Source organism: Phaenicophaeus curvirostris, chromosome 3, assembly GCF_032191515.1.
Source record: "Phaenicophaeus curvirostris isolate KB17595 chromosome 3, BPBGC_Pcur_1.0, whole genome shotgun sequence".
Lineage (NCBI taxonomy): Eukaryota > Metazoa > Chordata > Aves > Cuculiformes > Cuculidae > Phaenicophaeus > Phaenicophaeus curvirostris.
In genome coordinates, this window is record NC_091394.1 from 20,761,424 (window position 1) to 20,833,512 (window position 72,089).

A 72,089-nucleotide genomic window follows, 5' to 3' on the forward strand; every position below is an offset into this window, starting at 1 on the left:
GACCAAGTAACTAAACTAAATCTACAAAGATTAAGGCTACTAGATACTGTGAAAATATCACTGAGTAGTAATGTCAATACCAGGTCTTTTAAACAGTGAGCACTGCAACTCATGTACACCTGAAAATGTCTAGCATGTGTTTTCTGCCCCTCTTAGGTTCTGCCATAAATGTTGCTTTCAAGCTAGCTAATGGCATGTATAATACCCTTTGGCAAAACATGATTCACTCTTCTCCAGACAGAGCTGAGAAACCTCTTGTTCACTCTTATATCCACTACAGAGAAGAATTTATACCACGGTTTGGTTTTCATTATTTTTATTTTCTTGACTCATAGGTCGCCAAGAATAGCATGATCACAGAGAATCTAGGGTAATATCTGCCAGTTTTGTTGCATGAATATGGCACTCAAAGGCTCTTGAGGGATGGGCTACTAATTGTCACTTCCCATTCAGGTGTATGAATCATTAGGTTTTGATGTGAATTTTGGTCAGCTGTAGAAGTAATCTGGCACAGAAATCTGCCAAGGCTCTGTCCTTTAAAAAAAGAAATTGAAACCAGTTAAAATGGCAAATCCTTAATTCACTGACAATATCAAATCTTTCTTCCATAAAGAGGTGAGTACCTGGGAAGAAAACTCAAGATGCGCTTTTTATTGTGTGTAATACTTGCTTACCTGCTGAAAAATTAATTTGCATTGATGGAGTTCTATACAGATTAGATATGAGTTCAAGTTTTACCTACAGATAAATAATGATTCCTCCTCAGGAGTCATTTACAGTCTCCTGGATGTTCTGTCTTGTAAGATTTACAGTTTAAGGAACTGTTTACAAGACATTGATATAAGTATCAAAAATAAAGTTACTTATTCACTCAATTCAGTTCTGTCACCTTTTTTTTTCTACTGCCTAAATTATACCCTCTCATATATATGAGGACAGGCTGAGAGGTTTGAACTTGTTTAGTCTAAATAAGAGAAAGCTCTGGGGGGATCTTCTAGCAGCCTTCTAGTACTTAAAGGGGGGCTACAGGAAAGATGGGAGGGACTCTATCAAGGAGTATAGCGATAGGACAAGGGGTAACAGTTTTGAGCTTATCTAATTAGGAGAACATACTACCCTAGCTACTCCTCATAGGGGTAGATTCTAGTCCAGCAAAATGCTTTGAGATTAGGAACAGCCCATTTTCAAAGGACATTATATAGATAAAGAAAAATTAAATGTATTTCACAAATGGAGCCTAAAAGAAGTGTTATCTTTCCTACTTGGAAAGGACTGCAACAGAGAATGTAGATGTTATTAACTTTTGCTTAATTGCAGAAAGGAATAGAAGGGAATTTCCTTCTCATCAAACACCTTTGAAGAATACTTATTTAGTCGCAGTGTTATACAGTCGTTAGTTCAACTTTGGGCATTATGAACTAGCTGAGTTGACTATAGACAGCCTGTTCTGGGCTGTGCCAGAGTACTTGAATAATTCTGAGCAAAAGAAGGCTTTAAAAAATATGCAGTGCTTAAATTGAGAATGCCTAGGCATTTCACCAGGGCAACAAGATATTTATGGATTTTATTTCCCCGTCTCCTTCATACTTTTCAATATTTCTTCTTTTTACTGAATAAAATTGATTATGCTGCCAGAGAGAAGAAATCACCAGTCCCAGTGGAGAGGTGTAGAATTAGGGATGCGAGTCTTTAACTACTTTTTAACATCCACACGTGTTCATGATTAGAATAATAAACAGATATAGATGTCCTTTCCTGTATTTAAAAACATTGTAGATGACTGAGAGAGGGGAAAAAGCAAAAGTCCTATGGTATCTGAATTGACAGAGATACTCAGAAGAAAAATGCCCTTTTTATAGCCCTTCCCTCTGGCACCACGGTTCTGCAGTTCTGTCTGACACCACAGAAGAACCTGAATATTAGGACTGTCTTTTCAGCTTTGTTATTAACTAGTTTCTTTGTATAACTAGGCATAGTATTTAAATTGTTTAGTGGGTAGAAGTTTTGGAAAAAAAACCATATATATACACATATATATATATATGGAGAGAGAGAATGAGAATAATTCTAATACTTGAGAAGGGAAGTACTCTGCTGGGAAATGTTGTCTAGAGAGCCAGAAAAGAAACAGAAATATCCTGTCATTCATAAACCTAGAATTCCTAGAGTAGGCCTCTACATGCTTAGAAGTCAGAGAAAGGTAGTGAAAAGAGTTTGTGGAACACATAAAAAGGCTGGACAGGATGGGAAAAGTTTAGAGACTAGATGAAGGTACAGGTTAATTAAAAAAAACTGGTAAATAATAGTGAAAGAAAACTTAAAATGAATAATGTCTAGGAAGGAGAATGTAGATCAGAGGCAAAGAAAGCTACTTTGCTATTCTTTTTCTTTTCTATAAGCCCTCTTGCTCTGTTCTGAAGAAAGAAGATGTACTCAGTATTCAGATTTTTTAAGAAAGGAATAAAAAGATTTCAGTGGATTTAGCAGATGGACCACTGGGTAAATAAGGGTTTGGCTGGATGGTTGCACTCGAAGAATTGTAGTCAACATCTCAGTGTCCAAGTAGAGACTGGTGACAAGTGGCATTCATCAGAGGTCTGCATTGGGACTGTTGTTGTTTAACATCTTTGTCACAGACATGGAGAGTGGGACTGAGGACACCTTCAGCAAGTTTGCTGATGTAGCAGTCAACATGCTGGAGGGAAGCGATGCCATCCAGAGGGAGCTTAACAGGCTTGAGAGGTAGGCCTGTGTGAACCTCATGAAGTTCATCAAGGCCAAGTGCAAGACCCTGCACCTGAATCTGGGTAACAGCAAACACAAATAGCAGAGAATGGATTGAGAATAACCCTGAAAAGAAGGACTTTGAGGTGCTGGTGGATGAGAAGCTCAACATGAGCTGTCAATGTGCACTTGCAGCCCAGAAAGCCAACCATATCATGGGCTGCATCAAAAGACATGTAACCAGCAGGGTAAGGAAGGTGATTCCCCACCTCTACTCTACTCTCATGAGACCTCACCTAGAGTACTGTGTTCAGTTCTGGAGTCCTCAGCACAGGAAGAACATAAATCTGTTAGAGCAAGTCCAGAGGAGGGCTACAAAGATGATCAGTGTGCTGGAGCACCTCCCATATGAGGACAGGCTGAGAAAGCTGGGCTTGCCTAGTCTATAGAAGAGAAGGTTCTGCAGATGCCTTATAGCAGCCTTCCAATGCTTAAAGTGGGCCTAATAGGAAAGCTGGGGAGGGACACTTTATTAAGGAGTATAGTGATAGGATGAGGGATAATAATTTTAAGCTGCAAAAGGGAAGATATGGATTATATAATGGGAAGACATTTCTTGCTTTGAGGGTGGTGAGGCACTGGTGGAGGTTGCCAAGATGTGCTGGAAGGCTTATTTCTGGAGGTGTGTGAGGCCAGGTTGGATGAGGCTTGGAGCAACCTGTTATAGGGGAAGGTGTCCCTTTCCACAGCAGGGTAGTTGGATCTATATGATCTTTAAGATCCGTTCTAACCATTTTATGGTTCTATGATTCTATGATATGAAGGAAGATGTTACAGAACTAAATTTGGGAGACAATAGAAAAGGAATGCCTGTCTTCATTAAAAGCAGAAAACTAAACATAGTAGTTGTATTCACAGTTTAATTTAATCCGTGTTTTACCTGGAAACTTATGACAAATAACATTTGGCTTGGAACATGTCTTATGCAATGTTTATGAATTATCATACTTTGTACATCTTCCCCTAATTAATATCTTTTCCATGTGTGCAGGATATTAACATGGGCAAATATCTAGCAGTCTATCAAGGGACCTGGTAAACTGCTTTTAAGAGTGTTGTGTTTCTACAAAATTTACAGGATCTTATGTGTCATATCCCGGATATTAAAATGTAATAATATACTTTGAGGACACAATTCTCAAGTCTCAGATAAGCTTTGTATGGACAGAAGCATAGCTATATGACTAGGAAACAATTTATGCTGATTGTTATTTTGACTGAGACAGGGTGTCATTCACACTCATTAGCTGCAATTAGCCTATCACAATATAAAAGTCTTTTCATACAGAGCAACATGTTCTTAATTTTTAAGCAGGAGGTTAAATCATTGCTGAATCAAATTCTTATTCTAGCTAAAACTTCTTTGAATTTTCAGAAATTCACTGTATCTAAAATGTATTGACCAACTGAGTACCACAACCAAGTCTGAGAAAGGGATAGGAAAGTACCTGTGTGTGATCTAGGTGTACTGAATGAAGAAACAATCTTCAATAAAGACAGTGACAAGAATAGACTAGTAAATCAACCTTTATGGCTCTGTTTGAATGATATGGAGGAGTTGGTACCCATACTGGGAAGACTGTATTTCTCTGTTCCTACAAAAAAAAACCAAACAAAACAAAACTACCAAAATAAAAAACCCAAAACCAGAACAAAGAATAGTAAAGTGCAAGTAGAAATGGCATCTCAAAGCATGTGCTTCGAAAAATAGTTTTCAGTGATGTTCAAGGAGTGAGCAAGTTTCAGAAGGAGAATCATTGAATACAGCAATAAGTCTTGGCCGGAAAGAAATGACTGGACCCTGTAGGCAGAGCAGTGACACTCTGTAGCAAAAAGAGCATCCCTGTGGAGCTGCAATGTAAAATTATGGAGAACCGGAAAGTTCTCTTTTTTGAAGATAACTAAATCCAGATGAAATTTGATATTGAGAACATCTAAATAAATGTTATCCTCAATGGTAGTAGGTATATACTTGTGCTACAATCTCAGCGCTCTTCACATTCTTTCCAGTGCTCTTAAATATTTAACTCCAAAGCAGAAATAACACAGATGTAGAGGACGTTTTGCATTCCAGTGTAAAATTAGTCACTATGGAAACTACACGTGCAATGTTAGAAAGTCATAGTCGCAATTACATTAATACCAATCCAGAGGGGACATTATATCTTCAATCCCTTGCTGTTAAATATAGTTGCAACACTATTAGAATCTGTGTGGCTGTAAGAAGAGCTGGGTGTGTCGATTCATATGAATTGAACTATAGCATCAATTAAGGTTCAGAAGCAGATCTTTTTTTATGAGTATTTTTGGCATTTTTTCTCTTACAATTCATGTATAATCTAAAATTCAGAAATTTCTGTTCAGAAAATTCAGAAGTCACTGCAATGTGTTAAATATGCCTGAACTGGAGAAGAATGGTAAATGTAATGTGAAGGCTTGATATAAAAAATCCTATCTGACTCAAGAGTCAATTTTAGGTAATGGTATTGATTTAAATTGGCCATGCTCTCGATGTTAAATTTAGGACACTTCAGGTCTTGTATGAGTTTATTTTGTTTAAAATTTTGTTCATTTATAACAGATGATTTCATTAAATTAATTCCTCCGAAGTCATACTTAGCATTTGGTTCTGTATTACCATAATTTTTAAACCACTTCTTAATATATGATTAGTTTCAAATTTTTCTGTCTTAGAGAGCTGGATTTTAATTTTTTTCTCTTGATAGAGGAAATAGAAGACTTTCTTTCTCCCTTACATTCGGGTGCAGTTTAGTTCTTAATATGGTAATAAAGAGCAGGGGAAAAAGAAGTGAGTGAAATAAGATTGATTATTAAAACATTCTGACCTTAAAGAGGCTTAGATTTTGAAAATCTCATCTGGGAAAAACAGTTGGCTCTGCTTAAAACTCTAGGATTCTATGTTTGGGAAAACACCATACTTTTTAACACGGAAGAAAATGGGAAACATATGAAGCCGGTTGTATCTAGACTATCATAAAAAAGCCTCCAAACTGCCCATTATTTCCTCTGTCTCCTCCTCCGAATCTGTTCTGGTTCTAGCTAACATGATTTTTAATGACTAAGAACACCGTTTCTTTGAACACTTTTAGGGAACTTTTGGAAATACTGAAGAGTATTTATGTGAATGGTTATTATGTTAAAAAGTTTAATATCCTTTTTTTAAAGTATTTTAAGCTTTTGATTGTATCTCCAAAGAAAACAGAACTTACTATCCATCAGGTAACAAAGCTTAGTAAAATTTTCAGGATTACTGCAACAGAACAGAATTCCCTGAAATGTTACTTCAAAGTAAAAAGGTAGAAAAAGCTCAGTAAGGCTTCATAGTAGGAGCCGTAGATGCTTTCTGCTGGGTGGTCTGGAAGACCTGTGCTGATAATAGATAGTTCAGGCTCTGGTGGTTGAAGTATACATTTCAAAACTAGGGAATCCAAATGTCTCAGCCCATAAACTTAGAAATACCAGACCAAGATTTTCATCAGACTGCGAACAAGCAGCTGTGTTCAGAAACAGTCTTCTTCATTAGTGTACGTTTCACTTTAGGAAAAGCAAACAGAATAATTTAGTTTATTAAAGTCAAAGGTATTTATCAAATATTTTTCAGTAGTACAGCCCCCTCATCATAGCCATTCTGCAATTATCCTTGCATTTATGCCAAAAAATGCGTGCTTCTGACAAATCATTTTCCTTATCATACGATTGACTTGTGGTCCCATGATCACACACACAAAAAAAAAATCTGGAAAATGAGAGAAACTACACTTTTTGTGCTTCGTGTATGTTAAATAATGTAACTACAGGGGCTCTAAGCAGATTTGGTTTTGATACTGGGAAGCACACCCAAAGTGCCCAATGGCACATAGTGTCATTACAACAAACACAGGATAAACTCGATGACTTCAGTGCCTCACTAATAAATGTTTAAACAATTACTTATCATGCCACAGGAGAAATACAGGAAACAGAGCATTCAACTAATCATTCTTCGCAGCTTGTTCCTACATTCAGTAGTTTGGAGAAAAGATTTCTTGTAGTTTGTACCACTCCATTCAAATGATGACTGTCCCCTGCTCACCAGATTCCCAAGATTAAATCTTCACAATCCGCAGGGAGTTGCATGTGCAGTGCTATTTGCAGTCTTCCAATATGTCTCCTAAATAAAAACGCAAAGGCTTGTGACACAGCAGCATTTAATAAATGTTGTTATTGAGCGGTGCAATTGTCCCCCATGTTCTCAGCATAACAGTCTCACATCATAGTCCTTAATTCATCAATGTCCTTTCGTAACTGACAAACGTCCAAGAGCTTCTTTGAAAGGCTTTCTGTGCTGTGGTAATTTTCATTCTCTTCAGCTGAACAGCTCAGTGATCAGATTCCCAGCAGTAAGGAAAGATTAAGCTCCTCACCCTGAGCTCTCTGAGTCAGAATACTGCACAGTGTTTTCAAGCAAATAAGCAATGGGACATTTCCTTGAACAACTGGTCTGCTATAGGCATCTTCTCAGATACTGGCTGCCTGGACTGTTCCACCTGCCGCATCTGCTCCTTCAGAGTGGCGTTCTCTTCCATCAGTCTTTGGTTTTCAGAGAAAACTTTATTTAACTGCTCTATTTTCCTTTCTTTTTCTTCAAGTTCATTTGTCATCTTCTCAACTATCTGCTTTTCTTGCAAAAGCTTCTCTCGCATAGACTGCATGTCTAAAATCAGTGCAGCTATCTGATTGTGTTGATTGTCTATGACCTTACTGGCTTTCTCATTCTTCTCTTTAAGACATTCATTCTCACTCTGAAGCTGTTTTATGCCCAACAGGGGAAGGCGAATACCATCTTCCAGGCATTTTTCCACTCTCTGTTGTAAACTCTGTACCGTTGTGACCAGCTCTTTTTCTTTTTCCTTCTGACACACGAGTTGCAATTCTCTCTCTGCACTGTGATTGGACCTCTTGGAGCTTCTTTGCTAACTCAGTCATAGTTTCTTGAAGTTGCTTGTTCTTCTCTTCTAAAATTTGTAGCTGTTTAGTCTGCCCTTGTATATCATACAGCATTGGTAGATCAGCCAGATATTTCAATAAGGTTTCAATTTGTCTTTGTTTTTCTTTGCTTTGCTTAGACATCTTCAAGCATTTCTTTTTCAGGCTATTAATATATCTGTCTCTAGCTTTAAGTTTCTCCTCCATCTTCTTTTTCTCTTCACTAGATGTGTTTGAAATCTCTTTTCTAAGTTCATTGATGTGTAATTCCTTATTTTCAGTTTCTGCAAACTGTTCCAGAGTTGCATATCTCTGTCCAAAAGCTTCACAGCTGGCTGCCATAGGTTTGCTTTCTTTTTTACCATTGCCATGCCGCTCCAAAATAGATCGCGAACATGCTCCATCTCTGCCTTCTTCTGGAGTAATGTCATTCTCCAGCTTATCATCGGAAGGCACTGATTCCTTCTGTGTAATTTAAAAGAGATACGTGAGCACTGGCACTGGCTCCTTCTCAACCCATTGCCATGCACAAAGCTCCCTCTTTGAAAACATGCATAGAATGGTAGAAGTGAGGGATGGAAGAGAAGGGAGAAACACCGAGAGCATCTTTGGCATTTCTGTTGAGTAGGGCTTTTGAACAGGGCTTAAGTACACCAGCCCGAGATGCACAGAGGCTAGGCAGAAGCAGCTTTTTGTCTAGATTGTGGGTCCTACTGGCAATCATTTGATACTGATGGGATCTGAAAGAGAACTGAGTGGTGGAAAACCATTTCTTCTTGCAGCAGAAGCCACTAGGTTTTCAGAGGACTCTTAAGCAGCAGGAGGCTTAACTGCATCAGTCCTCTACTAGAAATCAAGCTCAAAGGGCAGCTGCTAGGTGACCCAGGTCATTAGATTGCCCTAACATTGTCTCAGTCCTAATTCAAAAGTTTTCTGCAGGACTGGTATGTCAAGGTCCCCATGACAGAGGGGATGGCATTTCTAAACAGCAATGGGAAGGCTGTGTAGTGTCTTTCTGCGACTGCATGCCTTGCTCTTACCAGGGGTTCAATCAGGCAAGAGGAAAGGAGCCATCTCTGCTTGGATGAAGGCCTGCTGAACTCCACACAAGGTTTCTCACAGGGACCAGTCTAGCAGAGCGGAGCAGGGAAGGGCACGGCAGAGTAGGGCAGAGTGGAGCATCCACCGGCTCCTGTCCCAGTTTGGGCAGTCCTCCTCCCTCTTCCAGCCAGGGGGCTGGAGACTTAGCAACAGGCATTGCCTGATCCTTACTGCTTCTTTGCGGACTGTCTCTTGATGTGAAGCCTCTTCCACCTCCAGTGCTTACGCGGCTTGGCAGGTGACCACTGATGGCTACACTGTGCAGCCCATCCTGGTCCTTCTCCTGAGGCTCGTTGGGCTCATCGGGCTCATCAGCCTCATCAACACAGGCTTAAGAAGCGCTGCAGCATGACAGTCACTCCCATGCCCACCTCAGGTGCTTGGTGAGGTGTTGCATGGTACAATGGGGATGGGGATGGAGAAAGCATAGGGAGGGGGAGATTGTGAGGTGAAGGTGAGAAGAACCAAGAACTGAGTCTCCTCATTGCCAGCCAGAGAAGTGCTGCCAGGCAGAGAAGTGCTGCCAGTCTAGGCACAGCCATGACAGCACTGAGGGCTGCTAATGTACTTTAAAGTTACTTTTAAAATGCACTAGTGCTTTGACTTTTTCTCAGCCCCTGGATCACATTGACTGTATTGTCATACTCTTTGTTTTCTAAGTAAGTTTCTAACTAATCAGATATTTTCAAAAGATATATTTAATTGTTCTGTGCTTGAGTTGTTTGTGATTAAACCCATCTCAGCTTCATCATCTGGTGGAGTTTGTCTCCTTAAATCTTAAAATAACTTTTCAGACCGATGTGCTGCTGGCCCTAACTGACCTTCATAAAGACAGGAAAATAATGCTGAATGTAAGATAATAGGCACTAATAGATCTTTTCAAGTATTTCGTTGAAAACAGGAAGAGTGGAACCAAATGAACAGAAACAGCACTCTTCCACACCTTACTGACTTGGTCTTGTTAGCTTCCTGCTTGATATGATGAAATGCACAATTATTTATATTAAAGTCTCCACTGAATGTAGGTTTTGATCCTTTGCGTGGTAGGTAAACTTTCATTCAGTACTTGCTTGTGAAGGTGAAAATTTTAATTCAGTGTCTATCTCTTACATTTAGTGCTGCAGTCTCTCCTTTCGTTTTTTGAGGTTTTTCCATTTTGGTTTTTTTTTTTTAATAATTCCATCTCTGCATTCCTTGTCTACACTTACATTCTTCAACTGTTGAGAAGGTATAAGTAAACAAGTGTATCTGAACTTGTAATTGTTCAAGATGCTGTTTCTTAAATGTTTATAGGTATCTATGGCATGGCCACAAGGTAATTGGCATAGGAGATCCATATGGGGTGAAGTCTTTGGGGACTGACTTTTTAGGTATACATGACCGTTTATCTCTTCTAGGCAGGTTCCTTCACCATGAACTGCTGACAATCTCTTTTATGTTTTCCGAGGCTATCTATTTGTGTAATGTCTCAGTTTATATGTCCCCATCTAAATGTTCTATCTGTGTATTTTTCATTCTCCAAGAGCCTTCCTGAGATATAGAGCAGAAATAAAAGTCTTATCTACTTAATTTAAATAAACACCAAGTTTGTATACAGTAGAGACAAAGGGGAGAATTTGGATTTGTAAAGTGTGAGAGGACTAAACCAAACCTTGTCAGTTCTTACACGATGTTTTTTTTAAAACTTGTGCACTGAATGGACTGAACCACCAACTTCTGGTATCATTATTAGAAATGTTTGTGAAAGACAGCTTTTCTATGGAAATTTCCATAACACTTAGAAAAGAACTCTGTGGTTTGTCATTTGCATTAAAAAGTTTTCATCACTTTGAAATATCAGTAAAATCATCCAGAAGAAACCACAATTTGACAATGGTCAAAATAATGCTGTAGTGTTTGCCCAAATACTCTAGGTCCTTCAAATTCTAATTTTATTGCATTTGACATCAGATAAAAACTTTACATAAAATTTCACCTAGTAATGCAACGAAAGGAATGCCAAGTACTCTGAATAAAATATACTTCTCAAGATAAAGCAGTTCATTTTCAGCTTAAGTTGAGTTGTTTTTTGCTTGCATTTAGCTCTGGAACCCATTGTTTGAATGGTGCATTGCAGCTCTTTGCCTCTGAATATTTGTATCTTTTTTGGCAGCTATGCCTAATTTAACACTGTGCGCTCTGATTTTCCTTTTAAATAAAACAGCAGAGAGAGGTTAACTGAGGTTCACCTCTCTCAGTTCTCTTGGTCTAAGCTCAGATTCATAAATATATAGTATCTTCATGAATTCAAATCAGAACTGACATATGGTATTAGGGCACATAACAAATATTTTCTGAATTCAAATCTGAGGATATTTCCCATTCGCTCCACATTATTACTACCAGATTCACAGGAATAATGAGGTTGTTTAGCTCCTTCCCAGGATTAATGACTGTGATGGGGCAATAATAAAACAACCTTTCAGCCTTTGAAGACTGAAGGAAATAAAACACCGAGAATGCAAACTACATCTGTAAAGTGCCACAGCTCATGTGGCCAAGGTAAGCCATTTTTTTTTTGTTCTGCTCCCCAAAAAGAGGCAGTAATTATTTGTAATCTAGACTTGACAAGCAGCAGTCAGCATACATGTACCTCCTGGCTGTAGCTATCAAATAGTACTTGCACTCTTTTGCTAATAAGAGTAATTTATGGAAAGTCTGAGTAAATAAATAAAGGTAGTAGACAGAGCACTGTACTGATCAGCATTGATAAGCCAAAAGTTTTAGGGGACCTTCAAATCACTTGACCCGAGACCCTTAATGAGCATCAATAAGAGGAGAATTACCAAATATGGAAATCTTACATATCTGATAACACTGCCTTTACATTTGCTTCCATTGCATGTTCTTCCTTAAAGACAGCTTGGCCAGCTTTAAGAGACTGGAATGTGAGCTCATGGGACCATCTCCTAAAGCCTTATGATGATACAGGAGCTGGATGAATCATGAGGCATTGTATCCTGCTGGCAGTCTGGAGACTTGTGGATGTTAAACACTGAGCCTATCTTCATAGAATCATAGAGTAATTAGGTTGGAAAAGACCTTTGAGATCATCAAGTCCAACCATATGTGTGTCCTACTAAATCATGTCCCCAAACATCTCATCTACCCATGTTTTAAACACCTCCAAGGATGGTGACTCAACCACCTCCTGGGTAGCCTGTTCCAGTGCTTGATAACCCTTTCTGTGAAGAAATTTTTCCTAACGTCCTACCTAATCTTCCCCTGGCACAGCTTAATGCCATTCCCTCCTGTCCTATCACCTATCACTTGGGAGAAGAGACCAACACACACCTTTCTGAAACCTCTTTTCAGGTAGTTGTAGAGAGCAATAACATCTCCCCTCAGCCTCCTCTTCTCCAGACTAAACAAATCCAGTTCCCTCAGCTGTTCCTTGTAAGACTTGTTCTCCAGCCCCTTCACTAGCTTCGTTGCTCTTCTCTGAACACGCTTCAGGACCTCAATGACTATCTTATAGTGAGGAGCCCAAAACTGAACATGGTATTTGAGCTGCAGCCTCATCTGTGCTGAGTACAGGGAGAGAATCACTTCCCTGGACCTGCTGGTCACACTGTTTCTGATACAAGCCAAGATGCCATTGGCCTTCTTGGCCACCTGGGCACACTGCTGGCTCATATTCAGTCGGCTGTCAACCAACACGCCCAGGTCCCTCTCCTCCAGGCAGCTTTCTAGACAGACTTCTTCTAGTCTGTAGCACTGCACAGGGTTGTTGTGCCCCAAGTGCAGGACCCGGCATTTGGCCTTGTTGAACCTCATCACATTGGACTCGGCCGAGCGATCCAGCATGTCCAGATCCCTTTGCAGAGCTTCTCTACCCTCCAGCAGATTGACACTTCCTCCTATTTTAGTGTCATATGCAAACCTGCTAAGGTTCAAACACGTCATCCAGGTCACTAATAAAGGTATTGAACAGGGCTGGACCCAGCACTAAGCCCTGGGGGACACCACTTGTAACTGGCCTCCAGCTGGAGTTAACTCTATTTAGCACAACTCTTAGGGCCTGGCCATCCAACCAGTGTTTCACCCAGCAGAAGGTGCACCTGTCCAGGCCAGTAGAAGACAGTTTCTCAAGCAGAATACGGTGAGAAACTGTGTCAAAGGCTTTACTGAAGTCCAGGTACACTGTATCCACAGCCTTCCCCTCGTTAATCAAACGGGTCTCCTTGTCATAGGAGGCGATCGGGTTTTCTTGGCAGGACTTGCCTTTCATAAACCCATGCTGAGTGGGTCTGATCATATGGTTGTCCTGTGTGTGCTGTGAGATGACACCCAAGATGGCCTGCTCTTCTTATAAGTCAGAAAAGCAATCAGAGCAGATCTGGATCTTACCTACTGAAATAGAGTTCTTAAGAGCTCTTCCAGCTTATACTCACTTCATTTTTCTGTTTCCTGTGCCCTATTAATACTAGATAAGAACAGAGCATGATATATACTCTAGATTCCTTTACTGTAACTTTTATTTCCATTATAATTTGATTTTTCCAACTATGCTTTCTAATGTTATTGCATTGATTGTAATACCCGAGTTTTGAAACATAGAAATCAACTTGCTCTATGCTGCTTGATTTGTTAGTGAACTACAGTTGTTACACGCTTGAATTATTTAATAGAAAAAAACCTGTTTAGTACATTTAGTCTCGCCACAACCACCTGCCAATGCCTCTCCTGCAGTGCAAATCAGATATACTAAGTGGGCAAGCAAGAGATTTCTCACTGCATGCATAAATCTGCAGCAGTGCATTCCTAATAAAATGGCTGGCCAGTGTTATGTGGCATGAATGGCAGATAAATTTGTAGTGGTTTATAAGCCTTTTGTGTGCTGTTTTCTGAAAACTGGCTGCAAAACATCAACACTCTGCTTTGAAATTCTTTGATATGGACGCTGCACATCTGCACAGGTTTCTGTTCTGCACAGGAAGCACAGGGGCAGATAAATTGTCTCCGGAATGCCAGTGCTGGGTCATCAGCTGCTCATCTGAGTGAGGAAATAAAAAAGCAGGATGCTTTAAAGTGAAATGTAATAGCTTTTGACAATCCACAGTTGTGGAACACCAAAAATCTGTCATTCATATGATTCCTATAAATTGACCCCAAAAAAGCTAGTTAAATGCTCAAATGAGCCTTAAGTGTTGTACTGATTGTCTTGGGACAGATTTGTGCTTTTGCCACACATTCTTGAAGTACAAGACAAATAGATGGAAGCAGTGTCTACTGTACTTGAAAAGATATTATCACTTTGTATTAAAGATCCTTCTATTACGAGATGTTGCCTCATTGCTTTACAGCATTACAGATTGCCCACCATTTTTTAAAGGATCATTTGAACTGGTTTTTGTCCTCTTTACACTCAGAAATAGCAATAATTTTCTGTTGTTTCCCTGAGATAGTGAATACTAAATTATATGGTGGTATATTTTGATTCTGTTCTATGCTGAAGAATTCTATTTAAAAGTACACCACTGGAAACAAGTTCGGGGTCTCAAGCTCACTAGCAAAACCCAGGAAGGTGAGAGTCTGCTTACAGTGCATTTTTGGGCATAACCATTAATGACTATGTTACTGCTACTGTAAGAAGAGTATTCACCTGCATCAACTGCCGTTCAATTTGCATTTACTTAATATGTTTGAGCAACATATAAAGGGTTAGAAACACATTTTAGTAATACAATGAACTGAAATTCAACAGTTTTTGTGATAGTAAAACCAAGAGGGTGAACATTAGAAATTATTAATTGGAAAATGGACCATTGCAGAACTCACATGTTCCCTCTTGCTATGCAGTGTCAATTAATGCTGCCTGCTTTATACTTGCCTCTTCTTCATGTTATTTACATATGGTATGTTGAAACTGCACAACTTGGGGTGTTATAAAAAAATTCTATTTCATTTTATTTTGCTTTATTTTTTACTTTTCTAATTGAAAAGCATTCTCCTCTATACTGTAATACAATTTGCAGCAGAAGAATTCCCTGGTGCAAGGAGCTGCTAATACCTTGGCTGTACTTTAACAGCTATAGGTGCGCTTAGAGAAGAAAATTTATCTTCCAAATCATTCTACATATTTCTTTTCCCACCTATTTAATAGTTCACTGCTTCACATCTAACCAATGTCTCTGCAGAAAGCTTTTGAAACCATTTTAAACTGTGAAGTGTCTTCAGTAATAGTGAAACCTTGGAACGTCCTGGACTGTAGCTTTTTCAGATTGGAAATTGAAAGTGCTATTGTGCTCTTAAAGCATTTCATTATATTTGAATTGTTATAGCTTTTGAACAAAAGTCAGTGCTACCTATAAAGACATGTATCTATCTTGTGAGAGATGGCAGGTCTTACTGTCATTGTCTGATTCTGTCACTTTTAACTTGCTTGTGTCAGCTGCAGATCAAAAGCTTAAAACACACAACAAAAGAAGTAAAATAAAATAATATAACGAGGTGCATTTCAAATATTCCTGAGGAAGCATAACAAAACCTTTCAGAATACTCACATTGTTTTTCTTTTTTTTTCTCCCATGACTGAGTGCTCATGCAAAAGTCAAAGGATTTGCAAACTAAAAGCTAAAATCCCTGTATTCAGTTGTAAGACTTTGCCATGTTAAATAATCTTACGAGTTACTGAGTTCACACTGTCATTGAAGTGTTTCTGGTTCTTATCTAAACAATTTTCTTGCACTAAATACTTCTTTTAGAGAATTATGTTTGTTCTGCTGCTTGGGATAAAAAGACTCATTTTCCTTTGGGACTGTGTATGTCTGGCTCCGCTGAATGACTGTGATTTTAAACCCCTAATGTGTTTATTTTCAGTAAATAACTTCAGAGTCTTCGCATATACTGATTCCTTAATTAAAAATATTTTATCTTTCACTTAAGTCTTATACTGTTCTATACTGGCAAAGCAAAATAAGCAACAATTAAATTAATTATTTTGTATGTTTTATATCTTTATGTCAAAACTAAGATCCACAAGTGTATCTTGAAAATGCTTGTGAAAATTGCATGTCTGTCTAATGGGGATAGCATAGCATTGAACCTGAAATGATCAAACAGCTTTGAGAACAGCCTCGGGCAGTGTGTATCACAGTCACTTAATTCTGGAAGATTGTGTGCATAGAGGATAAAAGGTGCTATGTACAACTGGGTTTTGATATCTGTGAACAGAAACATGGCAGGGTATGCTCTATACTAGAAAAAGAAATAGTACACCCATGCCAATTCCAACTAAAAATGAAAGCAGATAAGACATGAATGCAGTAATAGTTCCTTTTTTGTCATCTCCCAGCTTCTAGCAAGATGTGAATCAGATACCTCATCAATTGGATGTTACCTCTTTGTATTTAATAGGCCAAGGTAGGCTGAAGATTTTTACCATTAATTTTCTTGTTTCCTAAGTCCATGTAAATCTTTTTACATCATCTACCTCTGTGGTACTGTCTAGTTACATGTTGGATGAAGAAGTATTGTATTTTAAAGTTCGGAGCACTGGCAACAAGTTGAGGATATTAAGCTCACTAGTGAAAAACAGGAAAGTGAGAGACTTTTTTACAGTGCACTTTTTGGCATAGCCACTGACTGTGTTACTGTAAAATAAGTAAGAAGAGAATTCACCTGCATCAATTGCTCTTCAATTTGCCTTTACTTCAAGTGGTTGAACAACTTATAAAGGGTTAGAAATGCATTTTAGTAATACACTGAACTGTAATTGAGCAGGTTTTGACAGTAAAAACAGTAGGGTGAACATGGCTTTAATTTGAAAACTTTTTCTCTGATTGATGGGCTTTTTTCAATATTCAAAACTTATTTCAATGAAGGAAGACAACTAATTTTAAATTTATTTTCTCCCCAACTTTTTAACAGTTTCAAAATGGCCTTATTGTTGGTGTTGATATCCAGTCCAAATGCATTGGAAGTAAAAGCTCCATTTACAGAAGGCAACACACAGGCTGTTTCAGTACAGTACACCATTTAGGAAAAGAACTCAAAATCAAAGCTAAACATACAGATTTCCATTGTGTCTTCCCTGAGCATGCTAGAGGTGTGAGGCTGGTAAGCACAGCAAAACAGATCTCTTAGTCATGCTATTGCCAGCATATGAAACAAAAGTATCACAAAATTCTCCTACTCATCTGTTAGCTAACTGGCACAGAAGCAGCAATGTTGTACCTGGACAGAGAGTTCAGTACTTTAAAAAAATCTCAGTAGATTATAAAATCCCTTAGAAGATTCCATGGAATACTTTCTTACTTCTTTATTTCTGAAGTGTAAGATGCAAGTATGCAGACTGTCTTATTTCTACGCCTGGCTTCTGCACAATGTTGATATTTTTTGTCATTCCACATTCTCACAATTAACTTATATATATGTGATACACATATATATTTTATACATAGATGTCTAAAGTTCAACACCATTAACTCTGCAATATTTGTCTAGGCTACTAAGATTCAGAAATCCTAGTCTACAAAATGTGTTAGGGAATGTTTACAATTCATGTTCAAATCAGCTCTTCCTTAAAAGTCATCACAGTGAAGTAACAAACTAAAGCTTGCCCTTCAATTGATCTTAACATCACCCATATTTATTTATTTATTTTTAATTAACTCAAAATTGAGAATTGCAAGCACTAAAAGATATAAAGAGAGATAGGAAGGATTTGCATTCATATTTTTTCATTATTTCTAGGACAGACGTGTACTGACTCCTGTAAAGCAAATTATTTGTAAGTATGATAAAGTGAATGTTACAGTGTTAAAGACTGTACTACAGCCTTGAAAATTTTCTGTAAGTAAATTGACTGTCTGCAATTAGCAACATACCTTTCAGAAATCAAATGCAGTTTGTTTTTATTTTAAATTACCTGTATCTAGTTCATTTAGAAAAAAGAATTCAGACTGCCAAGGAACTGTTTTAAGCTCATCCAATGCAATAAAACCAGAAGTTTTGAAATCTCAAGCTTTTCAGAGTAATCTGGGTTTAGTATACAGCGGTGAAGATTACAAGGAGCCATTTCAGCATAAAAAACAGATATAACAATTTCCATGTTCCATCTTGCTTTGATCTTAAATAGTTTGTAAACTCAGTACTTAATTTCTCCCTTTATCATCTACCAGGCTGGACAAAATTATCTTTTTTGGTATTGAGCTTGTTTTTTCTCCCCTGACAGCTTGTGACAGCTCTTGCAGAAATAAAGGCTGCTTCAAACTTCATAAACATAAACCACCTCAAATGAACGTGACAGACCATTAAAGTCATAGAGCATGGTGCATTAAAGGAAATGTTCTTCACTGTTAGGTGAAGAGTATGCTATGCCAATATTTTCCTATGCATAAATATCTTCAATTCAAAATGTTCTCAACAAGGGTGAAAAATGTACTAGAGAAGTAGTTAGTGTTGAATTGACTGTTGAATGATCATATAGATGATATCAAGGCACCTATACAACCTAGTGAATAAGAAATTCTGTCTTCAATAAAGTAAAAACTCTATAGTACAGGAGAGAGCATTGAAACATCCATCTCAGAGACTAAGATCTTTCAGCTGATAGAGCATGAAATTCTCTCAGTGTGAAGTAAAATAAAGATAGTCCTTGGTTTTCTTAGCTAAAGTCTTTAACTTTTGATTAATATTTGACTCTTAAACTGAGCTACCCTAAATAATAAAAACTTCAACTTAAAATTGCATTTACTTCATATGAATGTATTCCAGCTTGCAGCATACCTGAAGGCTGCATTTGAGATTTTAATGTTTAAACACTTTCCATATAATTAATGTGCATGCACACTCACATGTAAATTTATAAATCCATTCCCTTTATTATGGCCTCGATTTTTTATTTAAGAAAATATTAAGGTTTGTAGCATAGTTAAGAGTGATAATTTTAATTCTTATTGATATCAGCCCATAAAGAGTTTGAATGGATTAAATATTACACTTGTATTGTAGTGTTACAAAATACCTAGTGGGAAAATTAACTATTGGAAGAATTAAGCATTCCACGTAAAATGAAAAATATTCAGTTTGCTAACATTTCCTGCAGAGCTATACTTTCAGCACGTTTTAGGACTGAAAAATGAACTGCAGCTATGCTTCCATTCTCTTATTTGCAACAAGGAAAAAACTAAATAATGAAAAAAGAAGAAAATAATATTTGAAAGGAAAGAAGGAGGGAGATAAGTTAAAACCATTTCTGGATGCTTTTTATTGATTTGCTTTTCATTGATACAATAGATCTGGACAAGTTAAAAGAATTTATATCATTTCTTGCTGCACTTGTTAGTACAGAATTCTTACAATGGTTATTTTGATTTTGAAACAAAAAGTATATATTTCTTATGATGATGAAAGTTTACTGAGACAAGGGAAATAATGTTTGTGTACAGAAGACAAAAAGTCTATTTGACAATGAGAGTGAAAACTTCTATTACCTGTTTTTGTAATTGATTTGCTTCATATTCCTTTTTTTCAAGGGATGAGTGAGGGCAGCCTTTCTTAAACTAAGGATTCTCAGTGAATTCACAATATCAGTGTTTATTGTTCTAGTCAAATTAATCAACCTGGAGAATTTCCCATGAATAGGACAATTTAAAATTTATTGTATTTTGAGTGATATCCGTTAGGCATATCTGTATGGCTCTCTGTCTGTATTCTCACTTAAGAACAGATTATTCTATCCTTAGTGACAGTGAATACAACCCAGTTTGTTGCTTTTGCTTGAGTATATCCCTAATCTGATAAGTTTTTATAGGAATAGAGGTAGAATCAGTTTGATAATTTGCAAACTGCTTCAGTCACAGAAATTCCTTCCAGGAATTCCTTCAGTGCTGGTCACATCTGTGGCAGTACTTAAACAATAGCAGAGCAGACTAAATAGAAAAAATACTTAGTCTAATGCACAAATTGTTTTGTTTAGAATTTGGTAGTCTTTAACGAGCAACATCAGAACACAGTTGTCTAAATCTAACAAGAAATTTTCACGAAAGAAGGCAATTATCCAAAAAGACTCTGTCTACAAACCGTTTAATGTAGAGTGCCTCACAAGTCTGAGATAGCCACTTACACGTATTAGAAAAGATGAAGACCAGCAATACGCTGAATCCTTCTTCTCCCTTTGTAAGAAGATAAGTACACACTCAGAACAGAAGGGTTTTCACTAAGTCACCATGAGAACCAAAGAAATAATACAAAACCATAAGAGAGAATGAAATTTTTAACCCAAGAGGATATTCCTCACAGTCCTTTTATATCTAGTAAAGTAGAGGTCTTCTGGAGATAGGATTTCTGAGGAAACAGACTATTGCTTGAAATGACCTTGCTATCTATTCTTGTTCCATCACCTTTATTAAATGGAACAAGAAGTTTTTATCATATTTATCAAAATAATCTTCTAGGTATAGCCTTTTGGCTACAATAAATTGAGCAGCATGGCCTAATTCCAGAAAGATTTTTCTTGGAGAGAAGCATCACCAACACTGCAGTCCTCTAGACTGCCTCCAACTATAGCTGAGACAAGGGCTGCACCTCAGTGCTTTCTCTTTGCATCTCAGAAGGTACAGAAAAGATCTGAAAGGTTTTTCTATGTTTTCCTATTTAAGAAGCGTATATAGTATCTAAGCATGATCAGCCTACGCACTTTTAGCAGGGGAAACATGCTTTATTTCTTGCAAATGCACACAAGAAAAATGTTATTAAAAATTAATTGTTTTTTAGGATTTGCTGCCCCTCTGCTCAATGCAGTCTTTTCAGATTGTCATAAGAGGATCTATTTCTTCCCCATCATCCCATTTAATTTGTCTCTCTACTTCTTTTCTTAATATGCCATCCTATTTCTTCCAGTTTCTGTAGTCTCATTAGCACTACAAATTTCTGAGATTTATTGCCCTCTTCATCTCTGCTGGGAGTTTGAAGTTTTGAGTGATTAACTATTGCTGCTAGCTGCATCCAGTTCACAAAAATCAAAATGCTTTCTGCTTCCTTCAGTTACTATGATAGTATGAAGTCCTTAATGCAAGTTCAGAAAGAATATAAAATAAAAAATGTTTCCCTTTTTTCACTTAGAACTACTATGTCTGTCTTGTGGTAATCCTTTCTCGTACAGATTCGACAATATGTTTACATTCCCCAAGGTGTCTTACTCAAGCCTCTTTTAAAAATAAAGAACTCTTTTGTCTCTCTCTTCTTTGAAATGCACATTTTTTACTCAATTTTCATTGAGTAATGAACTCTTAGAAGTTGCTGAAACCAGTGGACTTCACAACCCATCTGGATCCCATCAACTCTAGCCTGACAGCTGGAAGAAAAGGCTGCTGCTTTTCTGTGCTATCACTCCCAGGCAGCAGTGAAGCTGTGTGTGAAAAGCCCTCACCCAACAGCAGCTGCCCAGTCACTGATCCCCAAGCCCACATCTCTCCCACCTACCTGACTCTGGAAACCATAAGCCCTTGAGGTTTGTGGTCCCAGTTCTCTTACAGGTGTCTAGGTCTCTCTCAACCTAAAGGCCTGCTAGTCAGGACTTAATTTAGCAAGTGTTTGCACAGAGCTACACAGAATAAAGACTGCACCCCCATATGATAGCTAGAATGGGAATTAATACGAGTAGAGGGTAGACTGCCATGGTCAAATGTAAGATCAGTCAGACAGACCTACAGACAAGCCACCTGCTTACACCCAGCAACTTTTATTCCTTTTCCTCTATACTTGCCCACACTTTTCCCTTTTGATTGTCATGGGCAAAACAGTACCAGCCAAGGTTTTTTACTTAATATAATCTAATTCCAATTAACCTGAACTTTTAGCTACTGATCTAAACATTGGGAAGAATAACAAAAACCACACACAAGATCCCCAGATATTAAAAAATAGGAGAATCCCTTTCCTTTCCCAAGGCTCAAATTCAGTATAAGTGTTCCCCATCACCTTCCTAATTCTTACCTCCCCTTATCTTCACCAAACATCCAAGTCAGCCCCTCTTTGTCCCTTCAGAAAGGTGATGGGCAGTGAAGGGGATCAGAGCATAATGGTTTCTTTCTTGCTTCTTACTCATTTTCCCCAGCTTAAGAATGGGTTTCTCTACTCCATTGTCTTCTCCATTCTCCACATCCCAAATAAGTACCCCACTTGATGTCCTCTCACACACCAATGTGATCTAAGGATAGATATGGTGATTAGGATGGCTTTTTATTCCTAAAATGCTGTGGGGTCATTCTGAAATTAGATAAAAATTATGATATGTGTACTTAAATTTCTTTTTATGTCACTTACATAAATGATAAATATCTTGTTTAGTTATTCCAGAAATATCTCCTTAAATGCACAGTGTCTGGCAGATAATACAGGGAATGTTCCAAAACTTCTTAAATGAGTATAGTATCTATAGAAAGATTGTGGGATGGAACTACTGAGGAGCAGCTAAGTTGGACTCTTAAGTGACAGCACCAGCGTGTAAGAGCAAAATGAATTACATTATAGAGCAGAACAGCAGTAAAGGAGCAGAAAGCGGACAAAGCAGAATTTCATATGGAAAGGACTGCAGACAAAAATTGTAAAAGTTTATATATGCCAAATTATCTCTACAATCCAGGGAAACTCTACTAAACAGGGGAAGCAGTAAGTCTCATGGTACTTTCTGTTGCAGATGAATTCAGCTAGAAATTCCTACCTTGTTCTTTATACTAAATAATGTGGTTTTGGTAGGATAATTGTATTATCTTGTCATTTCTTTATGGGTCAGAACAGCTAGAGGGCAGCTACATTCAGAGAAAAATACTTATGCAGAAAAGAACAAAGGTGGACTTTCTTTCCTGTCCTATTTTTTTCTTTCTATACTAAGCGTGTTTTGTAAAGAAAGATCATCTTTAAATTTGTTTCTACAGTTTACTATTTGGACACATTCCTCTGGGGACAAGTACTGAAATAAACTTTTAATGTTTATCTTTGCTATAATTATCACCAAACTACCTGACAGGAGAGGTACTCTGACTTTCTTGGGGTTGACTTCTCTGGATGCTGTTTTTCTTGAAAGATTTCTTTTTCTTTTGAAATGATGGTTTTTTTGGTTCTTCTGGGGTCTAGCAAAACTGCATACTGATTTTGGATTTGTGAACATATTTTTTCAGTATGGTTGTTTGTTTATTTATTTGTAGTATGTTGCACTTAAATTATGACTGTTCACTACGTACAGACATTGTATTTTGAAAACAAAAAATGTGGCTTTTACATTTTCTTTTCTGGTATTTCTGTAAAATCTTTATCTCCCTTCCCTAGACTCATTAGTCTCCACTTTTAAAATCCATTCTAATGCTGCTGCTTTTATGATGTCTAAATTATTTTGATGCTTTATGAACATGCAGTGTTTCAGGATTCTGATCAGAATGCTACTTTGAATCATTGGTGCCAGTTGGAAAATGATGAAAAAGGAATCACTTCATTAACTTGTATTACGGACCAAAGCTAAAAGTTTGATTTAAATGTAACATAGTTCACTACATTATTCAAGCATCAGGGGCTTTTGTGTTAGCATTACTGATGGTATTTAGTGCAGAAATAGACAGCATTTTTCTTACTGGGACATGATTAAGGTAGATAGGGTAGTTCTCTGCCTAGTTTTCTCACAAACTTTATTTCCATTGCTTTCCCCCAAATTCCCAATCAGATCTGCAACTCAAAACTTTCATTTATCTTTGCCTTTCTGGTGTTTACATGTGTAGCTACAAAATGGTGCAAAGACTTTTCACAGGGATTTCTAAACACATTAAGCATCTCCACATCCACTGCCTGGAGATATGATCACCTTTGAAAAAGAACTGCAGTTATATATAGGAAAACGAGCGTATATACTAGACCAACTATTACATTGTATAAAATATTTTAATTTTCACTTTCAGTCATGTGCCATCAGGGTTCTCAGACAATCACAACTATGAGTAAGAGTGCACATAAAAATATCACCCTATGCACACACCAACTAATGTGTACATAATTAAAATATCATTCCAGCCATATGCAGAGGAAGGTATGCAGGAGATTGAACATAGGATTAGCCTGGTTTTCTCTCAAATTAATCACATAGTTTGTCTGCTCTATATAAGAATTGATGCAAAATGTACGAGCAGAAGATTTTCTTGGATTAATCTTTAGATAAGATTACTGTGTGTCTCTTTAAGAAAGAGGCATGCAAGCCCTAAGATCTGTTTAGGAGCAAACCAAGGGAAAATCTGATTTCTCACTTGGACAATCCAGTCCTGATGTAATTCTGTCTGTTATCAACAGCTTTTTTTAATGCTTTTGAGAGTAGGCAGAGAACAGCCTACTTTATTTAGCTGCTTTTGTGAGTCACTGAAAGAAAGTTCAACCCACCCCCACCCTCCGCCCAAAAAAAAAAATAACTGTACTGGGGAAGAGGTTCTCGTGATACATTAGGGAATTGTTGAGCAGATATAAGAATAGGGCAAAAGTCAGTAAAAGCATTTTGAGGATAATCAATCACAGGAATATCAGAGGTGCCTGAAACTTCTGTGAATTCTGTTATCAAGGTCAGAATAAATTTCACATTTTATAAAACAAATATCTTAATAATAAGGCACCATTAAAATCTCCATTTTGAGGTGGTAGTTATTATGAAAAAATGAGTTAATTTCTTCAAATCTGCCATGTTAAGCTTGGTAAGGCACTGCTTAATTGTGAATTCTAAGGAGATCTTATAGAGATTCCCTAGTGGTAAAAGCAGGTTTGCTATTATGTTGGAAATGTGAAACAAATGTATATACTTATAAATTATGTGAAATGGTATTTCATTGTACTGCACAACAGTTATGTCAACTAATAGCTGCAAACCTCTAAAACCATAAGTAGCAGAAAATATATGGAGTAACATTCATTTGGGGGGACAAGAGAGGTGTAATTCAGTTGTTGAATCAACAAGCTGTATAAAGCGATATGTACAATCATCCTTAATTTTTTCACAGTGATTAGAAAGTGGGAAAGTGGAAACTATCAAAACTCAGCCTTGTAAAAAACAGTAATTATTAGAAACTTCTCATCCTGCTTTCTTTTTTTTGCTTGCTTGCTAAATAATATTATAGCCATATTTCAGTACTGATGGGACAACAATGGTTATGGAAATGGAAGATATCCAGAAGGTTGATTTCACATGCATTATTATTTAAATAATTACTATCATCTAGGTCTGTTGAATTTGCCATGGTTCTTAAGGACAAGGCAAAAGAAAAGCGTGAATGCGCAGGAATAAAATAGCTAGGTTTTTGAACCACAGATGACAGCTGGATTAGATATGATTCATATTTGATGTGAAATTTCATCTCAATCTTTTATTCTAAGTATGAATATTATCAAAAATCTTCAGTTCTCATACTTGATTGTATTTGATACTTGATCATATCAAGTCCAAGACAGCAGAAACCAGAATATCAGCATACCATAACATATTTCTCCACCTTTCTCTTGCTTTTGCCCTATAAAAATATTGCTTTTTGCTTCTTGCTTTAGCATGGTAAACTAAAATTAATGTATAAGACTATTGGAAAGTAAACTATGCTTCATATTTATAACAATCACTTTTCTTCTTGGACTGATAATTTAAACTTTTCTAAATATCTGTTGGAATTCCTTTTCTTTTAATTAGCTTAATTTAATAGATTAGAACTCAGTTGCATAATCAACTTTACTCCACCCTTTATACCACAGCTGTTAAGAAAAAGATGGAAAAAGATGTAATTCACTACAACATTCAAAATTTATTTTCCAAATACAGCCCAGGAATGTCAGCACTACTGGGATTGAGCTGAAAGGTCATTCAAGATGGCTTACCATGCTGACCTTTATTTATGACTGGAGTAAACAAATCAGTGAGAGTATATGCTATTCAGATTTTTATTCCTTCTTTATTCTCATTCTGTAATTGTGACCCATCCATAAGAAATTTCCTTGAGAGTGTGATTGTCTTGTAATAAACACTAATTAGCTCTTGAACTGCTACTAGCATATGCTGCAGCAGAATTTCCCCCAAAATGGCTTGAATGGAATGGTGCCATCTGTCTGGGTTGAGTTCAGCTAACAATGTCACATTATGTTGTTTTAACCTTTTCAATAATTAATGAGAAATTTACATGGTCTGCTAAGAAAATGGAATCTCCCAAATTACTACTGGACCTTCAGTTTCTGTGCAATCAACAGTTCTAGTGAATTGTAAGCAGCATTTAGTTTTAATACTAGTAAAAACAAACTTTATGGACCATTTTCTCTCTCATCCTTGAAACTGGAATTCTGATGTGAAGCACACTTGGGCTACAGAAGTTCTGTTGATTTCTGTATTCTGGAACATTGCCTAAAGTTGTGAATTCTGTTTGATCTCATCTCCTTTATTTTAAATAACTTATAATTTATATTGGTGGCAACTAACTCTTTGAGAAATATATGAAAACTGAAACTTGTAAGTCAAAAATATGTCAAACATTTGCCTATTGGCAAACAAAACACATAGAACAGACTTAGTTCTTACTAATAGACCTTACTAATATCTATCAAAGATTTTTTATATCATACATTATATAAATTCCATCTTTAATGTTTGTATGAAAAGAAAAGGGGTAGACCTAAACCTGAGTGAGTTCCAACTGAATTACACTACTTCAGAATGAAAATAACAAGTTTGTATTTCTGTGAACAACTTTAGAGCAACACCATTACACCACAGTGTTTTATGCTCTACATTATGCACACTGAACTGATTTAAAATATAAAAATATGCAATTCAGCTTATTAAAGCAATCACTGAAGAAAAGAAAGACTTTCTATACTAGCAGTGTAGGAGTAGAGAATTCTTCCATGGGAATTAAAGAAATGAGAATAATAAATTGGAGAGGACAATTCATTGATGACACTTTTCCTTCAAATTAAAAGCAACTTCAGTAATACATGTTTGCATTCCTGCTACAGCTAGTACATGATTTTAAATAGTTTACTAAAATGAAAAATTTTTAAAATAATATCAACTGATAAGAAGCTCACTGTCTAAGAATAAGCCTTTCCAGCTGCTTGAAAGCATACTGTTTCCCAAGGAGCATTTCTATGGTGCTCATAATCCCAGATAGCCCTTCTTGAGACAGAACTAGCTGTCTTGATCTGTCACTTTCTTTCCTATCAGAGCATGATGTGCGTTCAGTATAGAGAGATATTGAAAATGCACTAATCCTAAGACCCATAAAGTTATACAGCCATTAGTCCTAAAATTCAAGAAAATTCTTTGCGGAACAAGGTCAATGAAAATAATGCAGAGAACAGAGAGGAGTATGTCATCCTTACTTGCTTCAGATCTCATTCCTATGCGCATCTAATGAGGCAGAAAGGCAGAGAAACCTGAGCACTGTATTGACCAGGTATGCAGCTGAATACTGAGGCATCTTCACTCTTGAAAGGATATCTTCTTCACGCACATCAGAGGTCTAGTCCCCAAGTGTTGTGTAGTGAGAATATTCAAGCTACAGAGAATTGATGAATACATGAATCTTTCACAGATTTTTCGTCAACCAATAAAATGAGAACAGAGAGGTCTGTTTTAATTCTTATATAGCCTCTGTTCAGCACCCTAATAATTTAGCTGTTATAGTTTAGATGTGTTACATTATCTCTTACCCTTCTACACTGAAGTAAGCAGTAATTCTAACCATCAATGTACAAAGAGTTTAGGACTACTCCTTTACGATTTCTTTCAAATAGATATTTTTTTGCTGAGTTAGTGTACTCACATTCTAGAAAGTATAAGTAACAATAATGAATTTAGTAGTGTCCCTGTTTTCCAGCACTGGTAAGAGTACAATTGCACAACTGAAATGTTATTTTTTTGTGTCAAAAATGTAAAAAATGTACAAGTCCCAAGGCTGTAACCATTCATTTTCAGACTTTCCTGACATTCCATTAAATATAATGTATAATTGGCAGCATTATACTAGCAGTATAATTCTTCCAAGCATAGATAGTTGTAAGACTAAATGAGGATTGTAATAATTTTTTAATTAACAACAGGTTACTTTGATTTCTTATCAATAGAATAAAATACTTGAAATGACAGGAAATTCTTCATATTTAAAGGTAGTAAAATAAACAAGTCCAAAGTTTATGAAGGTAGGAAACTGTTGTGTAACCTGATTTATTTAAAGTAAAATCTGCTAAAATACTGATTTGTATCAAATATATCAAATGGCTGACTACAATTTACATTTGCAGTTTAAAAGAACACACAAGCCTTCTCTCAAAGAAATGGTACATAAAGAAAAGATGAAGAGTAAAGCAATAGAGGAAACTACAAACAGTAAAATTGTTATCCTTTTGGGATTAATGAAAAACATGTAAATTGCTAAATTTAATTACAGGATAGATGTGTTCAATATTATTCTGTTAAATATGTAAGAAAGAAAAGCAACAGAAAAGGAATGGAAATTTTCAAAGTAAAGGATGAATATTCCCCCCATGCCAAAAACTGAACATTAAGATTAAATAGGCCTTTGCTATTCCATTGTATAATCTGCAGATGTTACATTAATCCATGTAATTGTTTGGAATCTTCTCCTATACCAGTTTTTGACAGCATTAGTGAAAATTGAGATGAAGCTTTTACAAAACTCATTTAAAACTGTGACAAGATCTTTAAAAGGATACAACTAAACCATTTACAGAAAATAACCTTTAATCTTCGCTATTGGAAAACACTCTAATATTAACCACTGCCTTGAATGCTGGATCATATTATGAAATATAGAACAAGAGCTGTCATACCTGAATGCATCAGTGAATCCCCAACTTAACAAAGAGCCTGAAAATTAATAGGTTATCTCCATCTTCATTTGAGAACTTTTAATATTGCCTCAACTCACATTTTGAGATATGAGATTGCTGCCTTTTTTCAATTATTGAATGAATTCTTATAGCTGAAACTGTGCCAAACCCAACTGTCTCAAAAATAACTTGACTGAACTTCATTCCTTTGAGTGTATTACATTGCTATTTGTATAGTTCTACCTATAGTGTAGTAACCACATTGATCAATATAGTCCTATTTTGGCAAGTGATGACAAGACAATGAATAAGTTTGAACTCTTGCCTAGAAAATTAAACCTTAATTTATTTTGACCAGACATAATACAGATAATTCAATAATGCTTGACATGGGACTTTGTGTGTTAGACATCATCACAATTAAAAAAATCAACAAAAAAGAAAGCGCAGGAGGAGCTTGGGAAGAAATGTATCCACACTCCAGGTAGTCTGGTATGACAAATTACTTATCACAATTATGAATCTGAAGAATGCTGAACTACCAAGCAGTGCAGCACATCTGGCAAATGGAAGGTACTTCAGTAGAGTTTTCTTTTCTAAAGAGTGATCAGCAAGAAGTTCCAGTTAATGTTTTCTTTTCAGATTCTGAAAATAGCTGCTAAAACAAGAAAAGAAGTTTTAAATTCGGTATAGATGCATGTTCCAAAATGTTTGTTTCAATACAGAGTTAACACAAAGGAAATGCCTAAGCTAATTCATATTGAAATCAATTTACAGAGGGTTTTAGTACTGAGACGATCAAGTGAATAACGGTGATCAAGAAGTTGTCTATGTAAGTGGATAGACATTGAATTCACATGAAGAAAAATCTAGTTGTGAACTTTTGAGAGTTACTAAAGTACTAATCTTTCAAGTTTTTTTTTTTTTTGAGAAAAGCCCTTCTGAAAATTAGGACTCTGAGCTGTTAAACTTTGCGAAAATGGCTGTTCACTTTGAATGCTGGTGTTTACATGAAGCCAAACTAATTCTTTATTTTCAACTGAATATTTCCAGAAATAAATACATTAGTCTAAACTATACAATAAAAATCTTTTTTGAAGTGTTCATACTTCTTTAGCCTATAGCTTGATAGATGGAAGATTGATAAAATAACTTATTTATATGTAAATTTAAAACACTTAGGGTCCAAGAGACGCTTCAAACTGCTAAAAATAAAGCCCTATAAAAATACGTGAAGATATTCTTGCTGATTCTATGCTGACCTAGAACTGACAAGTTCTTATAGAATTAGGATGAAGTTGAAAATTCTGAAGTTGAAAAGTGAGAGATTGTGTGAGCTCTTCAGTTTTGCTTGTTTAAACTAGGGAGCTGCTGCATGTCTCACCAGTTATCAGAAATCACTGCAATTTTTTGAACCTGATACAGAACTATGTAAGAAGAGTTCACGTTTCTTTTACAGGAATATGACTGATATATTAAATCTCATTTAGCAATTAAGCTAAGTGCCACCTTTGAGGTACGTCGTAATTCTCTTGAAATTCTTCAAGAAAATAGCTTTTCTAAAATTCTTCCCCACCTCCACTCTCTATTTTTCTTTTTTTTTTGGTTTGTTTTTTAACTGGAAAGGAAAAACTTTGTAGACCACTGTTAAGTTGATTTAGCTATGCAATATTAAAAAAAACCCTAATACCATAATTATCAATTAATATATGCACATCTTTCCTGTAAAATGAACATTCCTGTAGAAGTTACTTTGACTTTTTGACTTACATATCAAGAAACTGCAGTTCTGTTTCACATGAAAGTTCTCAAATAGACTCTCACAGTTAAAAACAAACACAACCTGGTTCAGTGAAAGCAATAAAACTAAGCATCCAAGAATCAAATCTAATTGATTTTTTGTCACTAATGAAGCTTAACATAAAACAATTTCCTCCTTACTCCTGTGGGCACAATTCCTACATGAGAATAGGCTTTTTCTGGGTTTGCAATGTTACATACTCATAATGAAAGTAATGGAACAAACTCCATTCTAATTTTCCTACATGCATTTCTCTTAAATTCCAAACAAAGTTCAAGAGAGGGGAAAATAAAATAAATATCAGAATTTATTTACATTAGATTCTCAGCATAATATGTTAACCAAGGAGACTCAGATATTCTCGTTCATCAGGTGTTAAAACAGAGTTTATATGAAAATGAACCACAGAAAAGGAAGACTAATACTGAAGGGTGAGGTTGTTTTTATTGCCTTCAAAAGTTTTTCTTATTTTTCTTTTTAATCAGTATTTATTATGAGATGAGTGAAAGATATGTTTTTAATTTGGTTTATGAACATGATGTTTATTTTCTTTCAACTAGGTAATACTTAAATAGATACTACAGGGAATTAACAAAAAAAAAAAAGTTGCTTGGAGAACATGAGATATAGTAACTCATTCTAGAGTGACCAAATCAGTTTATACAACAAAATGTAATTGGTAGAAATAAGAAGTAGTGTCAGTACAAGCAAGAAGACTTGTGATTTTTATTTCATAACAAGCAATGTATGTTCATATTCTGAAACTGTGCAGCTGAAGAAAAGATGTTCATAATTCCATGTGCCTTTCAAATGCGGAGTAGGCCGCCAGGTAATTGTCAGGCAATTTTTTTTCCTATGAACACTGAAACTGTTTCTGAAAAAAATAAAGACTTTGACATACAGTCTGTACTGAAAGTAGGAATCTGATGAAAGAAAGATATTTGGAGTTGTTTGTTCTTTTTCATTTTTAGATGAAATAAAACCATTGTTTGCCTGGGGATATGTTAATGGAGAAAATACAAATTATGTATTTAGAAGAGTCTACCATACCTCCACCAGCAAAAAAGAAGGATTTGAAACTTCATTCAAAATAGAACGGGTGATCAGAAATTAAAATTGTTGTCAACGTAGTCATGCTCCTTTTCCTGCTTTTTATTGTTATAGTAAAAGCATTTGTAAATTGGCAATTTATTCTTTGACTCTAAGATAGCCTTGTTTTACCTGTGGTGATTGCTGCTATATCCCATATCAGGTCCTCTTTTAAAAAAATTATTTCCTCACCATTCTTCGTACACTGCATCTAAAATGCATTAGACAGTAAATGTATGAAAATTAGTACTTCTTTATAGTGCACTGAACTGCACTACTACTGATAAACTTCTGCTTCTCACAGCTTAAAGAGACGTAATTTTTTCACATATGAGGCTAGAATAGAATTGTCACCCTAGGGGAAAAACATCTGTAGGTATGCACATACATTACATGATAGATATGGATAGTCTAGTAGCTATTTATTGTCTATTTTTATAGTTAATTAAATGGCACATACTAATGAATATGGTATAAAACATTTATTTTCTCAGCAAAATAATTGTAAAGTATATAAGTCGAGGTGAGGATTTTTCCACCTTCAACATCTGGCTTATGCTTTTATAGCACAATTTTAAAAATGTCTTAACCTTGCACATTGCCAGAACTGCACTTGAATCTTTTTTCATGACCAGTCCTTTATCACACTAATTTCCGATTGTTGCATTTTGGACCATTTTTAATGATCTTTACCTCTGTTAGATTTAAGACATGTAGTTTCTCATCATACATTTTTTCCATGTGACTTCATTTATGGGACAACTTATATGTCCCTTACCCATCTCATTTGCATTCTTTTACTCTATCCCATTTTTTCTGGTTCTTTAACTTCACTACTTCTGCTACCTCCCCTTCAGAGAATAAAATAAATCCCAAAGGAGCTGTTGAGTCTACCTGCTACTTTGGTAGACAGTATTATGTTTAGGAAACTCAAGATTTGTTTCCATGGATGCTTGTAGGAGACTGTTATTTGGAGCATGTGAAGGTTTCCAAATTAACACAACACTGCTAAAAACATATGTTAATGTCTGGCTGAAATTCATGTAGGCTAGAAAAAACTTTAGAGCATACATTTAGATCCCAATTTTTCTTTAAATTTCCTTTAAATCTTAAAATGTGTAACACCAGTTTGGAAAGAAAAGATAAATTTCTTAATGAATTAATTTTCTTTCTGAATTTAAGAAATCATTAATTTATCTTTTTTGATTAAGTGCAACAGCACTTTCATTTTTCATTAATTCTTTTGTTTTCTACAGTACAGGAAGTGGAAAGGGCTTCAGGGTTTCTTATTTTATCTCATTTATTATAGTTTTATATATTTATCAAAAGAGAAGCACAAATTATTCTGAAAAGCATGAATCATGTGGTAAATAAGCATAGGCTAATCTTCTCCTCTATAAAACCATCTAATTCTGACCTTTAATATTGTCTGAATTTACCTGCAAATATTGAAGGTTGAGGGCCTTCTGGGGAAAAACAAAAAAAACACCCAAAAGACTCTTTTCTTCAATGTCATGTCATATCACTTATTTCATTCTTTTGGGTTTTTTTCCCCTGCATTTGATCAAGCCCATTCTCTCTTTTTTACTGTAGTCCTGGAACATTTCCTTCTACTCCTTCCTTCCTGACCCACTCTCAGACAAGGTACTCAAATTACACTGCATTGCAAATACATCAGTGTTACAAATTTTGGCAACCAAAATGTAACTTCCCATTCCTTTACTTATTTTATAGATCCCCACAGGTTTGCATTTTTTAAAAAAATCAAATTCTGATACATCTTTGGGTTTTACAAACTTGTGGCCTGAAGGAAAGAAGAACAGACATACTTGAAATTATGTAGTTCATCTCTTGTCTCATAATCAAATATTGCTAAATGTTAATGATCTAACATCTGTGCCTAGGAAGTGTTTGTGTAACTTTATTGGAATAGAAACTCAAGCTTGCAAGTAAAAGTTAAGTATATTATTCCCTAAACAATTAATTTGTACTTTAGGAATCCTTGGAGGAGAATACGTGACAAATATTATTTGAGTCCTTGTAGTATACCACAGAAAAACTGGTCTGTCTCAACATCACACATAACCTGAAGATCTCATCACTCAGCGAGCCTCACGTGGACTACAGAGCCAAACAGGATGGTTTTGCAGGGTCCGCTCTGCTAATGGATACAAATAGAAAGCAACTGCCTGGAGCTGGACACTAGACAGACAAAACAACTGCCGGGAGCTGAACATGCCCAAACAGGTGCACATTTTTGGTAGGAAAATAAGAGGCAGAGTTAGTGACATTAGCAAAGCATGACCCCGAGCATATAAACGGAAGAAGCAAGAGTGCTGACAGGAGAATGTTCTCCCACCAGACAGAACATCGTACTGACAGGACAGCACCACAGCTATCTTTATCTATCTTTATCTTTATCTTTATCTTTATCTTTATCTTTATCTTTATCTTTATCTTTATCTTTATCTTTATCTTTATCTTTGTCTTTGTCTTTGTCTTTGTCTTTGTCTTTGTCTTTGTCTTTGTCTTTGTCTTTGTCCTCCTTCCTTCCTTCCTTCCTTCCTTCCTTCCTTCCTTCCTTCCTTCCTTCCTTCCTTCCTTCCTTCCTTCCTTCCTTCCTTCCTTCCTTCCTTCCTTCCTTCCTTCCTTCCTTCCTTCTCTTTCCTCTATCAGTGCATGCCTCATATCAAATAAGTAGTGTTATGTGACCTCATTTGAGTCTTGATTCTGTGTCCAAGTATCCGAGCTAAATATACCTGTATCTTTAGGGCACATATCAGTACTATGACTCTTGGGAGACTATTTCAACTTCCCAATACGAGCATGGAAATAAAACACCCATTTCTTCTGTTAGATATTCTCTTTTCTCCTTTGTATGCAGTGGGACAGATTACATGGTTTCCTGACTCCATGCCACTTCTATCTCTAAGGAGATTTCCAGGTGTCTGTTTTTTGAGAAATGAGGCACAATTCTGAACCTCTTTCTTTTTCAGATGACTGATGTCATACTCAGCAGTCTAAGAAATCCTCGCTGTACGTTCTACAAAACTCATTTGCTAAATGTCCCTTGCCACAGGCTCTACGTTATATATTTCTGATATCACTTGCTAAGGACCTATGCCACAAAGCACTCTCTCTTAGACTGTGCTTGAATTTTAACATCCAACTGAATCAAACTTATCCTGCTTTAACAGTAGCCATTATGTGGTCTTTCTGTTTTGCTATAGGATGGGAGGCCTGAAGACAATGGCTATTTCACTGAATTTTCGCCTGTTTATACCTGTCTGATTCTCTGCCTTTCTACAGAATCCATCAGAATAAAATCCACCCCTGTGGTATCCATCCATATAACATCACTTGCCAGTTCAGTATCTACTTAGTCTTTTCATATTCACATCAAATTCCCCTTGAAGTGTATTACATCCTTCATTTTCACTCGGTTTTGGTGCAGTTGAATCATAGAATCATAGAATAACCAGGTTGGAAGAGACCCACTGGATCATTGAGTCCAACCATTCCTATCAAACACCAAACCATGCCCCTCAGCACCTCGTCCACCCGTGCCTTAAACACCTCCAGGGAAGCGGACTCAATCACCTCCCTGGGCAGCCTATTCCAGTGCCCAATGACCCTTTCTGTGAAAAATTTTTTCCTAATGTCCAGCCTAAACCTGCCCTGGTGAACCTTGAGGCCATTCCCTCTTGTCCCGTTCCCTGTCACTTGGGAGAAGAGGCCAGCACCCTTCTCTCTACAACCTCCTTCCAGGTAGTTGTAGAGAGCAATGATGGGAGGTGTCCTTGCCCATGGCAGGGGATGGGGTGGAACTAGATGATATTTAAGGTCCCTTCCAATCCAAACCATTCTATGATTTTATGATTGATTAACACAGCATGAGTAATTTCTGTATTTATGTCTTCCAAGATGAATCTAGTTTATTAGACTTTGGTTTGTCTCTTGCTGTTTACTTTTTATTAGCTTACTTAACAGTGTACAGTAGCTTCTGAAAGACTGTCAAAGCTCAATACTAGTCACATTTAATAAAATCTCATAATCCATCACATAGTAGCCTAATGGAATACCCTTGGACAGAATTGTTTTCTGCAGGAAGTACTGTGTGGTAAGTTACTAGCACTCCAGGGTACCATTAAGGTACTTCTACTAACTTGCTACTGTAGTAAGCCTGGCTCAAGGAAGACAGAGAAACTAGAAATAACTGCACTTCTGTGGAAGTAAAGTGAATAACTTACCCAAACTGACCTTGAAATGATACCTTTTCCCAGTATTCAATTTTAATCAAATGTGAAATTACTGTGTAGTGAGAGTGGTGTGTGCCATGTTTGGCCCAAAATGTGAAAATCTATGCCTGTTTTTTAAACTTTTCCTTGTTAGAACAGCAGAGCCTGAACTGTCTCAGTGTTAGAGCTCTGTCTTTCCAATTACATTCTTCTTTGCTGCTTTCCCCAGCCTATCTACTGGTTATTAGACTATGTGTTTTTAGGATAATGATCTTCACTCTATTTTAGACTTTCATATCTTCAAAAGTCTGGAGAAACTTGTGTGCAAATGATACTAAGTATGTTTATACAGCTTCCTCTTTAACCAGTAAAGTTACAGTGACTTATCTGTTAGAAAGACAAATATTTTCAGACTATCATCAGGCTTGTTGATAGGATAACTTCTGGTTTAATAAGGTACAAGAAAAGGTAAATCAAAATCATAAGCACAATAACAACAATGGTAAGGGCTGATCTTAATTTCATGCCACTGTAAAAGTGTTTGTAAAGATCCAACACAATCCAATATTCCAACATGCATTAGCCGTGTAAGAACTAAGAGATTACAGGAAAACAGAAATATGAGGTTGATAATGTATGAAAGATGTCCCTGAGGAAGTGAAGTAATATGCTTCTCTAAAGGTAGCTTTGATACCTGTGCATACTACAGTGAATGCTACACTTAAGAATAAAGAAGATATTTCTTCACACAATGAGTAGTTCAGAAGTGGAACTTCTTGCTGCAAGATGCTAAATATGCCAAAGCTGGCACACAAATGATTCTGAAATAAAAAGACTGGAGGGCTATTCTGGAAAAGCATCATTAACTCTTTGCCTTGTTGAAGCAATTGTCCCAAGGCATCTCCTGTAAGCAAGAGTTCCCCCACTGAAGGGAAAGTATAGGACAGGTACTAACTTCATCTGTATGCCTGCATGCTAAAGGGGACAAGAAAAATCCTCACTCAGAAGCACAGAATCACTCGGTTGTAAAAGACCCACTGGATCATGGAGTCCAACCATTCCTATCAACCATTAAACCACTCACTCAACCAAAAGTATGCTTTCTCTTGCCTCTTGGGCAGTGGTCTTCCACAGTAGGTAGAAAATCAACTTTTTATTTTGTATATTTATATTTATAATATCTATATTCATTATATCTAAAAAATTTTAGAAGTCATACCCATAGATAAGGATTTTACTGTTCAATACGAAATTTGCACATGTGGTTTAGGGCAGATGTTCTGGAAGATGGCTGTTTAGGGCACATAGTAGCAATTTTATGGTCTATTTAACTACTGGGCTTCTTTCTTTTTAAGTCTCTCATTACTCATACAGGTCATTTTGCATTTAGAAATCAAAGGTTACTCAAAGGAAATTATCAGACTAAGATGTTTTCAAAAATGGTTGGGCAGGTTTTCTTTTTGTCATATATATGAAATGAATAAAATTATAAAATGTGAGATAAACAACTACAGCTGTGAGTGAAAACACTATTGCAATACTGGGCTACTTTCCAAGGACACACAATATAGCTACATGTAGAGTCTTTCATCTTCTCCCTAGTCTATTGGCACATTTTCCTGCTGAATGGGAACTGATAAAGAGAACCTAAAGCTATTGTTTTCTTTTTTAAGAGAAATAGCTACCTTTCCTGGGCCTTAATAATTTACCTAGCTTAATCTCAGATTTTCCACACATATACACATGCACATACCCAAAACATCCTTTACAGGCAAAGGAATTATCAAAACTAGGGAGACACATTTGAAAGACTTAGAAAATTGAAATCATCTACCACTTGAAAAACAGTTCTCCACAATTTTTTGAGACAGGAACAAATTTTGTGATACAAAACCATCTTTTGCTATGTGCTGTCTTAAAGCACAGACAAAGTAAAAAGAAGTTCTATTCCTGATGACTCAGTCAGGGTTTATGATGCAGCTCTGATTTTCCCAAGAAAATTTTACTGTTTTTATCCTATTACAGTTGAGGATATTTAAAAGAAAAAGTCCACAACAGCTGATTTCTCTGTCTAAAGAAGGGTGAATTTAAACCGAAATATTTCTTTATGTTGGAAAAAAATCCTGCTGAATATCTAGTAGGAATTCCTCTGACTCTGGTCAGTGCCTGAATTACTCTCTCATTGTATGCTTAGTTAAAAATAAAATGATTTAGCCCTGTTTGTTGATAGATGTTTTCAAGTTTTAATAAAAATCCAGTTCCCAATAGAGTCAGCAGGAAGAATCGTGAGAGTGTAACTTGCATTGAATTCCATTTTTAGATGCTAGAGATCTTCCCTGCATCTTCCTCAGGAGTCACAGATGATAAATATTTATGACTCACTGAAGAGAGTGCAAAGAAGGGCAAGCTAAAATATCAGTATACTGAAAAAGTTGTCTAACTTAGAAAAGAAGCCTTGAAGCCAGAAGCAGCAAACTTGAAAATTGTTTGTCAATATTGTTCAGTCTATATCTCTAAAATATCAGGAAGAACAATAGCAATACCATTCCCAGCTTGTATCTTGGAAGACAACAGTTCAGCCATGGAAGGTTCCCTTTAAAAGTTACAGTCTGAAGTCTGCTTTGTGTAGAACAGGCAGATGGCCACAAGCTTTGGTTGTTTAGTTTCCACGGTTCCCAAGTTCAACAAGATACAAAAGAGAATTTATTGCAAGAAATTATGACAATATAATCTTGCCCTCATTATAAACAAAACGTAATGTGAGGAAATCTCATTGGATTGCTGAGAGAGACTGGAAGTCTCACAGCTTCTTGGTGTTGGAGCTGCCTCATGGAGACAGGTTAAATACTTTAACCTTAACATGCTGATTTTGCAAAACTTCCCTTGGAGGCACACTGTACTACGCACCCTCTAGCCCACTTGAAATTTCAATATTTTCTTAGACCTGGTAGCCAGGGAAATAGTCTTACTATCCAGCCCCAAAGGGCAGATGAAAAACTGTCTTTTCCAAGAGGGACCTGGCAGCTCCAGGCAATTGTCCAGAATACAAAGTAATTACTCGTCATAATCACGTAACAACCACCCCAACACATGCTTATCACATGGCTTGCTCTTGGTAAATGCAAAATGATGTATCCTTACAATCACATATTTCAAGAAGGGTGGTTTGGAATCTGGAGAAATAGGACTGGACAAACAATTATGGGAAGATGAAAGGGCTGAAAAAGATTAACTTTTTTTTTCAATACTAATCTAGGAAAACTAACTCAAGAGAAACAAGGACAGCAGATTGGTGCAACGTTAAGATGAATTTTGAAAGTGATGCACATGACAGACTCTATCAGCAGTAAGCTTTGAACTCCTCAACACACCCCTGTGCACATGCACAGACAGTAACTGAGAACTACTCTATACATCTCTTCAGTGAGGCGGCATTGCTGAACCTAGGGAAACTGCAATACTTGATATAACTGGTCTCAGTACTTGGCACCTATGTATAGTTGCTCCACCTCACATAATTTGCTTCTACATGGTGTTGGATGGTCAAGTAACAATGTTCTACCCATTTCCACTGGGGGCTTTTATAGGCACATGTCAGTTCAAGCTACCAATAAAATTAGTCTATGATGGTATCAGAGTACACTTTTCCAAAATTTAAGGCCACTTCTCTTGCCACTAGGCTTACCACACTCAGTTTTTGCTTTTGTTGCCTTGTTGGACCTGGCATAATAGAATCATAGAATCATTAATTGATGAGGATGTCAGAGACAGCTTCTTCAACATGAAAACCTAGTAGATAATTATGGCAGACTTTTTCTTTGATTCTTTGAAAAGGCAGATATAAAACTGATCTTGTTTTTGTAAATGGCTTTGTCAAAACCATGATGAAATTGTCTCTGCTCATTTTGTTTGCTTCTAAAGAATAATGCAGAAATGTCAAAAAAATCTTTAGAAGAAAGTACATCTCAATGGTACAGAAGCTGTAAAACACACTTTAAAAGAGAATTATTTCCCTAAATAGACAGATGGAAAATACACCCAATGAATGCATGATAACATCCAATAGCTAGAAGTTGGTATTTAGACAAGTACAGCCTTAAAATAAAGCCTTTTAACCTATTTTGAGTAATCCTAATCTCTGTTTCTGCCAATGGCTGTTTTCAATGTTTCATGTACTGTTGTGTGTTCAGAAACTCCTGTTCTTGTCTTTTCAAGAACCAGAGCCACTTACTGTTTTGCCAGCGCAAAGGTTGGCTTGATGCTGAATCTTACCTTAGAGGTTTGGTGTTCATTTTTATGCAGTAAAGCAGTAGGACTCCTTTTTAATGCTCAGTTACTCCAAAGTAACTCCTTTTTAATGCTCATCAGAAAATGATGCAGTGAAGTCAGCTATCTAGCAACTTCAAGAATTCAGACTATAGCTCTGTACTTTATCTACCATATTGCTTCCACATTCTCTTTACTGTGCCTCTTCCTGCTGCATGTAATTGCCTACAATGTCTACCAAGAAAATATTAATGGTTAACTATAAACATATGCTAAGTGTGGAATTCAGGTCCTGTTAACCCTTATGGAATACACTCAGTTCATACTGTATGTACTTTAAAAGATGTTTTGGGATTTTTCAGAGTCTGTACCTCACCATCAGAGTTGTGGAGTTGAAGATGTTCTCATTAGTCCTTTGAAATATGAACATCTTGCTCATTAGTTGTCTATCTTGCTACTTAGCAGTCATATACTCAAGGTCTTATTTCTTCATTTGCACAACAGTAATAATCAGATATCATATTTTTAGGCCTGTTTAGCATTGCCTTTGCCTACAGCTAGGAAGATAGTTGAGTATTAGAACAACCTTTCATCACTGGTGTGCATCTGTTAGAAGATTTATGTCCACTATGTGGTGTTTCACTCTCCCTTTGTAAGACTATCTTAGAATCTATAAATGAGTCTTTATTTACCTAGATGAAAGAATTTGAATTGCTCCAATAAAACCAAAATAATTTCAGTGTGACAGACAGACACCTACTCCAAAAAATATCACAAAACTCAATGTTTTGCTGAACCTTCTGGAAAGTAGGACCTGGGAGCTCAAATTACTTTTCACAAAGGAAGAATTTGAACCTAGGTCTTCTGCATGCTAGCTTGTTTTTCTAATTACTTTACTAGCAGCATGTGGAAAAGGGGCCATAATTTAAGCTGATGGACTGACCTGGATCACCCATTTTAATCAAGGCTGGTGCTGCCTATAGTAAATTCTGAAGAAGTAATCATGTTTTTACTAGATTTTGCTAACTGGTCTCTTTAGACTGTTCTCTGCTTACTGTATTACTTAACCGTATGCTTGAGCAAATCCTGGTCTTTCATGACCTACATTGATAGCTGAGGCAATGAGAACATTTCCTAGAGTAAGCATTTAAGATTCAGGCATTCAAACATCTCTGTCTCTCTTATGTAGCTCTTAGACTTGGTTTCCTGTCAATAAAACATCACAACTTGATTTCCTGGAAACTATAATAACTAAAGTTTGGAGGCCCAACAGAGCCTAACTAGATTAAACTTAAGGACTTTAGGTGACAGGTAAACAGACTAAATACTTCAGTGTCTGAAGCAAACAATAGGTCAAATACAATGTGTCATACAGAGAGAATGGAAGTTCTGGAAGGTTTTGTTCTCTGTATTGGAACTTAACAACAAGGTATTCAGTGACACTAAAAATGAACCAGCATAACTACTACTTTACAAAACATTGATTTTTCTATAAAGCACTGAGCTAAAGAATTTTGATTTAAAAATGAATAGATGGTAAAATAGTTCTGTGATGTTTTCAGGGGTGGATACCACACACCATTTTGTACTATAGCAAGTCTCTATTAGAGCTGTCAGGGTCCTGAATGCATGTCAAGCACTATGTTTAAAAACACAGATGAACTGTTCCTTTTATTTTATCTTAAACACTGGTTTTGAGAAACGTTTGTAAGATTAAGTGACTGGAACTAGTTCAAAAGGACCAAAGCAAGGTCATGGATTTATGCACATGCTAAAACTTTCAAGTTCAAACACTTGTCACTGCAGTTTTGGGAGGGGCTTGTGGGTCTCAGGACTCATGAGAAACTGTGCATGTCCATCAGGAAACCAGTCTGTGACAGTTTATGTAACACAGAGCTTCTCCTAAGGAATGCCCAGTAGCTGTAAGTGGGCATGATCAGAGAGCATCAACTGCATAAAGGGAGAAGTCTCCCTAGTTTGAACAGACATTCCCACATTCTCAAGGAATTTCAGCATCATATTTCATCCTGGCATCCCTTGCAAAAGTAAAACTGCATTTTTTCCACTAATTCTCTCTCTCTTTTTGCTTTCCGTCTCTCCTCTCTTCCCCAGTCCTTCTCTCTCTCTGCATTTCCATTTTCAGACAGGCATGTTATTGCTTTATGTGGTTTATAAATGCATACATCTTTTCCTTCACCACAAATTGATAGCTATTTTACTCTAACAGACAACTGAATATTTGCAAACTGCCTTTGAATTAATAAACTAGTTCAAATTAACTATTAGTGTCATTTTCATTTCAATTCACTTCCCACAACTACATTGTAATGAACAACATCTCACTTCCAATTACCAGGGCTGGGAGAACACACACACACAAATGACCTGATAGTGCACTATTAGGCCTTAATGGACTTGGCCAACCTCAGATGGGGTCTTCACCTGCTGGAGACCTCACCACTGAGGTCTTGTACCCATGAGCTGAGGAGTCCTATTTCAACTCAGCATTGCAACTTCAGCCACTGTCTGAGACCTGTTATCAGAAGGTTAGTTTCCAGTCCCACTGCAGCCAATAATTACCACTTCCTGTGAACTCATTAATACAGACCATGATCTGTGGATTCCTTTTGCAATGTTTGGAAGCCCGTATTACTGATTGATAGCAATAGCAAAATAATGTCACCTAAAGCTAGCTCTCTGGAAAGACCAGAAAGGCCTCTGTTCCACAGTTCTTGAGCTTTCAAAGAGAAGATAGAGTTCCTTGGAAGAGAATATGGAAGACATATTTAAGCTAATGTGGCTTGATCAACTTCTTGATTTTTATATATCTTTTAGAGACATACTCATCAGAGTAGTATTGCACTATTTACAAATTATTTTTGATAATGATTTTTATCCTCATTATTTTGTTGTGGAAAATCTGATAGATTTACAACTGCACAGTAGATTTTGGGAGACCTGGAAGGTTAAGGTGGACAGATGGAACCAGAGAGAGAAGAAAATGAAAAATGTAAGACAGAGCTTATTCAAATGGAGAAAGAGAGGGGAAGGCACAACAGGCTTTAAATTCTGATGAATCAGGAGATCCAGTTTAGATAGACCTGCATGAAACCAAAACCAGCTCCTAGGAAAACCCTACCAAGAGTGGCAGCATTTGCAGTTGGTGAATCTCCTATTATAGTTTGATGTTACTCTAGCCTTGCTTATTATAGTGCCGCAGAAAAATAAAGAAAGCTGCCTGTAGCTCATTATCATTCCATCTCATGCCTGGAGACATTTACATTCTTTAATCCAATTTGGTTTGTGTTATTCTTTTTCTTAATTGTTATTATTTTTTGTGAATAGGAAAGTACTTAAAATACAGGAAAAAGAGATGTTATCATTCTGCTTCAGAATATTTCTCATTTGTAGCATCTTCTGAAGCTGTAATTCCTAGGTTTATTAACAGACAGTTGAAATCCATTTATAGATTTCCATTACAGACTCCTTTATAAAATATGCTATACAAGGCACAATTCACAGTATCTAGGTTCCAAACATACAATAATATGTTATCAAAAATTTGAAGTGCAATTTTACCCCAGATTTTCAGATAGAATAGTTGAGAGTAATAGATTTTATTATGTCCTCTTTGATATACTTAGTGCACATTATTTGTTTCCTACAGTTTCTACAATTTGCCCAGAAATATCATTACATTAAATAAACAATCAAAAACTAAGAAAGAGAGCCCTCATATTTTCCAAGTGATTCTAAATAATATGGTAATACAAAGTATTTCCTAAAGTACATTAAAAATAAACATTTAATAAATCTTCTAGGTATAAAATAATAAAATGAGCTTATTCATTTTAACAGCATCAAGTTTTGATATCACCGTGCATTAAAAACCAGTGATGTTTTTCATTCTAATTTATAGAATTTATTCTTTGACCACTGGAGATCTTAAAATTACTTTGTCTAACTGTACTTTTAAAATACAGTTGAAAGAAGTGATGGTGTAATAGTTTCCTTTCTTGAAGCTCTAACATAACAAAGTGATATGAAATTACAACTGAGATTAAATTGAAGTTATTGTCCTCATGGCAGTTCTGCAAAATCTCGATTATATGCCACGTTATTAAAGTGTTTCAAAGGCAAAAACTTGAGCTGTATCTATTTCCCATTATTTATCTGCTCCTAAGAAATAATACAAAAATTCCATTTCAGTTTATTAGTTTTAGTATTGCAAAATTAAAAATACCTGTGCAGACGGTTACATAGTTACAGAATCACCTATCCCCTCCATTTCCAAAAGCAGAGATTCTGAATAGTGATTCTAAATAGTTATTCAAAAATTATAACAATGCTGACATAATTATAAACCTTAAACTAATTTGTTAAGCAAAAAAAATTCAAAATATAAAACATTAATTATTTAGAGTTTGTTATTTACAGCATTCCACAATCAGAAATATGCCTACTGTTTTCTTGCACTCAGGGTTGGGTGGAAGATTAAAGGAGAAGATCACATCTTCCTTTTTCAGCTATCAAGCATATGAAAATCAGAACAGTTTTTCCATTGTAGACTGAGGTGGACAGGAAGGTAGAAGCAGTCCTTTGGGAGCCTGCAGAAGAGGTCAGACTTCAGCCTAAAGCATGTTGGCACATCTGGTGCAGAGAGTATGTTCAAAGCTAAGCATTTGAGTTAATAGAAAGGAGCAAATTTTGCTATATACACCCCAAAGACTACTGGAAGGTGATTCAACCCAAGAGGCTGGGCCATTATATTATCAATGTAGGAGAGAAAGTACTTTTTTCCCCATGCAAAAGTATCCTCACATTTAATTTATCTCACACAACAGTGTTGAGTTTTCCCTGCTGATACATTTATCCAGTTCTAATTTGTGCATGTGTTCCAGCAAAATAAGTTTCATTAAAGGCTCAGAGATTCTTATGGTGATTGATATATTAACTTTTGAAAAGTAGCAGGCAGCAGTTCTACCTCAAAGTTTTTACTCACTTGGGATATCATTGATCAAATACAGTACAAATCTAGGTCCAAAGTGTACACAACTCACCATATCAGCTAAAAATTTGTTAACCCTTAGGGTATCAGTCTACTGGACAGCATATTACAGGCATAGAGACAACATGATTATGTTTCTCAGATGTGGAACTGGGCAAAAGAAAGATGGCAATGTTTTCCCAAGCAGAGCAAATTGGCCTGTTGCTCAAAGACAGTATCTAGGGATGTAAATTGTCAGCTAATGGTAATGTGTACAAGAAAGTCAGATGCCTAGTTTTATAACTGCAGCACGGCCAATAAGCAGGAGGAGTTGAAAGCTATTGTAGGGCAAGGAGACTACGATGTAGTTGTCATCACGGAAACGTGGTGGGACAACTTGAATAACTGGAGTGCAGCTATGGTGGGGTATAAACATTTCAGGTGGGACAGGAAGGGTAGGAAAGGTGGTGGGGTAGACCTCTGTGTTAGAGAGTCCTTTGATACCCTCGAGCTAGATTATGGTGATGACAGGATCGAGTGCCTGTGGGTTAAAATCAGAGGAGCCCACAAGAAGGTAGATATTGTGATGGGAGTCTGTTACAGACCACCCAGCCAAGAAGAAGCAGCTGATAAGCTCTTCTATAAACAACTGGGAGTAGTCTCAAGATTGCTAGCTCTTGCCCTTGTGGGGAACTTCAATCTTCCAGATCTCTGCTGGAAGTACAATGCAGCCAAAATGGGAGACCATCCTTAAGGGCAAGGGAGTCCATGAGGATTCTGCGCTCCTCAAAAAGGAAATCTTAGCAGCTCAGGAGCAAGCTGTCCCCATGCTCCGGAAAAGGAGTCAGCGGGGAAAAAAAACAGCTTGGTTGAGTAGGGAGATCTTGAGTGACATCAAAAAGAAGAGCAAGGTCTATGAGCTTTGAAAAAAGGGGCAGGCAGCTTGGGTGGAATACAGGGAGGAACTGAGATTCTGCAGACTAAAACTCAGGAGGGGTAAGGCCCAACTAGAACTCAGATTGGCCAAGTCTGTGAAAGATAACAAAAAATATTTCTATAAGTACATTAATAATAAAAGGAGGACCAGGGAGAATATTCAGTCCCTATTGGATGCAAATGGAACAACTATGACAAAGGATGAGGGCAAGGCTGAGGTACTTAATGCCTTCTTTGCCTCAGCCTTTCATAGTAAGGAAAGTTGTTCCCTCTGTGTACACATCCAGGAGTTCGAGGAGCAGAACAAAGCTCCCATGATCCATGATGAGGTGTTCAGAGACTTGCTTGCCCAGCTAGACATCCAAAAGTCTATAGGGCCAGATGGGATTCATCCAAGGGTATTGAAGGAGCTGGCGGATGTGCTTGCCAAACTCCTTTCCATCATCTTCCAGCAGTCCTGGAAGACTGGAGAAGTTCCACTGGACTGGAGGCTGGCTGATGTTGTGACCATCTACAAGAAAAGTCAGAGGGAGGATCCAGGGAAAGTCATGGAGCAGGTGATCTTGAGTGCTATCATGAAGCACATGCAAGAGAACCGGGTGATCAGGTCCAGTCAACACGGGTTCATGAAAAGCAGGTCATGCCAAACTAACCTGATCGCCTTCTATGACAAAGTGACTCGGCTGCTGGATGAGGGAAAGGCTGTGGATGTATCTTTCTGGACTTCAGCAAAGCCTTTGACAGAGTTTCTCACAGCATTCTGCTTTGGAAACTGTCAGTCTCTGGCGTGGACAGGCGAACGCTCTCCTGGGTGGAAAACTGGCTGGATGGCCGGGCCCAGTGAGTGGTGGGAAATGGAGTTAACTCCAGCTGGAGGCCAGTGACAAGTGGTGTCCCCAGGGCTCAGTGCTGGGTCCAGCCCTGTTCAACATCTTTATCAATGACCTGGATGAAGACATTGAGTGCACCCTTAGCAAGTTTGCAGACGACACTAAGCTGGGTGGAAGTGTTGATCTGCTGGAGGGTAGGGAGGCTCTGCAAAAGAATATGAACAGGCTGGACTGCTAGGTTGATATCATTGGCATGAGGTTTAACAGGGCCAAATGTTGGGTCCTGCACTTGGAGCACAACAACCCTGTGCAGTGCTACAGACTAGAGGAAGACTGGCCAGAAAGCTGCCTGGAGGAGAAGGACCTGGGGGTGTTGGTTGACAGCCAACTGAACATGAGCCAGCAGTGTGCCCAGGTGGCCAAGAAGGCCAATGACATCTTGGCTTGCATCAGAAACGGCGTGGCCAGCAGGTTTGGGAAGGTTATTCTCCCTCTTTACTCGGCACTGGTGAGACCGCTCCTTGAATCTTGTGTTCGGTTCTGAGCCCCTCACCCAGAAGGATGTTGAGGCTCTGGAGCGAGTCCAGAGAAGAGTGACGAAGCTGGTGAAGGGGCTGGAGAACAAGTCTTACGAGGAACGGCTGAGAAGGCTGCCCAGGGAGGTGGTTGAGTCACCTTCCCTGGAGCTGTTTAAAAGATTGGTGGGTGAGGTGCTGAGGGGCATGGTTTAGTGATTGACAGGAATAGTTGGACTCAATGATCCTGTGGGTCTTTTCCAACCTAGTGATTCTGTGGTTCTGTTATAATATGTTGATGCAGGCTTTTAGAATATCTGCCTTTTCAGGCGCCAACAGTATGCGCACACATCAAAAGTGGATCTTTGACAACACAATGGAACAAGAGATAAAATTTCTAGCAAAGCTATAGTAAGACTCATTGTAGCTCCTACTTTCAATGAGAAAGCATATCAAAGATCCTTAAAAAAAATTTTGGTTTACTAGTATGAGCAGTAGTTTTGCCACTTTACTACTAATGATTTCTTTCAGTCACTACAGTCATATTATAGCATTCCGAATGATTTACAGACAAATCCCACATGAAATACAGTTCCACTGGTGGAAATACAGTTCCACTGTATTTCAAAGGCACGTGGAAGCCAAGTAATCTTGAAAACATAGTCCCTCATACACTTATGAAGTTTTTATTTATTTCCATCCTTCCCATACAAGCTAGGGGCAGAACCTGGAAATTAAACTTACTGAGGACAATAAAGCCAAATAACTTCATACTGAATTCACTACTTCTGTAGCTTGGATTTCGCGTTTTCTGTATTTAAATAAAAATTCCCTAATTTTGCCTATGGCAAGTGTCTTTCTACCGGTTCCCACAACAGGTATGTATTTGTAATCATTGTGTTCTTGGTTCAAACACATTAATACTTTTGTCTTCCCTGCCTGGCTGAATATTTTCTAGTAATTAAAGATCGCTCAGCACATATAAAGACTATTTTATTTCAAATACTGCAAGAAATTTCATCTTCCTCTGATGTGTTTTTCCTTAATTCTTTCACTATAGTATCTTTTCATTCATGGTTTTCAATCAAAAAAAAAAAAGAGTGATTTTTTTTCCTACATATTGGGTGATACAGAAGAAAACTCGTTTTTTTTTAAAAAAAGGGCACTAAAGACACACTTCTAATTGAAGTGGTCAACCAACCACTAGAAAATATCATAATGTAAAAATCTTGCTTTTACTCTCTTTTTTTTTCAAAGTCACTGGCTTTTTAGGGCTCTTGTTATTTTCACTGCAACAGTAAAATATCTTTTTTTTTTTACATGTAAACAGTTATTCATCCACAAACGTGCTAGCAACATTGTAGTCATTACTTTTTCACTTAAGGTGTTAATGAATGTTACAAAAGCTTCCCTTTTTCTCCTATGGAATCATTTTGCATATGGTCAGAATCACAAGAACAAAAGCAGAGGGGAAGATTCACGCGTATTTTGGTCCTCATTGCCAATGTTCAAAACTTACTAAATTCCTTTCTTGTAAGGTCTAATATGCTTTATTTTTTTAAGCTCTTCTGTCCTATATCTATGCAGAAACTATTAAAAATATGTATACATTTCTTACCTTATTGAGAAATACCATCTATTTCCTCAAAGAACTGGCTCTTCCCTTGCCATTGCTGTGGGTTTTTTTCTCTTCTTATGGCAAGAAATTTTGATTCAGGGACAGACCTGATATGGTAAGGTTTTTTTCTTGATTTTTAATTCAAATGAATACTTATGTCTGAACGCTGCATCGTGGATAGTTTTTACATACATGGTAGACACCTTAGAAACCTGAAATGCTGTGGTTTGTGATCATAAGAGATGCTCCATCAAAACTGGGAGGTCAGTTACATAAAAAATTCATTAGGATGAAGGATAATATCCTCTTAGGTACAGGCTTTGCAGCTGAGATTCATCGCTCAGGGTAGGCAGAAGCAGGGAAAGAATATGCATTATATTGATAAGTGTCTGGATTTCCCAAGATGCCTTTAAAGTAAATTTCAACAGAGCTGAAAATAATTACCACAGTAAGACTTTTTGTTTTATTATTTCTTCTCCTTGCTGAAGTTTTTTGTATAGAACATTATAGTATGCAAATGTGATGATCTGAGATCTTGAAACAAATACATTGATGGGTTTATGTTGGAGTGTCTTACAGAGGCCTCATGCTGTATCAAAGATGAATAAGTTACTACCACATTCTGGTTTTGTTCCTTCTTATTTAGTTCACTTTTGTCCTTGGAATTTCATTTCTCTTGTCGTTGCTGTCTATAATATCTGACATAAATTCAGCTATCAGCCCAGTTATGTACACTTGTGCTCTGACCTTTCTGACCTATGTGAAACACTGAACAAAATCATTTCTTTCCTTCCCCATAATGCCTGTTTCTTAGCATTGCAATCTCATTTATTCTCCTGAAGTGCACACATTTGTTAATATGACTTAATTCTGCACGGATGGCTTGTATTGTTTTTCTTTCATAAGGCATGTTTCCCTCTTTTCATACAGGAAAATAAGTATTGTAATTCATTGTTAGATGTATGGTTCATTGTTAAAAGGGCAAAAACATTAATGCAACTGAAGTCAAGTAGTCCAAATGAAGCAAATGAGAGGTTGTCTCTTTTAAGAGCTAAAGCTAATAGAAGACTAAGAAAGTTTTGATTAGAAATACATTAATAGTCAGGTAACTGTTGAACTGCAGAAAGCATAAGATGATAGATCAGCATTTCACATTATCTAAAAAAAAACGTGAGTTTTGGAAGAATTATTTATACAACAAAACTTTGACTGGCAGGAGATAATTGTATCCGCATTTATGTATTTCTGTTATTGATCTCATGAACAGAGAAGTGTTTATAATTAGATATTGCTTTCCCTGGCAATGTTTGTATCTAATTCACTCAAAAGAAATAAGCTCTTCTTGATATCTATAGCAAACACATACCTTTTTTTCAGTTGAATGTTGTAATGCTTCTAAATTTGTATTAACATATAGCCTCGGCTTTTGAAAGGTCTTTTGCAAACTGTAATGTTATATGACATATTTTTATGTGAGAAACATATAAATAACAGTGCTTAAAAAGAACATGACCATGATTAGTTGCAGAGACCAAACTGGAGACAGCTACTGCAAAATATCACAGAGAGCATGAAGACTTAGAGGATGCTATACTAAGAATGACATAAAAATCTGAGTAAGAATGCAATGACAACTGAACAATGCTGTATTTCACCTTATCAAAGGTGTCTGTCAAATAAATATGACAGTGAAAGAACAGCCAAAATTTAATTTCATGTTTCATTCATATTAGTAGGCTTTTTACAGTGAAAAAGAAATTTATGTTTCAAAATTTTTCAATATCACCTGGAAACACAGACAAAATCATAGAAATTTGGTTGGATATTAGATATAGTGAAAAATGGACTGGTAACTCTTACTTTGTACTGAATGTATGAATGACAACAGCTTAAAAATTGTAAGAAGATATAAAAAGATTACAAAAATTCTTTCATGAACAGAACACCCACGTTTGTGTACCTGTGCATACATGACCAAATATTCTTTGTGTCTCAATATGTTTTATCAACCTACTTCAGAAAAATTTGATGATGAACAGAATAATTTGCTCATGATTTAAATATTTTTATATTCAACTTGCTCAAATGAGATTAAATATCTAAATCTGAATGAACCCCACCCCATTTTGTTAAGGAGAATGGAGTCACAGTTATAATACTATGGACTGGCAAACAGATCAAGAGTTGGGAAATGGAGCTAAGAAGGGAGTCTGTATGACTTTGGAAGCTATCTGAAACTTTTACTGGAGTTTTTACCCCAATTTGCACGACACAGTTACAATGCTCAAATTAAAAAAAAAAAAATCTTCTTTCATGAATTGCAGCACAAGGGCTGCAATATGTATAATATTATCCTTCAGCTATACTCAGCCTTAGGAAAATTTCTCCTGGAATAATAGCACACTGCTTAGTGACAAGGTTCAGAAAGATGGGCACTGATATGGAGTGAATCTCCAGAATGAGAAAGAGAAGGCTGAATTCGTCTGGGCTTTTTTAGTGAAGTTTTGCCAAGAATAAGGGAATAAGGGAGTAGTTTATCTTTTCTCTTTTTCCTTCTTTTTTTTTTTTCATTTTCTTTGATTTATGGAACAATATAAAATGGACTTAAATTGCAGCCATGATGTCAGGTTAGACACTACAGAATTTTTTCTATCAGTAAGTATAGCCAGAAATGCAATAGATTGCCTGGGGAGACTGTGGATTTCTTTGTCATTAGAGGCCTTTAGAACAGATGGTGAATATCTGGCAGAAATGATGTAGGAATACCCAATTGTCTCTTGGGACAGAAGGACAGATTAAATGACCCTTTAAGGTTCTCTCAGCCTCCCCTACACTCTTTTTCTTCTCAGGTCTAGAATATATTAAAGTATAGAATATATATTAAAGTATTAGAATTTGCTATCTACTTTCATTACTGAAACTAAATTCTGCATGGAGAGAAGCAAGGTACAATCTCTACATTTCTTGACAGTATCCCATTGCCATAGAGCATTCTCTCCTGAAGACAAGGAAAGAGGCACTTATTTTCCGAAAGGTATTGGATAGACTAAGGGATGGATATGTGCCTGTGTCAGATAGACTAACACTTCACTGGCAAAGAACTTCTGGCACACTAAGGTGAGGGGAGGGAAGAATGCATGCTAAATTTTGAAGAGCGTGCTATAAGGAAGCTCTCTAAGGTCTATGGTGTTTCTGAAAGAGTGTCACTAATATACTCCGGCACACAGTATTTGTAGGTATTAGAGTTACTTCAGTTAATCCTCCAAATTGACGACTGTTTGACTGCCTTTTTTTCTCAGGAGCTGCTTTCTGTCCTGCTTTCTCTCTTATTCTTATTAAGTCAAACAATGCAAGAAAGAACAAGTGAGTGTCCAAATACCTGAACAATATGCAGTCAAATGAGAATTCAGAAAATGTATTCAGATTGAAAAATGGATTTTGAAGTAAAGGTAAGCTTTGGAGACAGAATAGCATATTTTTTTATTAATGGACACTGACTGAACATTTTTAAGCATCTTATATTTCTTCCTCTCTGTCTGATGAACTGTATTCAGATTTTTCATGCGAACATACTCCTTCACTGGTGCTTAACTCAAAATCTACAAAATGAAATTTTGGGTTGATATATTGCTTTTCAAGGGATATTGTGTAAAAAATGAAGTTTGTTGCAGCTTCTTATATTTTTTTCTTGTCTTAGGGTAGATAAATCTCAAATTGCAATATATTAATGTTCCAGTATTTACTGTTCATTATTTCATCAGGCCGGGGAAAAGAAAATGGAATTTTGTAGGTGGAGTTGGTTGTAGTTTCCAGTAAGAAAACATAGGAATTAGAATAAATCTTTTTAAGATAGGAAAGTCTCAGAGACTATGTATGTTTTTGAGTACTAATTCCATTTTCCTTTTGAAGCTTTTCTATTCATAAATAATTAACGTGTCACTTAAGACTATTCAAATTAGATATAAGGCAGCTTTTCTCTCCCTCCCAAATTGCTTATAGGTTTTTTCTTCTTTCACAACTAATGAAGTATTTTACCAATAGCTTAGTATTTCTGAGCCCTAAATTGTCTTAAAGCCATCAATAAGAACACAAAACGCGCTGTTTAGTTTTCACAATAAAAAAAATAAAAAAGTAAGTATGATTTGGCTGTACATAATTAAAGGCTTATATAATTCCACTGGGAAAAAAACACTGCTTATTTTGAATAGCAAAGAAAGGTTTTTTTCCAGACCCTTCTTTCTTCTATAAGGGAAGATATATCCTGCCTGTTAGTGTAGACACTCTTTAACACTTCTGTATTTGTAAATTTCAGTTTAATTGTCTGCATACAATCACAGCTGGTGTAATGTTGTACAGACCATGACCACCAAGAATCAGGTAAAAAAAATACAGAAATATTTTGTTCAGCTGTCCTGCATTCCCCTTTACTGGCATCTTCTCTTGGTCCCAAAATTCAGTGAGCCTACAGGGATATTGCAGAACACAGAGTATAAACAGTTGCTGACACACTGTTACTTATTTTGTTTTGACAGAAAACCAAACCAGAGCCTAGCAGAATAAAATATCAGGTAATTAGAAAGCAGAAAATACAAATGACAGAGGATTTGTGTTAAGCAGTAATACACATAGTTGTTATTAGAGAAAGGAAGTATGATCTTTCACTTAACATAAAAAATGTATTTTCAAATACTTGCATCTAAATGCCACTGTTAAAGAGACTGATGGGAAGAATATGTTACTTATCCTATTATATAGAGCAAATTTGTGTCAAATAAATATATCTATAAAAATCTAGTCACAAGAGTAAGAAAATAAAGTATCTGTAATAATTTATAGGTAGGGCCTTGCTCATTGACTAATGTTTAAGGGACTCGTTATCCAAGTAAAATACTTGTCTATGACTATAAGCACTGAAGGTAGAACACAGTGTAAAAGAGATTATTAATTGTGGTTTGGCGAATTATACGGGACTTGTCAACCCACTTGCTGGTAGACAATGAAAGATGGAAAGCCATTTATTGTGTCAGGTGCTAGATAAAGGTTTCTGCCATGGGAACTTCCCCAGCCTTTCCTGAAACGAATGCAGACAGGGGTGGGAAACGTGGCTTTGCTGTAGCCTTATCTCCTTCTCTTCCAGCTTCTATATTGGCCTTGTGGACTTTTAATGTTTGATCAGCCTTGGTTTAATATTTCAGCTACCAGAATATGTAGCTGCTTTACTGGAATTAAAAATGACAATTGTACAACTATTTATGTCCTTGCCTACCTTAAGTCTGTTTGCTTTGCCAAGGTTCCAATTACAGTAGTGAAATCTCAGCAATCAAGCTTTCTTCAGTTCATCTAAGTACTTTCTAACAGTTCTGACAAGCATGTGTGAAATGTACCCTGAGAAATCCCAGACTGCTGAATTTGCCAGGTTTGATCTTCTGTTATAGTCACAAATACAGCATGGAGACAAATCTGTCTATCTCTTCACTGCAATGTACCTTACTCACAGTGTTAGATTAAATTAACTGTACTAGTAACTAAATCATTTCCCAAAAGGTTTAGTACAACAGTGAGGCCATAGTGTATTATGTTCGTGTACAAAATCATTAATACACTTGATCTTCTTTATTCAAATGCGGTTCTTGGCCTGACTTTCCATTTCTCATATGTAATGAAATGTTCAAAATTCATAAATATGGTAAATCTCCTAAGTAATATATTGGTTAGGACTTTTAAATTTTTTAATTTCCTAGTCTCTTTTTCTTTTTAGCCTCAAATCTAAATTACACTACATAACCATACAGCTGCAGACTAAGAAATTATTTCTGTCTTGTCTGTCTCTTCTTAATGCTGACACAAAAAACAGCAAATCAGCTTTACAGATCTTTCTTGGAGGGACAGTATCTTTCAACTGAAGTACATTTACAAAGCTGGGCACTTGGAGATTTCCAATGAATGTTCAGTTTTAAGCTACTTCTATTGGAAATGTGAAAGAAATGTAGCGTTAAACTTTTTAATTTTATGGTTTTCTGCACGTGGTAAAACAATATATATGGTTTAGGGCCCCTTCTCTCCTCACACGTAGATGACTCTTTTTGGACACTTGTGTATTGCTCACAGGCAGGTACTGCAGTAAAAAGGCTTAGCTGTCGCCATGGGTTGACAATGAATAGGTGCTGCGTGCCCACAAAAGCTGCTCTACACCTCCACCTCCTAAGCTGGACAAGGGAGAGAATACATAATGAAAGGCTTGTGAGTCGAGATAAGGACAGGGAGAGATCAGTCAGCAATTGCCGTCACAGGTAAACCACACTAAACTTGGGGAAATTAATTTAATTGATTACCAATCAAATCAGAGTAGGACAATGAGAAAACCAAATCTTAAAACACCTTTACCCTACCCCTCCCTTGTTCCCAGGCTTAACTTTACTCCCAGTTTTTTCATCCTCCTCTTCCCCAGCAGCTGAGGGGAATGGGGATTTCAGTCAGTTCATCACGCATCTCTGCCACACCTTCCTCCTCAGAAGAAGTACTTCTCACTCTCTTTCCCTGCTCCAGCATAGAATCGCTCACAGGAGACAGTTCTCCATGAACTTCTCCAATGTGAGAAGATTGCTCCATTGTGGGTCACCCACCGGGCCACAAGTCCTGCCAGCAAACCTGCTCCAGTGGGGGCTCCTCTCTCCATGGGGGCTCCTCCTAGAAGCCTCCTCCAGTGCAGGCTTTACATGCGATTACAGGCATCCAGTTGCTCCAGCATGAGGTTCTCCATGATCTGCAGATCAATGTCTGCTCCACCATTAACCTCACAGCCTGCCTCGCTGTGGTCTTCACTACAGACTGCAGGAAAATCTCTGCTCTGATGCCTGAAGCATCTACTCCTTCTCTTTGTTCAGTGGCCTTGGTGTCTGCAGGGTTGTTTCTCTCACATCTTCTCACTACTTTCTTCTGACTGCTGCTGGTGTTGTGCAGTTTTCTGCCCCTTTCTTAACTGTGTTATCACAGTGGCATTACCACCATTGCTGATTGTCTCAGCCTTGGCCAGCACTGGGTCCATCTTGGAGTTGGCCAGCGCTGGCTCTGTTAGACATAGGGAGAGCTACTAGCATCTTCTCACAGAAGTCACCCCAATAGCCCTCCCACTACCAAAACCTTCCCATGCAAACGCAGTACAGCTGCAATGTATGAACAGGGTGTTGCATTCTGGTGAAGGCACTATGCATTTACTCCTGCCCCATGAGAAGGATTTATATTTGAGAGAGCAGTTCAAAATAGAGGATCTTTGAACGCAAGGGACATTAGCTTTCTGCTCTGGGTTACAAAGTTAAACTTCCCTGTGTTTCATGATGCTAGTGAAGGTCCATGACAGCACAACCCTCTTAATTATATCAGGTATGCATACACCTCTATATGTTTTATTTAACTAATATTCTGTGTTTAATATGCTAAGAAAGGAAAAAGAAATAACTGAAGAAAAGAAGAAAGAGTACATCAACGGTTTTGCCATAAGTTCCCCAAATAACTAAAGGAGCAGAGGAGTGAGATAGAGGGCTGCTGTAACAGAGCAAAAGAATTACCTAGCAGAGGGGAGAAAACAGGTCATGAAAGTCATTCTTTTGAGTAGTGAAGGAGGAGTATATGCATTGAGAAGAAGCTAAACTGAAACTGGAGCGTTTTACTTATCTATACCTGGAATAATCTGAACCTCTGTATATGCTAATTAGTTCTGGCAACTATTAGCAGTATCATTGGGACATCTTAATAAACTATTAATAAGAATAGGGAACTGAAAACATACTGTAAATACCTTTCCCCATAGATGGCTTAGGCACCTATACGTACAGTGATACATGTGCATCAATATTTATATGTATATGTAGATATCTGGCATTTTGGAGTTGCTTTTATTGAATATTTGCAAATAGCCTGCTTCAGCAAATTGAGCAGCTGCTAAATTGCTGGTAGAATAGATGCAGTTACTGGTAATTAAAAAACATAATACAAGATTTTTTTCAGTACAAAGTTACATTAATTATTTTAGAAATTCAGAGGCATTTTTTCAGTACGAGTGCCTATTTTATGTGAAGGTAGGTTTATTCATTATGACTATAGAAGTCTAACCTTGTTGCAGTTTAACCCCAGCTGGCAACTGACATCCCACACAGCTGCTCACTTACTCTTTGCCCTCCCTCTGGTGGGATGGGAGGAGAACTGTAAAGATAGAAGTGAGAAAACTCTTGGGTTAAGACAAAGAGAGTTAATTAGGTAAAGCAAAAGTCATGCATGCAAGCAAAGCAAAACAAGGAACACATTCACTATTAGCCATGGGAAGGCAGGTGTTCAGCCATGTCCAGGAAAGAAGGACTCCATCACATGCAACTATTACTTGGGAAGGCAAACACCATAACTGTGAATATCCCCCCTCCCTCCCACTTCCTTCTTCTTCCCTCAGATTTTTATTGCTGAGCAAGACATCATGTGGTATGGAATATCCTTTGGTCAGTTGGGGCCAACTGTCCCAGCTGTGCCCCCTCCCAAAGTCTTACGCCTTTCCCCCAATCCTACTCACTGTTAGGTTGGTATAAAAGTGGCAAAGGCCTTGACTGCGTGTAAGCATAGTTCAACGATAAAGAAAACATCCTTGTATTATTAACTCCATTTTCATCACAAATCCAAAACATTCCATAGTAGCTGCTGTGAAGAAAATTAACTCTATCTTAGGCAAAACTAGCACAAGTCTTTGAATAGTTTGTTTGGAAACTCTTAGGAGTATCAAAGAACTTCTAGATGTGAAATACAACTTAAATAGTATGCATTTCATTACTTAATACTATTCTGATGCTTTAAAATGGAAGCCCCTTGATATCATATGTTAAAGTTCAACTTAAATTTAACCAATGACAGCATATCTTTTAATTGTTTTGGTTTTCTGAATCTCTAAATTTCAATATTGTGTTGTCATATTCTGTTCTCCTGACTTTAAAACTGAAGTATTTCAACAGAACTAGAAACTATGAAAATTACGCACATTAGTCTCTGCCTGATAGCTCCACCACACTTCGAAACAGCCGAATTCCCAGTGTGCCAGTTGTCACTCCAGTCAGCAGCAGAGGCATTTATTTCTGTACTCGGGCTGTAGCACATTTTAATGACTCTGAAATACAAAAAGACATGCAAAACTGATTTTGCATTCCATGCCCTTAAGCAAGCCTATTATCCATGTTGTGAAAACAGCAAGTTAGCATTTTTGTTGTAATTATTTGAGCTGATTATGTATTATGTTTCTACTCAGAGGCATTTTCTTCCACAGCAGTTTATGCAATTACTAGCTGAGAAAAGGCAAAGCAGTGCTCCAGAGTGCCTTAAGACAACCTCATGCAAGCTTTCCCTTCACGGAGTTGACATGCTTTGTCATTGAAAAAAGCCTATTGTATGCCTATAACATGCCTATTGTATGGCTCAGATAAGAGTGATATAGGACTGTCTGTGACAAAACAGACTTTTTAAACAGTAAGCTGACGATTATAATAATTCTTAAAATGTGTATGTTTTTGCTGACCAAGAGTATGACACTGGTGTAATCTAGAGATTTAATAAGTGCTGTTTTCATTAACCAGTATGCTCCTAACAGTAAGGACCACTGTTTCAGTAATCCACATTTCTACACACATATGTTTTGATGAAAGAAAAAAAGAATCCCATGAGTATAATTTTTGTGAAAGTACACTTCTGCAGCTATTAGGAAGAGGTACATCTGCAATAAACTAATGAGGTCATTCTTTGCAGGCAAACAGAAAAAGAACATCAAATGAAGCTTCATGACCAAAACAGAGCTACTGAGGCATAATTGTATAACGACATCTCATCTGAAGACCTAAATACTCCCACTCACTGATGACTCCTGCAGACTCCAAAGAGGACAAATTCTTCAGAAAGGTACAGAGCTGAGTCCGGCTGCATGGCTAAAATGAGTGAATCGGGAGAATTCAGTCAGTTTGCAGAAGCCAGAGCTATGCAATACCCACCCAAGCTACTGACTACTAGACAGCAGCCAGTATGTTGTGGGAGTAACCAAAACAGTTAAAATCACAGGCTGGAACACTGAGATAAATAAATCTATGCAGAAGTAGTACAGACACCCAATGAATGAAACCAAGACTTGTTAGTCAAATGAACAGGCATATTACAAGTAACCAAGAGTTGGTCAGAAGTTTTATATGGGAGTGCAATTGTAATAAACACTACATTAACTCCAGTAGCATGGCTTTTAGAAGGACTAGAATTCATGTGACCTATACCTTCAGTTTATATTGTTAACCCTGTTGTCTAGTCCTTAGGGATGAGGTATGTAACTTCTAACGAATGAAAATATTTGGAAAGTAATTAATGGAGCTATTCAGTATGAACAACCCACTTAGTCTCCACATTGTCAACTCAGTCAAAAACCACAAGAAGGATATTGAAGAAAACTATAAACAAAAATTTCTTCGAATTGGTAGTTTAGGTGTAATTACTATGAGGAGAATATCCGATGAAACAGGATCAAAAGGAATATCCATATGGAAGCGTATTGAATATTACAGCTTAAAATCACTGAAGGGGTGACAAAAATGCATAAGTAACAGCTTCTTCATTAGCTGGTGATCTTCATATGTAGAAGAGCTGGCCTTGAAAACAATAACAAGGTTTGGTTTTTCTTTTTGTTCTGGCACAGTCCTTGCATGTGATATTGTCTCCTGACAGACATCTTAAAAATAAACTGTGTTAGCGAGGTCCATCTGTTTATAGATAGCCTTGAGGAAAAAAAAGGGTAATGGTGTCAAATCAACAATGAAAAGTCTTGTTTTGTTCTAAAATATGATCAGAAAATTACATGTTCTGGTCTGTCATCAGTGAGTGACCAAGAGTGCAAAGACAATGGGGAAGCAAAGAAAATAGATAATAGTTTGTACTATGACTCATTTTATCTAATCATGTAACCTCTTATTAGTTAGACCACAAAGAGTAATGAACTAATGAAAAAGGCAGTTTGTGCTGTGGAGGAATAAGATCATCAGGATTCCAAGACTGTACTAAAGCCTATGAAAACATATGAGACTAAATTCTATGCTGCATATAAGTTCATTAGAGAATTTTCTACATGAAAACAAGAGCTGGATAAGTGAATAAGGATGTGTGTGAACTGGGGTACTAGAGCATGCAGATTATTTTACATTAGTTAAAATGACCTCCAATTTCCTCTACACACAACAAGAAGTAACAGAAGCACATTATTCATGTTCTCAGTGCCTGTCTTTATATAGGGGTGTATCCTTATGTCAAAACACATCTTGAAGAGAAGCTTTAGAAGCCAATTAATCACTGTGCTCCTAAATGAAAAACAGCACCAAAAAATATTGATAACTTTTATCTTGTGTAATCTACGTAGCTTTTCAGAAGTTTAGCTGCTCTACAGGGCAGAATGAAAAGATAGTCAACATCAAATTAATCCAGTGAAGGTCTAGGCCTGTGGTCTTCCTTCAGCAATCATGGTCCAAGGGGCAGTGGGAATATACGGGGTCTTCTTGGATGAATAATTTATAGGTGAGAGTCTACCCCTCATTATCATATGCAATACATGGTGGAAGCATCTTGCTACAACTGTGGAAGACCCTTATGGAAGGTGTCAGAATTGAGTCTAGGGGTTTCCAAGGGTCGTTCATTGCTTAAAAGAGCCCAGCCTCGGGCAACCATTGGGTGAACTGTCTAGGTACATATATCCAATTTGGACTATTCACTCCTTCCCCTGTCCAGCCAGAGTGATTCAGCAGTTTTCAGTCACTTACTAGCCACAACTCCCTTCCTTTTTCAACCACACCCTCCTGTTATCGGGCAGCAGAATATTAAGCAGCCCAAAGCCTCAAGGACACATAGTTTCACAATTAGACAAATGTTTAAGACATACGAAATAGATTGTCTAACACAGTTAAACAAATTGACCTTTACATGCCCATACTAGATGTATTAGGTAGCCTTCATGTAGTTCCTAGTGAACAGGTTGCTCTCCTATGAATAAGAACCTAGAGAAAAATCAATGAAGTAAAATATTCAACACTTGCACATAACAGCACATAATTTACCAATCACTGTATATTTTCCTCTTGACCAAGTTCAATATTATTTACAAAGCTTATGGAAAACATGAGTAATAAAGTAAGCTTTTACTACTGGGGAAAAAAAGTCAAACCAAAACAAAAAACTTCTTAAAGTAGCCAGATAGCTGTATGATGGGTTTTAAATTTAATATTTTACACTTGCTAATAGATATTGCATAGAGCGAGGGTGATAGTCAGTGCCTAGCAAGTTAGCAGAGCAAAGGAACATGTCCCTCAGTAGATAAAAATGAGAAGAAATTTCAACAGAGAGATCAGTATTTCATGGGGGCATACTGGAGTGGGAGCGAAAAGGTCAGAGAAACTAGACAGTCCAAATACATGAAAGGAGGAAGTAAATACACAGCGTGCTCACTCAAGTGTGTTTGCCTTAGCTACAAGAGAATAATGAAACAAAGGAATTAAAATATTGACTTAATTATTTTGGGCAGCTACCACTCTACAAGAAAAATACAAAATCTCTTGCCTTGGGCTTCTCCATGTCATTTTATTTTATTTATGTGGTGTCTTTTACATTGCCAGGTGAACACATCAGACTAGCATTTTTTACATGTGTAAAATAACTTTAAAATGAAAGCCAGTGTTTACTGCAAGTCTCTATTTTTAGAAATTACTTTATTTTTTCACGAAAAAATGGCTGATACTTCACTTGTTTCATTACTTTTGGTAGTGTGAAAATTTTAATTAAGTGTGGTATTGCAGCAATCAAAGAAAGCACTAAAATACCAGAGACAGATAAGAGCTAATGAGGTTTTATGTCACTTAATCCAGAAGACAGCTCAACACCTCACTGTTTTGCCAAGCACCAAAAATTTAGCTTGCTTTTATTTGAAATGACTCCACTAATTGGAAGGAATTGAAATTGCTTTCATATAACATAGAATTTGTTGATTCCTGTGCACCGCAGTAATTACATACAGACTAGTTTAAAATTCAGCTCATTTTTTTGCGGGTTGGTTTGTACTGAGAGACCAAAGTAGGATATGTAAAAACATTAATGTAGTTGGATCAGCTAGAAAAGGAGGAATTCATGAGTTCAGAATTCAATGTCTGTTCTCTGATACCATTTTTGTCTTAGTTTAAATCACAGATATAGTCAATAAGGTGATGTAATCAGATGATGGAATGAATAAATAATAAGTGTTGAATTTCTAATCATAGAGAAGAAAAAACAAAGTACAGCTGAAGATATTGCATAACCTATCATTTTGTCAGATAAATGTTAGTCATTCTGCCATTCAAGAATATAATATCAGATATACAAAACCATTATGAAGTTTTTACTTTTGAAGATTTGAGCATTTATGAAGGAAGAAAGAAAGAATAGAAGTCAACATCTTGGAAGATGTGTTATGCAGATACTTCATCAATGAGAAAAAAATGGTCTAAAAACTACAAGAAGGACTTTGGAGGTTTTGACAATTTTTAAAAAAAATATTTTTAGTTATTTATAGTTTGTCTTCTTGCTACTATTTTTTTTTTGTATTCTATCTGCTTATACCTAACATTCGTAATTGCAGTTATGTGACTACTCATGTGGCACTGTTACATTCTTTGGATAATGTACTATTACTACAGTCGAGAAGCAGTGAGTAAATTGTTAAATTTCTGGTTGAAAAAAGACTAAAATTTGCTCTCAGTATTGTTTCTTTTTGCATATTGGAACACTCTAGGTCTCATTTAATGCATCAGTTTGAGGAGTATTGCAAGTGCTTAGCTTTTTTATATTGGAATATATTTTGGAGCAGAACTTTCTCCCAGAGGAGATGCAAGTAGATCAAGTCACTAGTTAAGAATCATATTCAGAAGTAGAAAACATTCTCTGGATGGAGAGATGTTTTGGAAGAGTTTGTATTTGAATTTATAAAACTGAACCAATGCAAAACCAAACATTCTCTCAAAATGTGTTTTGTCAAAAAGGAGGAACAAAATGTCTTCCTGCAGCTGCAGATGAATTTGTATACTGCTAGTTCACAAAATCATGTCAGAATGTCTGTCTCAGCTGAATGCATCCACTTTTTATTAAGTATTCTAAGGCTTTTGAAGTGTAAATTCTTTTTTAGAAAAGAAATAAGAGCAAAATTATCTTGTTAAATTTCAAGAGAAAAAGAAGCATGACATAATTGTATAGCAAATAGAACAAACATTGAATCTGGCAAGTCTGAAGCACCACAAACTATGATTATAGTTCTCTGACTGATTTCAGAAAAAATCATAGTCAAATGGTGCAAATAGTCTCTAGGTTATGATGTTATTTAATCAGTTTACAAAAAGCAACAGGTGAAATAATGTCTGTTTCTGCATTATAGAGGTTATCATCAGTGGCAATTTAGTTTGATGGTCTCATGCCTTTTCCATAGAATTTCCAGAGAAGTAACAGAAATACAAACACAGAAATGTAATTACTGTAATTGAAAAGATTTTGGTAATCACTGTCTACCTATCTGTGCACTTGTATTCTACGTGGCCATATTTATATCTGTGTCATCTTTACAGAATGCCTGTGACACATTAGAGAGAGGAAAAAAAAAAACCACCAAAACCCTAATTCCCTACTCCCACCAAAAAGGCAATGCCACTGAAATATTGTAAGACCTTTATTAGGGGAAGAAAGCAAAAAAATGGAGAGTGCATAAGATGAAATATCATTTATGTCAAATTTTACACTGCACAGAACTCTTCTTCATGTTAACTGATTTATTTACTAGGCATTTTTTTTTAATCCTTTTAGTCTTAATTATGTCTGAGAGAAAATGTAGGAGACCTATAAAAATAACTAATAATTTCTTGCTACTCATATGAGAAGCTGAATTGTTTGTCTTGGAGCTCAGGAAAACTAAACAATAACACATGAAATATAAATGTATGTATTGATTTTTCATTTAGTTTAGTAACATTTAACATTAGACTAGTAGTCCTGCTCTTAAAGATTACTTTTCCTTCAGTGATAAATGGCTTCAGTTCAAAGTTTCAGTCAAATTATCTCAGTGCAATTTTCATGTCTTCATTGCAATTGCACTAGCCCACAGATTTTTGATTCAGTAAATCCTGTGGAGCTGATGCCATGAAATGATTGACTCTTACAGTTTGAATATTAATATACACTGTTCATGGCATACTGTTGTCAAAGTTTTTGTATCAATCAGGTGAAAGCAGATGGAAAATTTCCCCCGTGGTTCTTTAACTTTGCTTTTATCTTCAGTAATTCTTATCTAAAAAAAACAAAACAAAAAACTTAACATTTTGTGTTTCATTTGCTTGCTGACTATTCACCTAAGTCATAACTTATCAAATTGTTAGAAAGTGTTTGAAAAGCATGTGGTCTGTTTGTATTTAAAGTAAAGAAAAAAGCTATCTATTTGACTGCTTACAGGGTCATCAGATTCTTGGCACTCAGTACTGAAGATGTTCTTATGAATACCTGCCCTAGAGCCACAATGGCGTGGAGAATGCGACCATATGAATGTCATCTACCAAAAGTTGTACATCATAAAAATATATACATATGCCTAGGCTGACTGCAGTCTGTGTTGCATTGGAGTAACTGGCATACAGTGATCCACTTCTCCACCTGTGTGCGCCAGGTGTGGGGAGGGCAAGGTGATGTGTTTATGGTATAATCTACTCCAATATGTAACATCCACAAAACAGAACAGGTGACTTACAGCATTATTTCTGTGTATAAACATGAACGTATTTGACTGGCTGTGAAGGTTCTTTCCTATGTATTGGACTTGCATTTGGTGCTCTTGCCCATTCTGGAAAACTTACACCTCATTATTTTCAATTTCTTTCCCTTATGTAGTTCTCTAGACAGTAATGATGCTTCCTTTTCCCTATAATGTATTTTTGCATAATTATAGTGAAATTATTTTTCATTCCTGCAGCAACAACAGCTGTTTTGTGATCTTTCAAGCCTATGCATCTTTGAAGAATATAACCGTAGCTGAGAAATTGTCTCTGGTGAGATTCAGAGTAGAGATATTCATTTTCCCTTGGTGTTGTGTTACTGTGCACGTTTTTATCTGCATTGAAATAAATCAGTGTCATAGTTTAGCCCTTAGCCAGCAGCTGAGCAGTATCACAGCTGCTCTCTCACCCCTCACCACCTGGTTGGGTGGGGAGGAGAATCAGAAAAGGGAAGGAAAACTTGTGGGTTGGGATAAAACCAGTTTAAATGGAACAATAAAAGATGAGAGAATATTACTACTATTACTACAACATAAAAGAATGTATTTAATTACAACCACCCACTGCTTGATGATTAGCTTGCCCTGAGCAGCGATTTCAGTAAGCACAGCAACAGCAGTGAGCAGAGCACTCAAGGAAGAACCCAGACTGCCTGCCCACCCCCAAGCCTAATTCCTGTTTTTATACTGAGCCTGATGTTACGGAATGGAATATCGCATTGGCCACTTTGGGTTAGCTGTCCTGGCTCTGCACCTGCACACTAGCAAAACATGGGGAACTGAAAAATCCTGAATTTCTTAACAATATCTGAAAACATCAGTGCATTAACAACATTCTTCTCACACTACATCTAAAAACCAGCAGCAGCTGGGGAGAAAATTAACTCTACCACAGTTGAACATAATCATTACTTAGCAACAACTAAACCAATATGTGTTTTCAACATTATTCTCACAATAAATCCAAACCAGAGCTGCTACTGGGAAGAAAATCAGCTCTATTCCAGCCAAAAGCAGGATACTCAGGAACAGTCATCAAATCCTGAATCTGAATAGGTTCTTTATGATTCTTTAATCATGGACATTTCTAACCAATAAGTGAGCTAAAGAAGGCATGAAGTTCAAACAGTTGCGTAATAAAAAAATTGCTTTATATTTTTAATGTCCGTGATAGCAAAGAACAGTTTCATTTCCGTAATTTCCTGTTTCTTGTCTTTCTTCTGAGGTCAGGAATTTTTGAAAATGGTTACATTTTCATGGTTTCATTTTCATTATTTAGACAGCAAACATAAAGAGGGAAAAAAGATTAAATTGATTTGATCAAATTTGCACTGAAATAAGATATATTAGGGATCCGATAAAGCTTTTCCTGTTACTGAAAACAAGAAATAATTAGTGTAAATATGGAGGGCTGTGAAAAAAGAGGGACACTTTATGTGAAAATAAAATGTCAAATAAGGAACTAATAAATTAGAGGACAATAAAAATGAGAAAGAGAAACTATAATGATGAAACTAATTGGTCTAAAAAAATTAATCACCAGGAAAAGAAATGTAAACAAAAACCATGCATGACTACATTTCCATAGGCATGTTTCATCGAAATCAAGAAGATCTAATGAGAAATGAAAAAGAATAAATACAAAAATGGAGATAAATCAAAATGGAAGCTACTTTATTTTGGCTAAAACTTCTGATGTGATTAACAGAGTTACAGAGGAATATTCTTACTTTACAGTAGAAGTTTTACAGTGACAGTGCAGCCAAATTTTTCATCTCTTTTGAAGAAAATGCACTTTTTTTCAGTTTTAAAGACTTTTGCATGGGAGTTTACTTCAATGAAAAATATAACTTCTTGAAGTTCTCTTTGCTTGATAATAGAAGAAACCAAGTGCACTACAGAGTACAGACATTAAATGACCACAAATCAAACCTCTGATAGATAAACTTACAAAACATCCAAAGGAAAAAGGAACATGGAAGGTTATTGCCTGCAACTAAAGTCACAGCATTAGGAAACTGAAGGATAGTGATTAAAAGGTCAAAATTTAGAATCATAGAATCATAGCATAACCAGGTTGGAAGAGACCCACTGGATCATTGAGTCCAACCATTCCTATCAAACACTAAACCATGCCCCTTAGCACCTTGTCCAACCGTGCCTTAAACACCTACAGGGAACGTGAATCAACCACCTCCCTGGGCAGCTGGTTCCAGTGCCCAATGACCCTTTTCTGTGAAGAATTTTTTCCTAATGTCCAGCCTAAATCTCCCCTGGCGTAGCTTGAGGCCATTCTCTCTTGTCCTGTCCCCTGTCACTTGGCAGAAGAGGCCAGCACCCTCTTCTCTACAACCTTCTTTCAGGTAGTTATAGAGAGCAATGAGGTCTCCCCCCAGCCTCCTCTTCTCCAGGCTAAACAACTCCAGCTCTCTCAGCCGCTCCTCATAAGACCTGTTCTCCAGCCCCCTCACCAGCTTACACATTTCAGCGTGGTTGGAGATCATTTAAAGGGAAGAGAAAGCCTTGATTTGAAGAACCCATATATGACGCATCCAGTATTATTCTAAAAGGACAGACTTTGGAAGTCAAAGAGAATGGATTGTTGGATTCTAAAAACCTGGAAATTACAGATAAAAAAAAAAGTGTACCATGCACAGTAAAACTGGTGCATAACTGTTGAGTAATAAATAAAAAATTAGCATGTTGCTGTAAGGATTTCCTTGGCTTTTAGGAGTTAACCACAATCAGGGATCAGTAACAATGTGATTAAGAGCTTGTAGTTAATGCTTGGTTTATCCTACCAATTTCTGCATGTTGAAAGATGACGTATCTATTTCAGAATCAACATCTTTTAATTATTATATAGGCTGTCTTAAGAGGTATGTATTTAAACGTCCACATCTTCATCCTTTGATATACTTTCATTGGAATACAGAATCTTTCCTATTTCCTTTGTTTTACTTTCCTTCTCCAAATTTCTTCTTTCCTTCCAAGAGGAACATGTTAGGTGAATTCTGTTTCAGGAGCATGCAGAAATCGAACGAAGATGAAAGCATCTGTTGTAATTATGTAAAAATTCTATAACACGTCTTAGAAATGTAATTTTTTCTTTTTTCAACAGAAGCCTTTTTGTCCTGTGGATTCAATGGCATATTATCTTCTGAACCTCATCTGCATACAAGGACTAGTGTTTCATCTTAGTATAATGCTCATGGTTAGGGGTCCATTGTTTGTTTTCCACTGCCACATTTTTCAGATCATCAGTACAAAATCTAATATGATGACAACTTGTCATATGGTGAGAATTCCTGTAGGGCACAGACAATACTGTTTCGAGCCAGTGATGATGTTGCATTTCATCTCAGCCAGGCTTCTCATTGCCCCTAGGATACCACAGCTGCAAAATAAAGTTTACACGTCAGTTCTTCTAGGCACTATTACTGAATATTTCTAAACTAATTTGTGTATAACAACACTGTAAAGAAAGTATTAGAATTATTCCGCAACTTTTCTTGGGATTTGATGCTAACTGGAGTGCTTGATGATTAGGAGCAAACTCTTCCACAGATCTTAACATAAGAAATACGTGTAAACATGGATGGAAGTATCACCACTTTTTTCTTTGCATTATAAGTCAGAATGTGAGTATTCAGAGGTTATTTTATTAGCTGATGTATAGCTTGCTGTGGTGGATTGACCCTGGCTAGCTGCTGGGTGCCCACCAAATCTGTTCTATCACTTCGCCTGCTCAGCTGGACGGGAGAGAAAGTAGTATGAAAGTAGGAAGGGGTCATGATAGTAGCAGAGTGAGATCGTTCAGCAATTACTGTCATGGGCAAAACAGACTCAGCTTGGGGAAAATTAGTTCAATTTATTACCAATAAAATCAGAGTAGAATAATGAGACATAAACCCAAATCTTAAAACACCTTCCCTGTTCTTCCCAAGCTTAACTTTAGTCCTGGTTTTCTCTACCTCCTCCCCACCAGCAATACAGGGCAGCAGGGAATAGGGTTTGCTGTTAGTTCATCACAAATTGCCTCTGCCACTCCTTCCATCTCAGGGGCAGGTTTCATCACACTTTCCCCCTGTTCCAGCAAGGGCTGTAGTCACTTCTCTACAAAGTCCTCCATCACGAGTCCTTTCCATTGGCTACAGTTCTTCACAAATTGCCAAGTGTGGGTCCCCCGTGGGGTCACAGGTCCTACCAGCAAATGTTCTCCAATGTGGGCTCCTCTCTCCATGGCTCCACATGGCCTGCCAGGAGCCTGTTCCAGTATGGGTTTCCCATGGAGCCACTGCCTCCTTCAAGCACATCCATCTGCTCTGGCATGGGGTCACCCATGGGGTGCAGGTGGATATCTGCTCCATTATGGACCTCCATGGGCTAAGAAAGGACAGCCTGCCTTGCTGTGGTCTTCACTAGAGGCTGTAGTGGAATCTCTGCTCTGGTGCCTGGAGCATATTCTCCCCCTCCTTCTTCAGTGATCTTGATGTCTGCAGAGTTGTTTCTCTCATATCTCCTCACTCCTCTCATCTGATTGCTGTTGCACTGCAGTTCTTCTCCCCTTTTTAACTGTATTATCACAGTGGCACCCACCATCATTACTGATGGGCTCAGCCCTGGCCAGTGTTGGGTGCATCTTGAAGCCAACTGGTTTTGGCTCTGTTGGACGCAGAGGAAGCTTATAGCAGCTTCTCATGGAAGGCAACCTTGTTGCCTTCCTGCTACCAAACCCTTGCCACTCAAACCAAGAAGACAGATGCTTTTTTCAAGGAAACCAGACTTTCAGATGCTCTGAGTGAATGGATTTAAAAACGGAAGTTATATGTATGGACATCATGATCTAATGCAGTTCTGAGGCAAATAATTCTGATACCTCTAGGTACCTGGGTGAGCATAACAATGTATTGAATGGTAAATTTAAATGAAAAAACATAGATGTATATCATGCAATTCAAAAGGACAAAGTGAGAAGTATAAGTCTATCTGTCTCCTTTATTGTTGGAGTCAATATGTTCATCAATGAAGACAACAGTTTTTGAATGTATTTATTATTATTCTTTGCATTAATTAATATATTTATGACAACATAATTGAATAACTTATTAATCACTCCACCACTTTCAGGTTTCAAAACTAACAGCCTTGTCTTCTCACCATGTTGTAAATTACTTAAGAATACTAACTCAAGCAGAAAGAATGCTAATATGAATCATGTATTAACATTTTCCAAGTTTTCTCAAGACACAAAATGTTAAAACTGTATATCATTGTGTGTTAGGCTGCAAACAGTTATGTCATGAACAGCAACAAAAAAAAAAGATATAAAAGTGCAGTGACAGATATGGCCAGCATTCAGATATGAGGTAAAATTTAGCAATAGCATAGAAAAAGATGTTACCCAGATCTTTACGTTCTCTTCATGCTTGCCACAAATTTGAGATGCTAATGTACATTAACTGAAATGTTTCCCACTTTATTTTACCTGCCAGGTCAAACACAAAATATTTGGTCAAAGTCTTTAAGTATTTAGTTTTGATTGTTTCAGAGGGGGAGTTTCAATATCAGTAGCCAAAATGTCTTCCTACAATTATGAAGAACTCTATGAAGAACAAAATTTTGTAAAGGAAAGTTTACCTGATATATTAAAATTCCCCATGTCATCACAGGCAATGGTGGTTTTCTTTTTCAGTGCCTCTCTTCTTACATACATTTATGCTTAGCACTTTTGTGTAGATACTTGCATATAAGTACTCATTTCACTCAGTTGCACAGGGCTTCTTATACTAACTGTGGTTAGCTGTTTATACGATAAGGTACCTCTTTTTCCCCAACAGCTGAGGTAAATTTCTAAAATTAATGATGTATCATGTTTTTACTTCTAAAATATAAGGCATAAATACATAAATAAATAAAGTAATAAAAGGCTTGTTAGGTCCAGAATCACTTTTCAGCAAGGTACTTAGTTTACTGTAACTACAGTATCCTAGCAAGGAGAACAGAATAGTAGGAGCAAATCTGTAGTGAAACAATAGATAGGGGACTCAATGTTTGCACTATACATATTTGGGTGGGAATAAGAGGAAAGTGTATTAATTTTAGACTTGCTCAGGTCTCACACCCAGGGCTGAGTAAATTCATAAGTGATTGAAGAACATTACGTGGGGTGCTGGGACACACTTTTCCATTTTATTTTCATCTGGAATAAATCCAGTTTGTGTAGTCTGCAGCTATTCTGTGATATAAATCAAAGCATGGTAAGTGGCAACAATTAGGCGTTTCACTTCAAAAGCATATTCCTGGTTTAATTTTACACCACTAATCTACACATATCCTGTTTCTACTTCAGAGTATGACTAAAGCCCTTTAAACAAAATGGAACTGGTAGAGGAGCAAGGGGAGGATTAAAAGGCATATTTGTTCTGAGGATATGAAGTATCCAAATCCATTTCTGTGCAAGCCACCCATGGAGCTAGACATCTGCTGCACAACTGTTCAAAAATAGTGTCTGTCTTCAAGTGTCCTTTCTAAATGGATTAATAAAAGCTGCAGACAGCTAAGAGCAGAAAGCTTTTACCTTAGTGCCTGTAAGCTATATCCAGGTTTCAAACACTCGTACAGTAGGAACACAGATACGCTTGTTCTTCAGTTTCATTCTGAAAAATTTTTAAAAATTTGCATAAATTGTTATCTTCAGATCATGAAGACAAATAGAAAGTTTTCAGACAATATGGCTAACTATTGCTAAATCTTATACTTCAAGGTTATCATTTCTGCAACAGCTACTTTTTTGTTTGATATAAGATCATATTTCCTCCAACACCTGATCAAAAGAGGGTCTTCTATAGTTTCAGCCATGGGAAATTGTTAATTTGGTTCCTAGTGAGAATCCTGGCTCTGCTTTGAGATCTCTTGCCTGCTGCATGAACAGTGATCTTTCATTTTCAATGTGCTTCATGTATGCTTAACTACTTCATGAACTTTATTCAATCAGCTTCAAAAATTCAACCAGATTTTTGTCTCGCTACGCTTACTGTGATGGCAGAAAATGGCAAAAGAATACATGAACAAAGCTCAGAAAAATAGTCACCTTCCTTTAGTCTCCAGTTAAATAACATTCCAATTTTAAAATCACATTTCATACTGCCTTTTTAACATTTTCATTTCTAGTGTACAGTATCCCATTTAGCTGTTGTGTGTCACTGATGTTTCCATGGTATATACTTTTGAGTGTAAACATCTTCATGATATGCTAGTTTTCAAGTAG

General features: G+C 36.8%; 1 pseudogene; it reads right to left on the minus strand.

The window, feature by feature from the left end:
• Positions 1–7,005: 7,005 nt before the first annotated feature.
• LOC138718515 (centrosomal protein of 85 kDa-like pseudogene) lies at positions 7,006–55,599 on the minus strand (annotated as a pseudogene).
• Positions 55,600–72,089: the final 16,490 nt, after the last annotated feature.